A 72,089-nucleotide genomic window follows, 5' to 3' on the forward strand; every position below is an offset into this window, starting at 1 on the left:
TAGCTGGTGTGTGGTACACCAGCCAATCCGCTTCCTCAAAGTAGCCCCAGCAATCCTGAAATAACCTTTAAAAAAATCTCTTCTCAAAACAAGTCTGCCTCACTTAAACAATTTTCCGACTTTTTTCTGGTGGTTGAGTTTCTTTCCACGTAAAGGCCCTCCTTTTCATGAAATGGTACTGGGTCCCCTAAATGTTTAAATGGCCCCACTTCATGAAGGAAATGATCCATTGATTGTAACTGGACAATTGTAAAATCAGTTGAGAGTAGTCTTTTCGTAACCGATATACATTTTCATGGCCCACAAGATCTTTAGAAGTTTATATTCATTCATATATTATTTCCTCCAATGTGTTGACCCGTGATGCATTTTAATTTTGAACTTGGTTGGCTCCACAAAATTATAAACCCTTCCATGCAAACATGATGGATCCCCTAATGCTAAGCCGGTTGGCCCCAAACACGGTACCTTAGATTCTCATATAAAGGGCATGCATAGCTGGGCCCTAAACCTTGTTTTTTTATTTTTCTATTTGTTGTCTTTTGCAACGCAGGGGCTACCATTGTTGGAAGCTTGGACGGTTGGTAACAACCGTATGGAAAAACCGTAATCTCCAACAAAACTCTGACTACTCTCTAGCATCTTTCTGACCACACTATGGTGGCGAAAGGTGGGTTTATTTCTCTTGTTTTCTTAGTTTATGAGGATAATGGATTTTCTGAAGATAATGGAGTTTGCGGATATGGAGTTTGTTAAATAGAGTTTGTGGAACAGAGGTCATGTGATGGAGCTTGTGGAGATGTTCACATGGACCGCACTTTTGAGTCCCTTGTATGGCCTGCCTTATATACAAGGCCCGCACCTGGGACCTTCTCTGTCTTACCGATGTACACATGGCTCACACTTGGGATACATGGCTCATCAATGTGCACAGGGCTCACAATCATAGATTGCCGATATACACATGACTTGCACTTGGGACACATGGCTTGCATCAGGGCACATGTCTCATCGATGTATAGATGGCGAGCCTTATGTCCATGTCTGAGCTATGTTGACATCGATGAGCCAGCGAAAGACCCAAGTGTGAGTCATATGTACATCAACAAGCCATACAAGGTCCCATGTGCATGACATCTCCACATCAACAAGCCACAACAACCATATATACATCGGCAAGTCAAATAGATCTAAGTTGTGCGAGCCATGTATATATCAGCAAGACATGTGTACACCCAACTACAAGCCATGTATATAGCCAATTACGAGTCATTTGTTCACCAGCTAGTTACATGCCCATTATTAAATACTTAAAATATTTACTTATTCGTAGTATTTCCCGCAATGATTAGGAAAAAAGGAAAGAACCGGTAATCCATTTTGAACAGGAAAATGGGATGGTTACTGTTTCTCTTCGGCAATTTCAAGTTGAGCTGTTGATTTGGATGGTGAAGATGGCCTTACAACTCGGGCCACAATATGCAGGGCTTGGGCTGGGCTAGATTAGGCTTGCTACAATGGCCTTAGTACAAACGGGCACAATCCCAAGCTTGAAAACATTTGCTCGGTCCAAGCACGATCTGAAAATTGATCCAACCCCTGGATTCAAAGGTTAATGTTCCTCATCCATTCGTTTGGACGAATAAGTAGACATTCGGAAAAATGAAAATCGACGGTCCACATGAAAGATGCATGTGCTGCGTAATTGATAGTCATAACATATATTTGCCCTATCAAAAACGTAGACACGAAGTAGGGCCATGATCTGGTCGGGCTAAAATAACATGAGGGTAACTGTAGTTGGAAAAACCAGGCCCAGTATAAGCCCAGTACAAAGCTCAGCCCACAGTCCAAGCCCAGTACAAAGCTGGACCGAAAGCTCGCCTGGCCCATTCCCGCACCTACTTTCCGACCAGAGTTCGTTTCGCCTCAGTCACGACTCACACTCCACCGTACGTCGCTGCCCACCGGGACCCACGTGCTTATTGGTACGAGATCGGAACCGTCCATTCTGTGGGTTATATTCTCTAAGGACTACTCTAGGAAAATTATACTGAATGGATGACATTTACCATCACTATCTATACATGAATTTTGAACACTGAAACTAAAATTTTCAATAGCTCAAATTCAAATTAAAAGATCAAAGGCTTTGATTATTATAAGAGTATGATTCTAGGATAATACGTTATTTACAATAATAAAAAGAATATGGACCGTTAAAATCCTCGAACATGTCAGCATGTGGACCACAGTGGGCGGTGATAGCGGCTAGATCGTGAGTCGCGACGTAGACAAAACAACGAGCGTCTTACCGGGTACCCCTGGTGAGGAAGGAGTCTAGCCCTTGTATAAATTCTCGCGGCAGGTTGGCTAGCTTTTGCCAAAAACGAACTCAAACTCAGAGCAGAGAGCCAGGACCCACCGACTCGCGCGCTTGAGAGAGAGGGATGGCGATGCAAACCGGAATAGGGCTTTCCAAGATCCTGATCTTGGTCGGAGCAGGTAACCTCAATCCCTCCCTTTTTGTGTACGATTGCCCGCGATCTACGGAGTTTGAATGCTCTTCCTTTGATTTTTTCTTATGTAATTTCGTCTAATTTCTCCCCTTTTTGTTCATATATGTAGGATATACTGGCTCAATCGTGCTGAAAAACGGTCGATTATCGGAAATATTGGGGGACCTTCAGGTCTGCATCAGGCGATTCCTCGATCCCGTTTAGCTGAAATTGTGAAATGCTTGTGTTGTGTTTTGTTGATCTACTGCATCGTGAAATCTTATTTTAATTGCGGCGCGTTTGGATGCTCTACTGAATTGAATTGCAATTATTAGTTCGGTAAGAGTGGAAATAACCAAAAATAGCTAATTCTTGTCACTTCTTCTCGATTAAGCTGAGTTTTTGCAATTCAATTCATTTCCGAATGTGAAACTCCGTTTTCATGCTCTTTTCGTTTCCTTGTTTTGCTGTAAAATCTTACGGAGAAATCATTTACTTCCCAATGCATATTTGATAACTTCTGCTCGTGGGGCTTATCCTGCTCGCCTGCCACCACCAACAGAATCACTATTGATTTTTCTTTTTACCTTTTTCTTATGATCAATGATTTTTTTATTAGAAAATGAAGGGCAGATTCTTGGATGGATTGCCCTTCAAAAAGGAAAAGAAAAGAAAAGAAAAAAAAAGGGGCTCTTGGATAGGATAAATAAGAAACTCATGTGGCATAATAGACAAGTTGTTTGGTTGTCTGTTTAGGGCTCGGCCATCTTCAGTCTTTTTAAAAGAAATTCTAGATGATCTTTTTTACAATTTTAGGAATTCAGCTACAACCAAGGTTTAAAGTATCGTTTGGAACCGGTATGCATTGCCCGATACATAGCGGAATCATCCGTGACCAATACGGCTGTATCGGCCTGGAAAAGCCCGATAAAGAGCGATAATGGGCCGTATTGATGGTGAATAATACAATACCCGATGCAACAAATTTAAATCTTAGTTACAACATACATATATTTAAAAAAGTTATAACATACTCCAACACTATGGTGGTGACAGGCCATTTTATTTTCACGTGATATCAATGAATAGTAGATGCCACGATCAGTGCTGGGGCAATGGACTTCTGCTGGGCCTGGGATCGGCAGAATTTGATTTTTGAATAAGCTTGGGTTGATACACCTGGTACGATCAGTTCAAAAACGGGCTTAAAGTCGTTCATGCCCACCTATTGCCACCCCTAGCAGTAATAAGAACCTAAACTATTTCAGATGATTGGAGGCCTGACCTTGATATTCTGACACTCACGTACAAACTACTAGGCTTGTCCCCCAATCTATCGAGCTGCAGATTTTTCCACATTAGTAGAAAAGAATAACGAATAGCTTTTTGGCCCCAAAATTGCACTTAATGCTAAACATAGTAGGATGTGTAAGTGTGGAGTGTTAGAGCAAAGAAAAAAATTGCATTATGCTATACATATTTCCTCTTTATCCATCAATAAGCCTCTTTGCTTTTATCACTACATATAGGCAAGCTGTCACATTTTTCTGTCTGTCTTGTTGGCATAGGCATTACTGAAGAATAAATCCGGAGATGAAGCGAACTCTGATTCTGACTATTCTGATGCTCTTGCTGCTCAGGTAACTTGTTTGTTCTTACTCATGAGCAGACATTACTGGTGCAAATGGGAAAGCTTTTTGACAAGGATACAACACTATTTTTAAATTGTTCCATGTCCACAGATGTTTGTGTCTAGCACTCCTGGTTACTACTCCTATAAGAAGCACCTTTTCTATGTATTATTATTATTATTATCTTTTATGCTTCTTTACATATAAATAATTGATTTTAGGTTTATTTTTTGGGAATCTTTTGCATATAATGATATAAACATTTGCAATATAATTTCTTTGGTAGGTAAGCAATGTGGAAGTGAAGATCACCTTCCATTGAGCCATGGGCTTGAAGCCATTATAATATACTATCAAAATATAATATTTACTATTTTCAATATTTGTACCGACATGCTGTAAAACCTGACTTTTAAGGGCACCTGGTCCAGCACTCTGTGTCCATGCCTGACACTGATAGCCGTGTCCTTGTCCAAATTACATCTACTGGTAAAACCAATGGAATTATAATTTTATAATGGCCAAAACTATAGCGTTTTGTGGTCTGTCTTACAATTTTCTTCGTGGTGATCATTCCTATAATTCTACTACATTGTGCTGATATAGAAATTTAGGTAATTATACATGATAAGAAGTTTGTGTTTGGTTCCTTGCTGTTTTTGTTGCATGCTGTAATAGTTGTTTACAAGGGTGTGTTTGGTTGCACCACATATCATGAAATTTCATGATTAATCAGTCTAACCTGTCTTGAAATTCGGTGCAACCAAATGCACCCTTAGGGAAAAGTTTTATATTTTTAATGTTCTGGTGAATACATCGGGACATTATTTTTCAGTTTACTTAGACATGCTGCTGGGCATCATCTTATGTAGTTTTGATTTAATTTTTCTTTTGGGATTTCTCTTGATGGCCTTGTAGGTGCGCCGGTTAGCAATGGAAGTCCGACAACTAGCCACAGCACGGCCAGTAACTATTCTAAATGGAGATTCAAGCTCAATGGGTATCTTTTACCACCCTCTGTGAAATATCTAAAACAAATATTTAGGTGTCTTTATTATTTATTCCTTCAAAAGATAACAATGGGGCATGGATGGCATGGTTATTATTTCATTAACACACATTCAATGATTTAAATTGCGTGTAGCATATAGCACTCCACAATGTGTAGCCTAACCTATACGATACTAATATATATTTTTAATTAAAATAACAGGACAAAATATAGCAAAAAATAAAAATAAGTGCAAAAAATGGCAAAAGCCTTCATTTTGATGATGGGATGCTATAAAAATCAGGCCTATCCAATCATCAGGTGGGCTATACCACAAAAATCAATGCACAACCACCCAAAAAGCCTTTGCAATAGCTTGGTTGGCCCACATGATGGTTGGATTCCCCCTGTTGGATTGGGCAGCGTACTACACCGTAGAAAAAAAAATGGCAAACTGTGAACCCTCTAAGAAAATCACCATGCACAACCATCACGTGGGTCACTCCATAGAAAACAATGCACAACCACCTGAACACCTCCACTGAGGCATGGTGCCACATATGATTGTTGGATGGGTTGCATGCCATGCCATACGCTTACCACATCAGGCCCCACACAGAAAAATGTTGCAAAACAATCCTATCCTACAACATTGCATAGGAAATGGCCTCCTAAAAAGAAAAGGAGAAAGAAAAAATCCCGAAAGAAACCATAATCATCATCCAAAATGAGAAGGGACTCGTTAACATACATCTATCAAGCTTGAGAAGAGAATCAATAAAAAAAACTGAATTTTTGAGCTTCATAGACGTACGAACGTGAAAAGGGGGAAATTTGATATTTTCCTTTGTTTGAGTTCCAATGCTCTTGAAAATGCATTAAATGGACCTTCTTGTAGGGCTGATTGATCAGCCAAAATCTCCTCTTCAATGACTATGTGGATTTCTAGAATGAAAATGTGGTTTTGGGGCTGTATCTGAAGTGCAGTAGAGAGCTCAGGGCTTGAAGTTGAAGGGGTAGGGCTTTACAATTGGAAGACTTTTCTTTTATAAATGATAGGATTTTTTGTTTGTTCAGCACCATTTAAATATCCTTTTGACTCTTCAACTGTATACTTGTCACACTTATAGAGATAGCTACAGTTGCCTCATAGGTGTAATTCTAGAAACATACTCTATCCATAATAGGACTCACAATTTGAATGGTTTGGATTGCTGTACTTTAGTGCTATGTGTGAGGAGGAAGAGACACCACCATCTTCCAGTTGGTGTACAATCAATAAAAATGTATAGGGCCAAAATCTTAAAATTTTGGAGCATTAACTGTTGCATACGCTACAAGCCGCATAACGTGTGCTACACTACAAATAGTGCACACAACACGAGACTTGATCTTTGGTTGCGCTATGTGTTGGCGCAGCTACATAGCATACACGACCCGCTATGCTACAAGCGTTATTCAAAACACTGCACGTACCAATTATTAGATCTTTGCTTGCTTAACCCTCCAAAATTTTCAACTTTTGATGTTATTGTTGGTTTATCTTTTATCCAAAGAATTGGTCAAATGTTGTGCTCTCCTTTAGAGTAACATTTGGTTTTAATAAATTAACTGTAGATCTGTTTCTTTTACCAGGAAGCATAACATCCCTTGCGATGCCAGCTGCAGCCTTGGGGGCATTGGGCTATGGATACATGTGGTGGAGAGTACGTCTTCTCACCATGTTTTCATTAGCTTTTCTAACTCAAGATTGATATATGAACACCGTCCGCTTTCCATCGATGGAGTTCCATGTATATTCTTTTTATAACTGCTTTCGCGAAATTTCTCTGTGTGTATTCATCCTAGAGGATGGTGTATCAATGTATATCAAGGGACTTTTACACTCCCCCGCACGTGCAAGGTGGAGCTCCACACGGGAACATGACACATTAGGTAAGGGTGGAGGGGTACACATCATAAACAGATTGGGTTTGATTTCCCAGTCCCCGGGCCAAACTTGATTTTCCTGGCCGCCCATGGGAGAATATATTATGGAGGCATATTTGCTGCTTCCGAGTTTCGGACACTTAACCTTCTGCTCTGATATCATGTGAAACAATCAGTTGCTCTAAAAGCTGGAGCCGTTAGAGGATGGTGTATCAATGTATATCAAGGGACTTTACCAGTTCTCTTTAGTAAAAATGTTTTATGAGCATCAACATCATAACTTATATCACTTTAACCCAGTTTTTTGTGTTTTTAAGTAAACATGTTCTTGTGATTCCTCGATGCAAAGAAGGGACTTGTGTCACTAATTTGTTCGTTGATTTTGTTTGAAATTTCTCAGGGGCTGTCCTTTGCAGATCTTATGTATGTAACCAAGCAAAACATGGCAAATGCTGTTGCAAGCTTGAACAAGAATTTGGAGCAAGTATCTGCTGCTCTTGCTGTAAGTTTCAATGTCACACATAACACATCATCATCATCATCATGGTCTTGTCTCCGCTCTTTGCATTTGGGTTTATGAATCCTGTTTAACCAATCAATCCTATAACAAGTGGCATCTCCATTTTCTTTTTCTCACACCTTTCCTGCGAATACGCTTCAAGAATTGTTATCCCCTTTCAAGACATGACCTGTTAGCAAATTAGCTGGAAGACATTCTACTTTAGATTGTCCTCAATCCATATTCTCGTCCATTCATGGCCTCCAGTGTTTGGTGGGATGCTTCATCACTGCTTTGCCTTGCCAGATAACTTTGAGATTGCGTAAATCACCTGATTATAGAGGTGTAGATCTGGATTTATTCAGTCTGTCTCATGATATTAATTTTGACCCTTGGGCCTTGTGCCTCAAAAACAAGAAAGAAGACATTTTCTCCAGTTACAGTAATGAAACAAAATATACCCTTTATGGAAAGCTTGTGTGAATATAATCCATGTTTCCTCAATTTGTATGCATAAAATCTCCACTACAATTCTTCCTGACTATTTGGACGACATTATGATGTAATGAAATGTGGATTCTGCATGCATATTTCCTCTTCTTTACCACTGTATTAATCTGCTTGCCATACATTTTGTCCTTTTTACACGTGGTATGTAAAATGTTTACACACAGTCTATGATGTTCTAAACTCATTTCTAGATCGGAAATAACATATACGGCTTAGTTGCAAGAAGCTACTGCTCCCTCAACATTTATCACATTCAGTTGCACATGTTGAATTCTAAAAAAAAAAAAGGCTTTGCAATATCTAAATCTAATCACTGTAAGTTTCTATATAAGTGATCACTACGTTAGTTAAGAGAGGCTGATCCTGTGCCCTGTGATGGCTGGGGAGTAACTGTGCCTCCACCAATGTTTTAAATATCGACAATATCGGCCAATATATCCCAAGATATATCTTGTATCCCACCTGTGCGATACCAAATGCACAAGTATTGCCGATATATTCCACATGTTCGATCCGGTGAGCATTTTCAATTTCCAATCCTTCTTTTTGTTGAAGTTATGTTAAATTAGTGTCAAATGGTTATAAATCCATTGGTTCTTCATGTTTTGCATGAAAAATCACGGCGTTGGAGCTTTGATTTCAATATCCATTGGTTCTTCATGTTCTCCATGTTTTTTTTTTTTTTTTTTGAAAATTTCCTTCATTGGTTCTTCTCAAAGTATTTAGGAGTATTTGATGAAATGATCATAACATACACTCTAATTTCAAAATTTGAGTCTAGGTGGTCCGATTAGGGAAAATTCGAAAATTTCTCAATTTCTCCGAAATTTCTTGCAATGTTGCACTCCAAATATAAAATCAAGCATGTATGAGGGCTAACTACTGATTTGTCAAGTCCTTGTCAATTTTCGGAAAATAAAATCATTTACAATTAAAATTTAATAAATATATATATATATATATTTATTGAAATTTCCCTTTAATTAGCTATCAATTGAAACTAATTTCGAAATATTTAGGAGTGTTTGATGGAATGATCATCACATACACTCTAAATGTTATGCATTCAATTTGAATATTGTTGCATTAGTTCAGTCAAACAGCGCATAACTTAAGACCCTATGCAAACGAAACCTATTATGTGCATTTCTTTTTTGAGATGTTATGATTTAAAAGTGTGAATTAAGGTCTTTTTTTAACAATCCTTGAAGTTTCATTGAAAAATTCAACCATTTCCCCAATGCTTCCCCATGTTTCCCAAAAATTGCGATCAATTACCCGATACAAACAATATATTCCATGCGATAACTGACACGTATCTGTATCCCAAGGATGCGATACGTAATGCAATACCAATATTTTGAACATGGCCTCCACATCATTTAGCAAACATGTGGCAGAAGTAGATGAGATCTGGACCATTTATTGAGGAGGTCTCATGGTGATGCATCCTAGATGAGACTCACCATAATTGGATGATCCTAGCTGTATAATCGATGGTGTGCAAATGGACACTAAAGCAGTTGCCTATGGCTTACATTAAATGGGAAAGAAGTTCATTGATCAGGTTTATTTGATCAAGGCAATTTTTTGGTCAGTGGCCAATCAACAGTGGAGCCCACAATGTTGACCGTCGAGATGTTGTCTACATATGCCACAATTTTGAAGTAACATCTTCTATGGCCCAGGGGCATTGGACCATTGCCCATAAGTTAATCCTATATTTAGTAAATTGATGTGTATTTGAAGTTTGTTAGTACAATTTAATTGTGGTTCCATGCTCTCAAACCAATTACTGCAGAAGAAAAACTTTTCTTCTTCCGTCTTTACTTTCAGCTTCTGTTGATTTACTATCCAGTTGATATCTTAATTGCACATTTTGGAAACTTGACCAGATATTTACTTCTAAATGTACTTCATTTTGAACAATTTTCTCTTCGAGCATCATAATAATGTTGGAATGGTATGTGCCCCTTTTGCTGGTCAGGCTACTAAGAGGCATTTGACGCAGCGAATCGAGAACCTGGATGGGAAACTGGATGAGCAGAAGGAAATGTCAACACTGATTAAAAATGAGGTACCTTCCATTAATAACTCTCCATTTTCCTGCAGTTCCAAGCTCACGTGAGTGGATCAGGACCTCATGTTGATGCAGATGGACAAGAATAGGAGTACCTTTAGAACATGTTCACAACAGTGCAGAGAAGGAGCCTTTTTTTTTTTTTTTTTGAGTTTTCAGTTTTTGAGGTGACAATATAAAATATTGTCAAACAGGTTACTCTTGTACGTGGTGATATTTCTCAAATTGGGTATGACTTAGAAGCACTGCAGAAGATGGTCTGTGGGCTGGTGAGTTTTTTGTTTTGGAGAAGGTAAGTTCAATTTATATAGTCCTACTAAGTGACATTGATAATTCATGTTAATTTCACTTCTCTTGTTTCAGGATGGAAAAATCTGTACCTTGGAAGACAAGCAGGTGAGCTGTGGCCTGGACTCTGTACTTTGTATAAAATGATAGGATGAAACCAAAATCTTATTTGGTGCTTTATCTACAATGTGATATATTGCTTATTCTGTTTGCTTATACCAGTTGATGTTTATGAAGAAAATATGATTATTCACTGTTTGATACATGTATGGGTTCTAATAATGCATTCGCAAATGTGGATGCACATACTGTGATTTCTTTGCGGATTCAAAGAGTGAAAACTTGCTAAATGAAGATGTCTGCTAATTACAAATTACTATTTAGAAGTATACATAGAGAATGATTATGGTTTTGCCTCTGTTTCGATTGGACTGTACTGTGGTTCTAGGATCCTAGCCTCATTACGGAATGGTAGTTGGTTCTACACTACCTGAAAACTTTGCAAATAAGTGTCATACTTGCGTTTAATCCTCATGACTTTTCTTGTCCTCGGCAAGGAAAAAGAGGAGAAACATTATCATTTCCTCATCTTTCTTCATATCGCTAAAACTTGGTCACATACACACTCTTAACTATTTAAACATGTGAGTTGTTCAGAAGTCCTAATGTCTTTATCGGAAGCTTGGTCCATTTTGGTGTTCAATGTTCAAGTGACATAGGCTGGTATTGTAACTCATGTTTCTGTTCAAATGCTTCCATGTCCAAGTAAAATAGGCTGGCATTGTAACTCATGTTTTGATTCAAACTCTGGCAAATTTCTTGTTATTACTATGAAGTGCAGAATATCACTTGGTTCAAAGTTTCTTAGGATTAGAAACCATTATGTACCTGTTGAGGGTTTACTGATTTTGTCACTTTGGGTCTGGTTCATACCTTGGGCACCAATACTGTCTGATTCATATGGTGTATCATTTTTGGGGCTGGCCGATGTGGACTGATCCTGATATTTATAACCTTGAACGGGAGTCCTTATATTCCAAACTATAGCAAGAGCTGCAAGAAGAATTTTCTGAAACTGTAATCCCATTCCTTCCAGCTACCTCTGATGATGGAACTCTTACCAACGGCAATCTACTTCCTGGTACCACTTCAATGTGGCATAAATCAAACTGCAACAATGATACTGGAGGTTCTAATGAATTGCAAAAGAAAACTTGAAAAAGAGCAAGTTTGCGTCTTGGAAGTCTGTTTTTTTGCATGGACTACTTTAATAGGTGCTAGAGATACACGGTTGCTTTGACACAATTCTAGGATGCCGTTGTTCCTTTGGAATTGTCTCCCAAAGAGGTTTCAGAGTGTAGGGGATGTCATTGACCCACAAATTTAGGTTCTCTAAAACCTCGATGCTGTTCAACGAATGATTGAACCATTCTCGTGTAGTTTGAGCCCACGTCTTTGCGAGGTGGCTCTAATAATCACACGTTGTTTGGAAGTAGCAGTAAGCTACTTTGGCAATCACAAGAAGGTGGCAGTCAGCCACATTTCACATTTCATGAGTACTTTGTAGTAATGGACCAATATGGAAAAATATCCTCAGGTTGGATTTTTTTTTTTTTTCCTTATTAAAGGGTTTTACATAATGTAAAAGCTTTTGGGACTTCTATACATATCAGCAAAAGAACATTCAAAAATCAAGCCATCAATTGCCTAGTGCCCTCCTCTCTGCCCTCCGTCACTTGTCCTCTTGAGAGCTTTTGGGAGGAAAATAAAGCGCAGCTGGCTGGCTGGAAGGTGATCGGAAGGTCTTGAAGGTTTGTCTTTCTTGGAGTTGATTGGATAAGTTTGTGATGGTGATTGACAAACAATAGGATTTGGAGGCTTCGTTAGGCGTCATTCAAAGAATTATGGAGGGATTTTATTTGTAAACATGGTTTTCTCAGCAGGAGTTAGCTGAATATTCCTCCATTCTGGTTACTAGTTCAACGGCTGAAGTGGAAGACTTGTTCTGCAGTTGTAACCCTAGATCCACCTGCTATGATTTTCAATGCAGGACTATTGAAGTTAAGTGAAATAAACTTTAATGAAAAAAATGTTGGTTTATCACAGTTTTTAACTATAGGAAACATTGTATGGAATCTGTTCCACTTGCATTCATGTGGAATTTGGAAGGAGAGACATAAGACGATTTTTGATAATGAGGTAACCCCTATGGAGATCCTTAGAGGAAGAATTACAAACGTTGTTGTAATAACAAACCCTATGTTGACCGTAGGTTTGCTCCTTACAGGTGAGGGTTCGATTCCCCTCCTTGCCTTTACTCGATACACGTGGTTGTGGGTGATTGCGTGTATCCGCATGGATTAGTCTCACTTCAAAAAGAGGTGGGGACACCCTGTGTCTTAAAAAAAAAAAAAAGAAGAAAAAACCCCCTATGTTGACCTCTGATGCAAAGATTGGAAATACTGGAAACGTTCCCATGGGTGCAGCTTTCTTCCAAGTCATTTCTGCTGAAGTTATGCGGCAACATATCTACTAGCCGCCCCTGTTCTTGTGTTTGGAAAGCTCATCCCTCCTAGAGTGTAGGCTTTTGTGTGGGTAGCTGCAGCAAGCAATTCTTACAGTGGGCTTGTAATAACAAACCCTATGTTGACCTCTCATGCAAGGACTGGAAATATTGGAAATGGTCCCAAGGGGGCATCTTTCTTCCAAGTCATTTCTGCTGAAGTTATGTGGCAACATATCTACTAGCCGCCCCTGTCCTTATGTTCGGAAAAGTCATCCCTCCTAGAATGTAGGCTTTCGTGTGGGTAGCTGCAACAAACAATTCTTACAGTGGACAACCTAAAGAGGCAGAATTGGTGATTCTAAATATGTGCATCACTATATGAGCCTGGTAGAAAGTGTAGTGTGTGTGAGTGATCCAAGGTTCAATCCCTGGTAGTGTTACCTTTAAAAAAAAGAAAAAAAAAATGTAAACTAAGTAACTTAAAGTCTAAACTAAAACAAATCAAGCTCTTTACTTGCCCAATTACCGTTACAGGGGTAACAACCATTACGGCCCTTGTAACGGCCATTACAATGTAATTTTTTAAGGGTGCCTGTTACACCCCTGTATCGCATAATGCGCGCTACCAAAACCATTACATAACTGTTTTGGCACACCATGCACAAACCAATTTGTATGAGTCTATATGGAATTAGAACATTTCCAACTTAGCTAGTAGTAGAATGAGCAATAGCCAATGCAAGATTCACTGAAAGATCTCGACAAACCCTTTTCGTATGTGGGTACAACCACAATGAGTACAAAATCAAGCTCTTCACTTGCCCGATAACTGTTATGGGAGTTACGGTCATTATGGCCCTCGTAATGGCCGTTACAATGTAATTTTTTAAAGGGCGCCTGTTACACACTTGTATTGCATAATGGGCACTACTGAAACCGTTACATAACTGTTTCGGCACACCACGCCCAAACCAATGTGTATGAGTGCTATATGGAATTAGAACATTTCCAACTGAGCTAGTAGTAGAATGGGCAGTAGCCAATGCAAGATTCACTGAAAGATCTCAACGGGCCCTTCTCATATGCGGGTACAACCACAATGAGTAAATTGAAGCTTATCCTTTTGTTCCAAGATCAAGCCACCTTGTCTTTGTCTACAATTAATGCTATGACTAGAACCACGAGCAGGACCGTGACTTCCACCTCTACCAAGGTTGAATCAGATACTAAGGTATCAACCTATAACATCATGATTCTCACTGCACTATGGTTTTTATCTGCTACACACGCACACACACATACACATACATATATGTATATGCACACACACACACACACACACACACACACACACACACACACATAGGGAAATGGTACTATGAGGTCGACCTCATGGGAACTTTCCATGAGGTTGAGCTGTGTGGGCCCCACTGTGATGTGTGTCGAACATTTACCCCATCAATTAGATGCATCATTCCATGGTGGGGCACATGCTTAAAAATCAAGTCAATCCATGGCTTTGGTGGGCCACACCACATACAGCAGTTGAGAGGGGTTACCCTCCCATTAAAACATTCATAGTTATTTATTGGGCCCACCGAGATGTGGTTCACAAATCCAGCCCATCCATTATGTGTGTCCCACTTGCACGAGGGGTCACACCAAGTTTCAGCAGCATCCACAACTTAGGTGAGCCCTACCAAGTGCTTTTATATGTTTTAGGCATGGCTTCACATGTTTTCAGATGTTTTGGCCCACCTGAGTTCTGTATACAGCTGATTTTTGGGATATCCCATAACCTAAAGGGGACCCATCAAATGCACAGTGTTGATGTTCGACACACATCACGGTGGGCCCCACAGAGCTTGACCTCATGGTACCATATATATATAGATATAATGTCATCATGTTGCCATACTTGAGTGTTCTTGTTTGCTGTTTGCTATCCACACTGTTTATCATGACATAACATACCTGTTATTGTACTTCATTTTCTCGTTGATAATAAGTCAACACCACCATTAAAAGGACTGTAGTTTGTGTTTGTATTTCTCTTATTCTCTATATTGCAGAAATGCTGACCAAATAATTATAACAGGATTTTGCAAATGCTGGTGTGCTGTACCTATGCCAGTATGCTGGTGGAAAAGATGGGAAAATGGGCGAATTTCTACAGGTTTGAATTAGCAGTACTATATATTATTTATCTTTTTTACGATCCGCATACATGTTGAACACATGCTTGAAGTTTTTGGTGAATGTGGATTGTCCTGCTTTTGTGTTCTTGTTTGGAATTTCCGTTTGTGATGTTCTTGTTCTCCTGAATATGTCTGCATGTAGTTAATAGATTTTGCAGGGTAATTGGATCACATGGTATCTCCTAAAAACTTGCAGATCTCATTACCAAATACCATCTCACTTCAAAATCCAACAAACTAGAGCTTCGTTAAATCGGATGGCACGATTTATTATAAAATTGGCAATGCTTGTCTAGCTCAATCACTAATTTTATTTCTTAAAAGGCTGCAGACTGGGTGACTGACTCAACTCAAGTCACACTGTGTTGGCTGAGTTGTTGAGCTGACTCAATGAGTTGTGTCAAGCCTAGACCAAGTCAAGATCTTGACCAAGGTTCTTAAAGACGTCTCGTTGGGCCGAGTTGATTTGGCCGAGTTTCAAGTCGAGTCAGTGAGTCTTAGAACCATGCATGATGCGACTTGAACTGAGTTACTCACAGGCGGGTGTCTCGTAGCATTTTTTAGGTAGCTCCTAAACATGTGCAAATTTCATTACCAAATACAATCTCAGGCCAAAATCCATCAAACAGGATCTTGATTAAGTTGGATGGCAAGATTTATAATGAAGTGACATTACTCATCTAGCTCAATCACTAATTTGTTGATTAAGTTGGATGGCAAGATTTGTTATGAAGTGACAATAGTCATCTAGCTCAATTGCTAATTTGTCGATGTCATGGGCCATGGCTGGTTTTTCTTTTTTCCTCTTTTTTTCTTTTTCCCACTTTTCTTCATCTCCTGTCAGATTTGTGCATCTTCCTTGGACTTTCTTTTGGATTGAATGCCATTTTTATAGACTCTCCCTTACAATTCTTTTGTTTATTAAAGTCTTCATCTTGGTTGTAACTTGTAAGCAACTACTACTTCTTGTTTTCAGGTGCGTCTATAAATTAGCAAACTCTTATGGGAAGGTTGTTGTAGTTGCTTTTGGAGTACTATGAATTAAACAGTTAAAACTTTTAGAGTGCACATTACGCTATGTTCCATCAGAGCACCTTATCATTGGAAGATTATTGTGAAGCTTTTTTATTTCATTATATCATTTTGAGCTTATCTCTTAGAGGATAGATCATTAAGCTTGCTTCTTTCACTTCCTTTTTTTAAGTCTACATGGTATTAGAGCCCTTCTGATTTTATTTTTTGTTTTCTTTTTTATGTCCATCTACCTCCCTCCCCTCTTTCTTCTTCTTCATATTTCCTTCCCATCTTCTTTTCTTCATCACAGTTACTCCTTTTTCTTCAAAAACTGTGTGAAGATGAAAACTGGATAAACCTTCTCCCATCATCTTCTCACAGAGTTCCATCATCAAAATCCTTGGACACATGATCCTCCAGGGTCCTTATTTCTCCCCAGAATTGCATAGATCCACCAGATCTCTCATCTTAGGCATCAGATCTGCCTGAATATTTTAGACAGGCCAACCCTCATTGCCGGAAGCCTTGGTTGAAGCCTCCAGACAAACCAGTAGCCTCAGCCGAGGCCACCAGTTGGGCCAACAACCTCAGCCGAGCTGCTAGGCGTGTTCGTAGCCCCAACCTGAGACCACTAGGTGTGCCAACAGTCCTGGTTGGAGCCACCAACAGCCCCAAATGGAGCCACCAGGTGTGCTGGCAGCCCTAGCCAGAGCCACCAGCAGTGTCAGCAGCCCCAGCCGGAGCCACCAGCTGCGTTGAGCTCCTGTTGTAGCCTTGTAGTCTTTGTAGCATCGATGATTCACTTGCCATCCAAACAAGAACCCCAGAAATGGAATCCGTAGGAATTCATGTTTTAATAGTGCTCGTGGAATCCATGGGAACCCATCACTAGATAATCATTAAACGTTGCACGAAAAAAGAAGAAAGATTGATCTACTCGGAAAAAAGAAAGAAGCGGAGTTGATACATTTTGGTCTGATCAATCAATGACAAAAGGAAGGTATTTTCTAGGGTTTGGAAGGTTGATGCAGCTGTTTCTACCAGTGTTTTAAATAGCGGTAGCATGTTGTGTAGCGTTCAACCCTCCGTAGCGTGTAGCGTAAGCTACACAATACTTCTATTTTTTAATAAAAAAAGGAAAGAAAAATATGATAAATATTAAATAGTTAGAAAAAAGCAAAATATATAACAGTCACATTCTTAAAAAAAAACATGCATTACAGTGGACCCCACGCATGTGGGCCATGCCATACACACACCATAGTGGACCCACGCATGTGGGCCATGCCATACACACACAACAGTGGACCCCACGCATGTGGGCCATGCCATACACACACCACAGTGGACCCTACGCATGTGGGCCATGGCCGCGCATGTGGGTCATGGCATAAAACACCACAGAGGACCCCCACACATGTGGGCCGTGGCATAGAACACTACAGTGGACCCCACGCATGTGTCCCACGTGATGGTTGGATGAGTCAAATCCATGCCATAGACACCACAACCCCCATAAAAAGAAAAAAAATTGAAAAAAAATGAAAAAATAACACAACATTTTAGTATAAATAAAAATAAAACTCATTAACAATGATTAAAGGGCTCAAACATACCTTGAATAGAGATTTAATCAACTGAAAATTGATTTTTGAGAGTTACGTGTCTACGCGGCTGCGAAAATAGGGATACGCGATTTCTCACTTGTTTGGGCTTCAATGCTCTTGAAATTCCAGCAAGATGATGCTCTTGTAATTCCGATTGAACTCCAAAAATCGGATTTGAGAAAGGGCTCTTCGAAATCTTGGAATCAAAGCTTCAAAAATGGGGAACTTGCGGTTGCTATGGCACTGCAATAGGGTTGTTCGAAAGCCCTAATACGATTGTTTTAAGTTTTAAAAAAAAGACTTATAATATGAGTCTAACACCACCTACTCAAAAGGAAAGATGGCCAGTCATCACCATTTAAAAACAAGTTTTTAACTAAAATGACTTTTATTTTAAAATTCTTACGGTAGCCTTGAGGCGTACGCTATATACGCTACACACTACTTATGTGTAGCGTATGCTACAGCCCTGGTAGCGTACGCTACTGCGTATTTACGCTATTCCGCACGCTACGTAGCGTTTTTTGTATGCTACGCTATGTAGCGTACGCTACACGCTACGCTACCATGCTATTTAATACACTGGTTTCTACAAAATGGCTTTGTTGACCATCTTGGGGTGGTAGTTCTCATCATGAGTCACAAGCAGTTGCGTCGCTTTGGTTTTCTGGGATGAACATCTGTGTGAGAAAGATGTTCTCAGTTATCCCCTTGATGACGTGAACCTTGGAATTCATCCCATAGGGCAAGCTTTCCTGATCTGCACCCAGGGAGAATTCCAAACACAAGTACTCAGCGCAAGAAGATAATATCATCCGCATCTTGGAGAAAGAGAAAAAAACATTTGATTATAACTTGCATTTATTTCTTAGCCTGCCACACCTTGATACACATCCGATGATTGAGCCAAAATTCCCACCAGTTTCTCCATTGGAAGTTTTATGTGCCAACTCAGTGACTTCATTTTCCGGTTACAACCCATCAAAGACTTGTCATGCAAAGTGACCTTGATTAGGGGCAATTCATGTGCAAGGTGAAAACCTTGTGCAATAAATTTTTGCACACCCAGGAGGTTGATGGGGGCAAACTCTCCAATAGCAGAAGCATTTGACAGGGAAATGAGTAAAGCATTCAAGGCATCTCTTGCGGATGTCCTCTATGAGCATCATAAACTCTTTTTTATTATTTTTTTGAAAGATTATGTGCGACATAAACTCTTATTATTATTATTATTGAAAGATTATGAGTGACATAAACTCCCCTTCCAAAATACCCAAAATTGCTGCTCTTTGAAATTGAAGTTTTGATGTTCAGTAGCTGGTAGACTTGTGGTTGGTCAGGTCCTCTTTGTGTGCGTGCATGCTTGCGATTTGTTTTCTCTCTCTCTCTTTAGATTAGATGTTCCTGACAAGCAAACATGTTCACCTATCGATTGTGTCCATTTGTTGTCGTCTCTCTGTTAATATCCTGTATTGTGAGGTCCTTTGACCAATCTGCTTTCCAGCTCCTCGCTTATTTTGTCTTGTGAATCTCTCTCTCTTTCTCTCTCTCCCTCCCTCCCTCTCTCTCTCTCTCTCTCTCTCTCTTGTGTGTGTGTGTGTGTGTACTTGACCAATCTGCTTATTTAAGGCTTGTGAATCACGCCTGCGTCTCCTTTAATCTCTTGTACATGCAAGTGTGCTTATGTTGGCTGACATCAGCCTACTAACAGGATATCATACTGGCAGATGGGTGATGGGAAACTGTGACACGTCTATTGTCAACATGGATATTAGTTGACTTTCTGTTTGTAAGTTGTACCTTTGCTAACTTAAGGAAATGATGAGTCCATAACTTGTGACTACAAATTCACCATGAAGTGAAAAAAGAGGATAACTGGTTGCCGTTCAACACTTAACATACTTTTGGTAGGAGATGAAATGTTTGTTAGGAATGCAAAAACCCATGATCATATTGGCTGTGAACCTCTAAATCTCCTACTGCCGTTCAACACTTAACATACTTTTGGTAGGAGATGAAATGTTTGTTAGGAATGCAATACATACTTTTGGTAGGAGATGAAATGTTTGTTAGGAATGCAAAAACCCATGATCATATTGGCTGTGAACCTCTAAATCTCCTACAGAAATTCACTAACTAAGAGAAATGTAAATGAAAAAAAAAAAAAAAAAAAGCAAAAAAATCTGAAGAATCTCAACCAAGGGATTTATTGTTATTTAGCTCTTCCTTATATTAAGTACTCAATAAGAGCGTGGGTATTTCGATGTCAAGGTTATTTCAATACTCATGTTGAAATTGTTAGGGAAATTGCTGCATTAGTATAATCTATGGTTTGAGTAATTTAAATCAGCATATTGTGCACCCAACTGTGTTAAAATCTAATTCATTTGATCAACGTGATCTTGCAGAGTCTTCCAAAGCCTGCTAACAAGCGTGCTTTCCTTGGATTTGGAGAGACCAATAGTCCAAAGGTTTCTTATTAATCTCTGTTATTGTTGTTGGCATTGGAAAATCCATGTCTTTGCATTGTTTACAGCTACTGGAATTTTCATCAGCATACCGCTAATCAAGTCATCCAACCCATTGAACATGATGTATCATTCCCATAGATCTCAACTGCAAGGATTCAGTTGATTGTTTCTATGTTAGTGTGTATATATACACACTAACTGATATGTCAGTTGAGATTTTAGGGGGTGTTTGTTTTTTCATTTACATATGTAACTATGGGTAAACAGGTAATAATGACTTTTGAAGGGTGTTTGTTTAAGAGGAAAATACCGACATAATTACTCCTAGGAAATAGTGTCCTACCGCATGGAATCCAACATGGATTGGGTGCTATTAAAACCCGTGGGTCCCACAGTGATGTATGTGTGTAATCCATGCTGTCCATCCAATTTGCCATCTCATTTTAAGCGCTGTGCCCAAAAATGAGGCAGATCGGAAGCTCAAGTGGACCACACCACAGGAAACAGGGTGGTTAATGACGTTGACCGTTCCAAAATTAAAGCCTTCTTAGGGCCCACGGGGATGTGTATCTATCATCCAACCTGTTCGGAAGATCACGTTGATAGGTATGAAGGGTGTACACAAATATCAGCTTGATCCAAAACTTCTGTGGCCCCCAAGAAATTTTCAACATTAGGCGTTTCCTACCATTTCCTATGGTGTGGTCCACTTGAGCTTCAAAGATGCCTTGTTTTTTGGCTCATGCCCTTAAATGAGCTGGCGGAATGAATGGACAATGTGGATAAGATACATACATCATGGTGGGCCCCACAATTTTTAAATGTGAAAATCGTATGGATGAATTCCCTAAGCTTTCCAAACAAACTCTCTGTCAATGTCAACTGTGATATTACTGCTGCAATTTCATGTATTTACCCATGTCAGTAAATATAACCTATTTTCATGTGTAATTGAAAAATCAAACACTCCCTAAGTGAAATTAGAAGGGGGAAAAAAAAGGACTGAAGGCAATAAATTACAAGGTCCTTATCTTGATTTGATGTGTAATCACGTCTATTTTCTCTTCCAGGGTCTTCAGTTCATAAGTGACACCCTAGAGTCAGGGGCTGTTGACAAGTCCAAAACCGAAGCAATCATGCAAAATGATTTTGATGGCTTGACTACAAGCCTGAAAAGCTTGACCAGGTTTGAATCGAGGATTTGTTCATCTCTCTCTCTCTCTCTCTCTTCCCTACTTGTTGCTTTTCTATTCTGTACTGTTTTGGTCTTCACCACTTGTTTTCTGAAAAATGATCTTTTTGCAGGACTGCTTCCATCAAATGCTGATTTCCATATGGTCAATGAGGACTGAGTGTAGCTGCCGGTATTGGTGGAGAGGAATGACTTGGAAAGTGGAGTCCTTCGCATGAACTGGAGGCAGTTCATATTCTTTGGGCAAGAGAAAACATCTGATGTCTTTTGTATAGTTGTTTGCTACATATATATGACATTGGTGAGGGAACCGCTTCATGTGTAATAGGGTATTCTACATGCATTCCTTTTTTTTTTTTTTTTTTTCCTTTTTTCTTTCCTCCGAATAACGGATTGCAGATTTGCATAGTATGTTCCCTAAAACGTAAAAAAGAATAATGCAAGCCACAGGACTTGGATTTTTTTAGTCATAATCCTTGATTGAATAGATTTTTTTTTTTTTTTCATCATATTTCTGTGAGCATTGCACACGCTAGCCTATGAATGCACCTTGTATCATGGCAATATTTTCTAAAACAAGATTCCATTTTTTTATTGTGTTTGGACATTTTCCTTAGTGTTTGTAGACCATTGAAATGTATGACAGTCAATGTGATTATGACTGTAATGATGATTTATATATATAAATATAAATATAAATCAAAACCACAAAAAAAAGGAAGAAAATTATTTATATTTAGTAATAATGTATAGGAAGAAAATTATTTATATTTATTATAAATATATAGGAAGAAAATTATTTATAAATGTATAGGAATAAATATATTTATATTTATAAATATAAATATATTTATATTTATAAATATCCAAAAAAAAGGGATGAAAATTATTTATATTTATTAATAATGTACAGGAAGAAAATTATTTATAAATATATAGGAATAAATATATTTATATTTATATTTATATTTATATTTATAAATATAAGTATAAATCAAAACCAAAAAAAAAAGAAGAAAAAAGTCTTCCAATGATGATTTATATTTTTATTTATTGAACATTAAAAAATTTATTGGAAAAAAGGCCGAAACTGGCCCAAAGAAATACAACCGTCAAGTGAGCCTAACAATACAGAAGATTCTGAGCGACATCCCCTGTTAAAATCGGTCCCCATCCACCGTAGCCCTCCTAAAAACCTCTGGAGCTTCCCTAATGTTCTGGAAACGATGATTATTTCGCTCCTCCCATAACTCCCAAAAATCTACAAAAGAGCCATCCTCCAACATCCTTTGCCATTTTTGCCAGAGCTCCCTCCACTCGGCAAGCATATAAAACTTTTTATTGAGCAGGAAATTACCCATTTCACCTCGAAACTGGAAAAAATGCTTTCCCATACTTTCCTTGCATAAAGACAATGAATGAATGGATGATCTACATCTCGTTTTACATACAAAGAGAGCATATTTTAACAATAACCATCCCTTTCTTCCATAAGATACTGATGGTGAGCACCTTGTTCCATCCCACCAACCTTGCAAAGACTGTGATCTTAGGAGGTGCTCCACAATACCTCAAGAAGGAAGTGTGCGCAATATCTGTGATTAAAGAATATCCCTCAAACAATTTATGAAAGGACTCCAATTACATGGATCTTAAGACAATCCACTGACAACACCATCATTACCTTTAAATCCCATCCAATCCACCCTAATCCTTTCAAATTTGCGTGGAACGTGTTTTGTTTGAGGGATTGGAAGGGATGAGAAGGTTTAATCCCAGGATTGGCCGGGTGTGCCAAACAGACTGGATATAGCAATCCAGGGGCATATTTTAACAATAACCATCCCTTTCTTCCATAAGATACTGATGGTGAGCACCTTGTTCCATCCCACCAACCTTGCAAAGACTGTGATCTTAGGAGGTGCTCCACAATACCTCAAGAAGGAAGTGTGCGCAATATCTGTGATTAAAGAATATCCCTCAAACAATTTATGAAAGGACTGAACTTATAAATCCGTCTTGTCGATGAGCCAAGTCATTGTTTCAAAAAGGATACGAGTTACTCTTCGTCCGCCTCATTCCCTGAAGTACAGCATATGTCAACTGTAATTCCTCCATCTGTGGCTATGCTTTGCCAAATGTGGAAAATCCTCTCTAAGCTTTCGATCCTCCAACCAAACATTCTCTAAAAATCTAATCATTTTCTCATCTGCAAGAGCCAAACTGACCACTTCAAAAATTGCCTACTGAGTTTAGCAGTGTCTTTTCACAATCCTGTTGCTTTGTTAAAAACAATGATCTCCGGATTCCCATCCCCTTTTATTTGCTCCATTTTTCTTGACAATAACTTCTCCTCTTCCATTGGCTTCCCTCTTTCGTCCCAAACCTCCGTAGCCATGTCGTCAACCAAAGCTTTGTTAGCCAGATTTTTTTATGCTTGTTCCCCCTTTCATGTAAGGTTTGCAACCCTCCACCCAACCCACCCGATGAAACTTGTTCTTTTCGGCTGCTCACTGCCATAAGAAATCCCTTGTAAGTAGGGGTGTACACGAACCAAGCTAGCTCAGTTAGCTCGCTCGACTCGATTTGTGACTCAGTTCGAAGCCGAGTTGAGCTGATTTTTTGAGCTCGAAAATGAGTTAGAGCCGAGTTCGAGCAGGCCCCAGCTCAACTCGGATCGAATCCAGCTCGAATCGAACTCGATCCAACCAGTTGGTGACTCGGTTACTTTGCTATTGATGTTGCTCACCAACTGTTTGATAAAATAACTCAATGAAATGTGGCTTGTGGCAAGGAAGGTATGTACATGAAACAAATACCCTTTTTCTCTTTGTTTTTATTGGTTTTTATGTTGCTTAGAAGGTGCCATTGCTTCTGTTTGTAAAACAGTGGGATTTTGAAGTTGCAGTTCAGGTGTTCGTGGAAATGCCTCAATGGCGAACTCAGCTCGAGCTGCTGACCAAACCGAGTCGAGCTGGCCAATCAGGCTCGAGGATTGAGCCGAGCCGAGTTCGAGCTTGAGGTCAACCAGTGGTCGAGCCGAGTCGAGCTGAGGCCAGCTTGACTCGGTTCGACTTGATGTACACCCCTACTTGTAAGGTGATCCAATCTTTTCAAGACTGATTCTGGACACTTGAAAAAGAAATAGCTTAGACGCTTTAATGAGGGTCAATCTTCTCCCAAGTTTTAAGTGGGGATGCTACCAGGATGATTTCTTCCTCTCTAATCTTCCAATGATGAATTCCACTAATTATATCAAACAACAGTTGTGTTTGGATGTACAAGTGAATTGAATTGGAAAACCCTAGATTTAATCAGGAGGGTTGAGTTTCTTTCCAGTCCCAACTCGAAACTTTAACGAAATGGCTGCCCCCTTTTGATATCAGTGCTAAGGATATTGCAGTTTTGTTCTTTCAACTTCATTAGGCTAGTAATAGCAATTCGATTCGTCACTGCATCCAAACACACCTAGAAATTTTATTGCATTTGTTGCAGAGATGGTACCTACTGCCTAATATCACTTGTCATTTGTTGAACAGCAGGAGAAAATCAATCTCTTATTTCTGAAGTGATTATTGTTATGTGTTGACTGCAAAACGGTAACAAAATATAAGGGTGTGTTTGGATTCACGTTTTGGGTATATTACATTGCATTCTAGTATTGTTCATGTATATGTTGGGCGATATTCAGAATACATCCATCAGAAACGTGCCACTAATCAATGTTTGAATAGGACGTATTGTACTAGCAAGTATACAATTTCTAGTACAGATCAATGTTTGGAAACGACGTATAAGGGCCACACATTGTATATACATGTAGATATTGGTAGTTTGTGTACTATGAAGCATATTTGTACATGCTCAGACATTCTATCTCAGGTGGGCCCCTCTCTTGTTGTTGTGATTAATCCCTGCGGTCCATCACGTTCTGGTACATGAACGATGACCGTTCTACCAGTGTGCCCACTTGGATTCACCTATTTAATGGTATGAATGTCATAAAAAATGCCACAACGTCCTAAAAATCTAACACACGGTACACATCAACAACATCTAGACTCCAAACCGTGCCTGGATGCTGGGGAAACATTTTTCAGGACTACGAAGACCGTGGGCCCCACATGGGTTACCGGCCATTTGGAAGGATCTTGACTGTTCATCCATTATCACCCTGTTCTATTGACGTCTTTAACGGCATGAATGTTATATCCAATGACACAATTTCAAGAACAGTGAATTATCCTGATCGTTCGTTGCTGTTCCACGGTGAAGATCAAATATCAGTGAATATATTTCACTATTTGGAAATCTCAAAAAAAAAATAAAAAAATAAAAAATGATACTATAGTTCAGAAACATCAACATGTCAATGTGTGATCGGTTTATCCAACCCCTTTTGAATGTCTCTGAAAAAACAGTCCACGATAAAACCAGAGGACTCAACTATCATGTTTTACCAAAAAAAAAAACAAAACAAAACGTAGCTATTTCATTCTCATCAGCTATACATATTCTAGAACCGACAAAACAACCTGATACCGGCATAAAAAATCAACAATCTAAGCAGCATACGAAGAAGCGGAGCCATGCAAGACTCGTCTCCAACTTTAGCAACAGGCACCCTCTCAGTAGGTCCATCTTCCCGGACATTCCTGGTGCCGATTTGGGTTCGATCTGTGAGAGCGGCTACACAGTTACCACTGTCTATTGTTGAGGAACGATGAGATGCACGAATAGCCCCACTTCCAGTTGTATGTCGCGCCGTTCGATCGGGCAAAGAAGGCTAAATGATATAGAAAACAGTAAAAAAATTCACCCACCCAAGAGAAGGATATGATGTAATCTTCACTGCTTTGACTAACAAAATTTCAGAGAGTATGAAATAAATAGTATCCTACAAACCTGATACTCATTCCAGGCTTTCGTAGCATCTTCAAAAGTCATGAACGACTTGTGTCTGCATCCACTAAATCCGTTAACTTGAGCATTGCATGCATCCCATGTTGCATAGATCCCAGGATTCCTCCCCACAAACATCATATAATATTTTTGCTTCATTCCGCTGCAAGAATTAATAAATGCCTTAATTGGTAGGATATCTGAATTGGAAAAAAAAAACTGAAACAAAAACATTCATCTTCCTTTTACCTCTAGTTGTACTATGTAATCTCTATATTACCAGACTTTCGAAGATGTTGGCACCAAATTTCATTTCTTTGGGAAACAGGTTGCAAATTGATCCCCATAGCCACCTTTGCAAATAAAATGAAATGTTCAGGTCAATAACGTTCCATAGAAATCGCTCATGGATTAACAATATTATTAAATCTCCTTACCACCTAGATAAATTTGTAGACACAGGCGAGCTTCAGACCTTTCACTGATCTCAGATCCCTGAATTAGAAAATAATTTGTCAAGTTTAATGCAAGTGAAAAGTGTATCAGTTCATAATGAAATATTCATATTGACATTCAACATTAAAAGCTTCGCAACAACGGAATTATTACCAGTATTACTTTGATTTTCTTTACAATAAGACGAAGTAAACCAGGTGATTTACATGAAAACAAAAAACTGTATCAGTCCTACAGTGAATCTCTCTCAGCAGAGCGTTGTATATTTCAGAAAATATATGAGGGAGGGAAAGAGAATATGAAATAAAAATTGACAAAAATCCTTATGAGACAGTTAAAGTTCAGAAATTGCATTGAGCAATGCAACAACCCACCAAATTCAACTTGAGTAGATCAAGGTTTGGGTAGCTTAGGGGAGTGGGGGTAAAGAAAACTGGTTCCAAGCTCTTGCAAACTCAACAAATCAGACTAAACATTAGCTTTAAAAATTAAGAAGAAATAGAGTAACAAACAATGTTTGAATTCACTTTGGTTTAGGCCCTTATCATTATCATAATTAGCCAACCTTTATCCCAGTTGATTTGTGTCTACAACATGCTCTCTGTAGTGGTTAAGTTAGAACCTTAAATGAGAAAAAGACATGCAGTTATCAATTCGACATAAAAATATCTATGAAAGTTGAAAAGTGAAAATACAAAAATGAAACATCCATAATGTAGACCATTACTGATATTTGAATCAGAAAAAGAAAACACTGGAACAAACCTCTTAAATATCCATATTACCTACCTATTTATCCAAAGAGTCGATAGTATCAGCGTCTTAATCCACGTCAGTTACCAATGACAAAGGTATATCAATATAACTTTCAGAACAGTAACCAGCAAAACCAATGTACAACAGAGATGAGTAGATTACGAATGTCAGGGCGTATCAGAAAATAAGACATAAAAGAGTGTTAATACAGAAGACAATTTACAGACAGTAATAATCTCATTCAGCTAAAAAAGCATCATACTGACATATTAGGTTAGTGACATAAAATCAGTAAGATATAAAAACAATCATTGTCCTGGTCATTGTCTGAGTCCAATGACATAAGAACCAGACTGAAATGTATCTCCACTATCAAAAAAAGATGGGGAGATTGGTACAGAAATATTGTATAAGTTTATGGTTCGAACCTGCAAGTAGTATTGACAGTAAGACGGTAATAGCTTCTGAATTTGTAAATAGAACAGTCCATCTAGTACAACATTAGCAGTGCTGCTTCAACAGCAAATGTATCATCCACAACAGATTAAAGTTAACAAATCCAAACTGAGCCATGACAGACTCAAACAAAAAAATAGTTAATACAATAAACCATCCAAAAAAACACGTACTCCAAATATAAATAGTCAAGTGATATGAACCATGTGCCCCATTCTCAATCTGTGCCACAACAAGGAAGGATCACTTTTTCTATCATTCCTTCCTGCGTTCATGATCCATCTTTATAAAATACCCTGCACTGACTACATGAGTCTGCAAGAACCTTACAACACGGAGTTGGTCTTCATGTGAAAGACCATCCACCTCTTCCAGGATACCCAACAACCGCTGAACATGCGTCATGCTTTTTCCCTGACCCAATGTAATTATCAAGTTATTAACGGCTTCAGCCACTTCCCCCATCTTCTCGCTGATATGTTCACTCGACCTGTGCCTCCGCCCACGGCTTATCTCACTCCCCTCTATGAGGCTATGACGAGAACCTGAAGTGGCTTCCATTGGGCTTTTGTTAGCACGTTTTGCCCGATTTGATAAGGATCCATCACGACCTCGAACTCGAGGAGGGGGTCCTCGGTCATCATCGTCAGAGGATGACAAATGTACTGTCTGGGAAGCCCCCTCATTCGAGTCATCGTTTGATTTGAACTCGTCACGGCCGCGCCGTTTCCCTGATATCGGAGAAGAATATGTCATACTAGCAAATTCACCGTGGGCACAATCATTGCCAAACATGAACGCGAGGTCGTCCCATCTTTCAATATGTTTGCCTCGCACCCGTTCGGCGTAGGGGTGTGTCTGTACACACAAAGACAGAATGTTTTCATCAATTTTATAAAAGCAGACTATACAAACTTTAAAAGCATTTATATGTGAAGATCATACCACGATGTATCCATCCCATACATCCTCTATAGCAAGAACCATCTTGTTTTGTTCGTCCCATCCAAAACCCAAGGCGTTGAGCATGTCCTTTATTGCCTAGTACAGCCTCTTTAGGGTCCGCAAGCAATTAGAAATATGACAGTTTTCTAGCAAAATGCCACAAGTATCGTAGATTACTTTAATTATGGCCTTGTACGCTTCGAGTTTAAACCCGACGTCACTTTTAAGGCCTAGGTTCGCCTGTTCCACCAACCCATTAGCCAATGCGTTATCCATGTTGTCTGTCTATTAAAGTTTACTAACGTTACGTGTACCGCTTACACTACGCCTTAGCTAGAATACACATTTCGGGGATGACCCTTTGCGGGAGGGCGTATGCTTTTTCTTAGGAGTTCTAATTAATTCAGTCGGTGAACTTGGGCACTGGTTTGAAGCAACACCTTTCTTTGAAGGTGATGACTCCACATCTTTCTTTCTCGGGTCCTTGACAGCGCTCCTTAGAAAATTCATAGATCTTACAAACAGAAAATGTAAATAGAGATATAATAGGTACAGTCAAGTAATGCAGTATAGTAATGACTCATAGGCAGACATAATGACATTCAACACGAATATTAAACATAATATCCCAAACTTGGTGAAAATATGTGAAAATATTTCCGCTTTCGACTAAGCGGATCATTACATAAATTAGAAAATATAATTCAGTTGTCTTGTGCATGAAAGACTGTCATTCCACATTCTCTCGGCAATCTCGTCTCTCTTCCTTGTCCACTAATCATGTGCGCGATCCGTCACCCGAGCTAAGGCTTGTCCTTCATCTACTGAGGTTACATCTACAGGGGTGGCGCAACATCCTCTATATTGTCCCCACTGTCCTCAACTACCTTGGGCAGTCCATCATCACCACTAACACGAATGAAATTATGAAAGACACAATAAGCTATAACAATTTTCACTTGTTTTATAAACTGGAACTGAGGAGGAGTACGTAGAATAGGGAAGCAGTTTTTTAAAAGGCCAAATGAATGCTCAATGACATTTCGTAATTGTGCATGACGATAATTGAAAAGTTCATTTTTATTGGCAGGTTTCCTTCCAGTACGAAACTCGTTCAAGTGATATCGCACACCTCGATAGGTGCCATAAATCCAGACGAATGTGCATATCCAACTTCAACAACATAATATTTTTCTATACAATTGCAAGATATGTTTAAGATATTTATCACAGATAATTACCTATAGAAAAAACAATCATCCCTTACACGCAATTATCATGTGGAATAAGAAAACAGTCAGGGTGATGGGTGAGTGCATTTTGTAGCATACGAGCATCGGATGCGGATCCATCCCAACCAGCAAGCACATATACAAATTTCATATCAAAAGTACATGTGGCCAAAACTTCTGTGATAGAAATCCTTTCTGATTTCTGAAAGTTGAGCTCTTTTCTTTTGGCAAATAAGTCGGGATATGGGTACCATCTAGGGCCCCGATGCAGTCCTACAATCAGAAAGGTGGCATATGATTAGTTCATCCATTAACTATCAACTTATAATTTAAGAATTTCTCTAACATATTTTCAACTTTACCTAAAAATATGAACTCTACAACGGATTATCGAAAATTTCCTTGGGTATGTGTAAACCAGGAACCTCACGTACTCAAGATATAGACCGATTATAGCATCCAATACTCTACTAAAGTGTCTACTCACAGTCTCACCAGATCGTGTAAAACGATGACCAATCACACGATTACGTACGTTATGTCCGACAGTATGAAGAAACATTACAACCTGCTCCTCCATGCTGCATCTCCTGCTATCGAAAAGTAATTTTCGATCCCTCAACAGCAAACGTAATTCAAAAAATTTGTCCCTACCCATCCTTAGCTGCACAAGACACTCAGTATCGCTCTTACGTATAATTCGGCTTATGAACCTATCCCTCTCAATATGGCTTTCATTGGGTTTAGCCTTTATACAGTAATGACGATAATATTCAGCCGCTCCCATTATAGTTACTGCAGCTGCAATGGTGGTTATGGCAGCGGATATTTCACACTCATGCTAATCACTGCCAGATGATCTATCATCGGAATATTCTGTACTTTCAGAAGCCATGACAATTTAAAGGGAACTCGAAAAATTGATCTGATTTATAATTAGAAGAAAATATAAATTTGACTTGTATATAAACATGTATACATAATACATCAAACTTGTACAATTCAAAATAACTGATAATACACTTGTTTATTCAAGCAATTTATTTATTTATTCTTCTTGTAGGTTTTTTTTTATTATAAAAAGATTGCATAATAATTGATCAAAACATGCTGGTTCTCACTAGGATATGTATTATCGTCAGCGAAGAGATTGATACATCCCATCTGATAATAGCATAATTAGAAGATGTACAGGAAGTTACAAATAACAAATTAAACACTTGTTTCTTACATCAGTTATTTTTTTAGGTTTGCAACCCTCCACCCAACCCACCCGATGAAACTTGTTCTTTTCGGCTGCTCACTGCCATAAGAAATCCCTTGTAAGTAGGGGTGTACACGAACCAAGCTAGCTCAGTTAGCTCGCTCGACTCGATTTGTGACTCAGTTCGAAGCCGAGTTGAGCTGATTTTTTGAGCTCGAAAATGAGTTAGAGCCGAGTTCGAGCAGGCCCCAGCTCAACTCGGATCGAATCCAGCTCGAATCGAACTCGATCCAACCAGTTGGTGACTCGGTTACTTTGCTATTGATGTTGCTCACCAATTGTTTGATAAAATAACTCAATGAAATGTGGCTTGTGGCAAGGAAGGTATGTACATGAAACAAATACCCTTTTTCTCTTTGTTTTTATTGGTTTTTATGTTGCTTAGAAGGTGCCATTGCTTCTGTTTGTAAAACAGTGGGATTTTGAAGTTGCAGTTCAGGTGTTCGTGGAAATGCCTCAATGGCGAACTCAGCTCGAGCTGCTGACCAAACCGAGTCGAGCTGGCCAATCAGGCTCGAGGATTGAGCCGAGCCGAGTTCGAGCTTGAGGTCAACCAGTGGTCGAGCCGAGTCGAGCTGAGGCCAGCTTGACTCGGTTCGACTTGATGTACACCCCTACTTGTAAGGTGATCCAATCTTTTCAAGACTGATTCTGGACACTTGAAAAAGAAATAGCTTAGACGCTTTAATGAGGGTCAATCTTCTCCCAAGTTTTAAGTGGGGATGCTACCAGGATGATTTCTTCCTCTCTAATCTTCCAATGATGAATTCCACTAATTATATCAAACAACAGTTGTGTTTGGATGTACAAGTGAATTGAATTGGAAAACCCTAGATTTAATCAGGAGGGTTGAGTTTCTTTCCAGTCCCAACTCGAAACTTTAACGAAATGGCTGCCCCCTTTTGATATCAGTGCTAAGGATATTGCAGTTTTGTTCTTTCAACTTCATTAGGCTAGTAATAGCAATTCGATTCGTCACTGCATCCAAACACACCTAGAAATTTTATTGCATTTGTTGCAGAGATGGTACCTACTGCCTAATATCACTTGTCATTTGTTGAACAGCAGGAGAAAATCAATCTCTTATTTCTGAAGTGATTATTGTTATGTGTTGACTGCAAAACGGTAACAAAATATAAGGGCGTGTTTGGATTTACGTTTTGGGTGTATTACATTGTATTTCGGTACTCTTCATGTATACATTGGGCGATATTCAGAATGCATCCATCAAAAACGTGCCACTAACCAATGTTTGGATAGGATGTATTGTCCTAGCAAGTATACAATTTCTAGTACAGATCATTGTTTGGAAATGACATATAAGGGCCACACATTATGTGTGTGTATTGGTAGTCTGTGTACTATGAAGCGTATTTGTACATGCTCAGACATTCTATCTCAGGCGGGCCCCTCTCCTATTGTTGTGATTAATCCCTGTGGTCCATCACGTTCTGGTACATGGATGATGACCGTTCTACTAGTATCCCCGCTTGGATTCACCTGTTTAACGGTATGGATGTCATAAAAAATGCCACAGCGTCCTAAAAATCTAACACACGGTACACATCAACAACAGCTAGACTCTAAACCATGCCTGGATGCTGGGGAAACATTTTTCGACACTACGAAGACCGTGGGCCCCACATGGGTTACCAGCCATTTGGAAGGATCCTGACCGTTCATCCATTATCAGCCTGTTCGATTGACGTCTTTAACGGCATGGATGTCATATCCAATGACACAATTTCACGAACAGTGAATTATCCTGATCGTCAATTGATTTTCCACAGTGAAGATCAAATATCAGTGAATATATTTTACTATTTGGAAATCTCAAAAAAAAAATAAAAAAATAAAAAACGATTCTTAGTTCAAAAACATCAACATCTCAATGTGTGATCGGTTTATCCAACCCCTTTTGAATGTATCTGAAAAAATAGTCTACGATAAAACCAGAGGATCCAACCATCATGTTTTACCAAAAAACAAAAAAAGAAAAAACAAACAAAACGTTGCTATTTCATTCTCCTCAGCCATACATATTTTAGAACCGACAAAATAACCTGATACGGGCATAAAAAATCAACAATCCAAGTAGCATACGAAGAAGCGGAGCCATGCAAGATTCGTCTCCAACTTCATCAACAGACACCCTCTCAGCCAAACCATCTTCACGGACATTCCTGGTGCCGATTAGGATTCGATCTGTGTGAGCAGATACACAGTTGTCACATTCATTGTTGAGGGATGATCAGATGCACGAGCAGCCCCACTTCCGGTTGTATGTCGCGCGGTTCGATCGGTGAAAGAAGCCTAAATGATATAGAAAACAGTAAATAATTCACCCACCTAAGAGAAGGATATGATATAATCTTCACTGTTTTGACTAACAAAAATTCAGAGAATATGAAATAAATAGTATCCTACAAACCTGATACTCATTCCAAGCTTTCGTAGCATCTTCAAAAGTCTTGAACGACTTATGTCTGCATCCACTAAATCCGTTAACTTGAGTATTGCATGCATCCCATGTTGCATAGATCCCAGGATTCCTCCCCACAAACACCACATAATACTTTTGCTTCATTCCGCTGCAAGAATTAATAAATGCCTTAATCGGTAGGATATCTAAATTGGAAAAAAAAAAATCGAAACGAAAACATTCATCTTCCTTTTACCTCTAGTTGTATTATGTAATCTCCATATTACCAGACTTTCGAAGTTGTTGGCACCAAATTTCGTTTCTTTGGGAAACAGGTTGCAAATTCATCACCACAGTCACCTTTGCAAATAAAATGAAATGTTCAGGTCAACAACGTGCCACAGAAATCGTTCACAGCGAAGACAATATTATTAAATCTCCTTACCACCTAGATAAATTTGTAGACACAGGCGAGCTTCAGACCTTTCACTGATCTCAGATCCCTGAATTAGAAAATAATCTGTCAAGTTTAATGCAAGTGAAAAGTGTATCAGTACGTAATGAAATATTCATATTGACATTCAACATTAAAAGCTTCGCAATAGCAGAATTATTACCAGTATTAATTTGATTTTCTTTACAATAAGACGAAGTAAACAAGGTGATTTACACGAAAACAAAAAACTGTATCAGTCCTACAGTGAATCTCTCTCAGCAGAGTGTTGTATATTTCAGAAAATATATGAGGGAGGTAAAGAGAATATGAAATAAAAATTGCCAGAAATCCTTCTGAGACAGTTAAAGTTCAGAAATTACATTGAGCAATGCAACAACCCACCAAATTCAACTTGAGTAGATCAAGGTTTGGGTAGCTTGGGGGAGTGGGGGTAAAGAAAACTGGTTCCAAGCTCTTGCAAACTCAACAAATCAGACTAAACATTAGCTTTAAAAATTAAGAAGAAGTAGAGTAACAAACAATGTTTGAATTCACTTTGGTTTAGGCCCTTATCATTATCATAATTAGCCAACTTTTATCCCAGTTGATTTGTGTCTACAACATGCTCTCTGTAGTGGTTAAGTTAGGACCTTAAATGAGAAAAAGACATGCAGTTATCAATTCGACATAAAAATATCTATGAAAGTTGAAAAGTGAAAATACAAAAATGAAACATCCATAATGTAGACCATTACTGATATTTGAATCAGAAAAAGAAAACACTGGAACAAACCTCTTAAATATCCATATTACCTACCTATTTATCCAAAGAGTCGATAGTATCAGCGTCTTAATCCACGTCAGTTACCAATGACAAAGGTATATCAATATAACTTTCAGAACAGTAACCAGCAAAACCAATGTACAACAGAGATGAGTAGATTACGAATGTCAGGGCGTATCAGAAAATAAGACATAAAAGAGTGTTAATACAGAAGACAATTTACAGACAGTAATAATCTCATTCAGCTAAAAAAGCATCATACTGACATATTAGGTTAGTGACATAAAATCAGTAAGATATAAAAACAATCATTGTCCTGGTCATTGTTTGAGTCCAATGACATAAGAACCAGACTGAAATGTATCTCCACTATCAAAAAAAGATGGGGAGATTGGTACAGAAATATTGTATAAGTCTATGGTTCGAACCTGCAAGTAGTATCGACAGTATGATGGTAATAGCTTCTGAATTTGTAAATAGAACAGTCCATTCAGTACAATATTAGCATTGCTGCTCCAGCAGCAAATGTATCATCCACAGCAGATTAAAGTTAACAAATCCAAACCGAGCCATGACAGACTCGGAAAAAAAACAGTTAATACAACAAACCATCCAAAAAAACACATACTCCAAATGTAAACAGTCAAGTGATATGAACCACGTGCCCCTATTCTCAATCTGTGCCACAACGAGGAAGGATCACTTTTTCTATCCATTCCTTCCTGCGTTCATGATCCATCTTTATAAAATACCCTGCACTGACTACATCAGTTTGCAAGAACCTTGCAGCACAGAATTGGTCTTCATGTGAAAGACCATCCACCTCTTTCATGATACCCAGAAACCGCTGAATGCGCGTCATGCTTTTTCCCTGACCCAATGTAAATGGTCAGGTTGTTAACGGCTTCAGCCACTTCCCCCATCTTCTCGCTGATATGTTCACTTGGCCTGCACCTCTGCCCACGGTTTATCTCACTCCCCTCTATACGACTATGACGAGAACCTGAAGTGGCTTCCATTGAGCTTTTGTTAGCATGTTTTACCCGATTTGATAAGGATTCATCACCACCTCGAACTCTGGGAGGACGTCTCCGATCTTCCTCATTAGAGGATGAGAGACGTACTGTCCGGGAAGCCTCCTTATCCGAGTCATTATCAGAGTTCAACTCGTCATGGCTGCGCCGTTTCCCTGATATTAAAGAAGAATATGTCGTACTAACAAACTCACCGTGGGCACAATCATTGCCAAACATGAACGTAAGGTCGCCCCATCTTTTAATATGTTTGCCTCGCACCCGTTCGGCGTAGGGGTATGTCTGTACACACAATGACAGAATGTTTTCATCAATTTTGTAAAATCAGACTATACAAACTTTAAAAGCATTTATATGTGAAGATCATACCGTAATGTATCCATCATATACATCCTCTGTAGCAAGAACCATCTTGTTTTGTTCGTCCCATCCAAAACTCGATGTGTTGAGCATGTCCTTTATTGCCCAGTACAGCCTCTTTAGGGTCCGCAAGCAATTAGAAATATGACAGTTTTCTAGCAAAATGCCACAAGTATCGTAGATTACTTTAATTATGGCCTTGTACGCTTCGAGTTTAAACCCGACGTCACTTTTAAGGCCTAGGTTCGCCTGTTCCACCAACTCATTAGCCAATGCGTTATCCATGTTGTCTGTCTATTAAAGTTTACTAACGTTACGTGTACCGCTTACACTACGCCTTAGCTAGAATACACATTTCGGGGATGACCCTTTGCGGGAGGGCGTATGCTTTTTCTTAGGAGTTCTAATTAATTCAGTCGGTGAACTTGGGCACTGGTTTGAAGGAATACCCTTCTTTGAAGGTGATGACAACACATCTTTCTTTCTCAGGTCCTTGACAGTGTTCCTTAGAAAATTCATGAAACCTACAAGTAGAAAATGTAAATAGAGATGAAACAGCTACAGTCAAGTAATGCAGTATAGTAATGACTCATAGGCAAACATAATGACATTCAAAATGAATATTAAACATCATATCCCAAACTTGGTGAAAATATGTGAAAATATTCCCGCTTTCAACTAAGCGGATCATTACATAAGTCAAGAAACATAAGTCCGTTGTCTTGTGCGTGGAAGACTATCATTCCACATTCTCTCAGCAATCTCGTCTATCTTCCTTGACCACTCATCACGTGCGTGATCCGTCACTCGAGCTAACGCTACCCCTTCATCTACAGAGGTTACATCTATAGGGGATGACGCAACATCCTCTGTATTGTCCCCACTGTCCTCAAGTACTTCAGCCAGTCCATCATCACCACTAACACGAATGAAATTATGAAGGACACAGTAAGCTATAACAATTTTGACTTGTGTTATAAACTTGAACTGAGGAGGAGTACGTAGAATAGGAGAGCGGTTTTTTAACAGGCCAAATGAACGCTCTATGACATTTCGCAACTGCGCATGACGATAATTGAAAAGTTCCTTGTTATTGGCAGGCTTTCTTCCAGTACGAAACTCGTTTAAGTGATATCGCACACCTTGATAAGGTGCCATAAATCCAGGCGAATGTGCATACCCAGCGTCAACAACATAATATTTTCCTACACAATTGCAAGATATGTTTCAGATATCTATCACACATAAGTACATACAGAAAAAACAATCACCCCTTATACGCAATTACCATGTAGAATAAGAAAACAGTCAGGGCGACGGGTGAGTGCATTTTGTAGTACACAAGCATCAGATGCGGATCCATCCCAACCAGCAAGCAGATATACAAATTTCATATCAAAAGTACATGTGGCGAAAATATTCTGTGACAGAAATTCTTTCCGATTTATGAAAGTTGAGCTTTTTTCTTTTGACAAATAAGTCGGGATATGGGTATCATCTAGGGCCTCGATGTAGTCCTACAATCAGAAAGGTGGCAGATGATTAGTTCATCCATTAACTATCAACTTATAATTTAAGAATTTCTCTAACATATTTTCAACTTTACCTAAAAATATGAACTCTTCTTACATCAGTTATTTTTTTAGGGGACAATTTTTTAATTTGCTGTTGAACAGATTGATACATCAAAACAGTATAAATCAATTTAACAAGATGTACACAAAGTTACAAAGAATACATGATCCACTTGGTTCTTCAAACAGTTAATGATTATATTAGAATATAATATTTTAACATCAGATAAGTGGAAAATTATAAGATGTACACCAGAATTAAGAATACATCATACAACAATTTTTTTTTGTCATTCTAACTTAGATTGATACGTGAAGCATGTAAACATCAGAAAAAACAGATGTACACAGAAATCATAATAACTGTTAAACTACATGTTTCAGGCTTATCAGTTATTTTTTAATCCTTTGAGAATTTTATACTTTCTGTTGAACAGTATTGAGACATGAAAACTGTTAACATCAAGTGGTTCATGTATACAAAGTTAGAAAGAGTACATGAATCATTTGGTTCTTCAATCAGTTAATGAAGATATTAGAATAGATTCTTTTAATAGCAGATAATATCATAATTATAAAAAGTACAGCAGAGTTAACAACAAATTATGCCTTTGAGAATTTTTTGTCGTTCTAACTCAGATTGATACATGACGCATATAAACAGCATCAAAAGAAGATGTACACAGATTTTATAATAACATCTAAACCACATGCTTCTGGCTTATGAGTTATTTTTTTCTTTCATCTTACAATTTTTAACTTGGTGTTGAACATATTGATACATCAAAACTGTTAACATCACACTCACAAGATATAAAACAAGTTACAAACAGTATAGAAATACCTCTATTTGAGATCAACCCAGACTACGCAGTTCCTTATAAGATAATGCTTACTCCCAAAAACGAAAGGTTTGAAGACAAGAAATGTCATTCAGGAATGGTTTTGAAATCTCAGAGAAGGGTTTTATGTAATATAGGGCATATCCACTTGATGGAAAGATTCGTCGGTATAGACACCACCTGTCCATGGCCTTCCACAAACAGATGGGTGTCATGCACCCATCACATCTATATCAAGGTGGCCTCAACAATGGGCCTCGTACACATTAAGGTGGACCCCCTCAAATGGGCCTTATGTAAGGCCATATCCTAGTTCGTACTGTTCCGTTGACTGTCGCGATCCTTCCTGTCAAATTTTGGCAACCTGCGACGTATAATCGATGTTTGCGCACGATCCTAAGTCATATCCTATAGATTTGAGTCGGCTTAATCGAAGACTTGTACCATTGCAACCGCACCATCGCCATGGTTTCAACGCCACAACTCGCGCACCAATCCAATACCCTGGCAGAGAGATATGGGCCGGCGTTTATTTCGAAGAAAACATCGCGTGTTTGCAATCCCAAGAGAATCTCTACAAAATATCCCATCAATCAATCAATCAATGCTTTCTTTCTCCTCAAGTCAAGCAACCCCAAAGTCAACTCTTTCTCACTCTCTCTCTTACACACCCATTCTTGTCAAGTACACCATCACCTCACATCCATCACCTCTCTCTTACAACCATCCCTTCTCTCTCTCTTTCTCTTCACAATTTTCAAGTAACAAAGAGAGCAAAAGAGTGGACGTCCATGGCTTTCCCAAGTGAGAGAAAAGTGTGATGTATGTGGCCCACTCTCTATTCCAAAAATCCTTCATCCTAGCCATTCAATCCTTATCTTACCTTCCATCAAAGTGAGACACAAGGAGATCGACGTTCCAACGGACCAAGAAGATCGAACGGTGGGTGTTTTATAGGCTAAATTTTTATGTATTTATGATGGCCAAGTGGGGCCTACCGATTGATGGTATGGATCTCATTTTGGACCCTAGGTGTGGCCAATGGCCCACCTTGATTGTCATGATCATTTCATGATGGGGCCATTCTCCATGGACCCTATCATGGTGTTTACTTTCTAGTTTCAAAGAGGTCATCTAGACCTTCCATTTTGTTGGAGAAGTAATCTCCACCGTTGATCTTTGATTCGTTGGGCCCACATGTATTGGGACCCACTTGATGTATGCTTGAATGCAAGGGAGGGCTCATAGTGGCGGAGCCCTCCATTATACGTGTCCCCCTTTCTCTCTCTCTCTCTCCCTCTCTCTTTCATTTTTTTTCCTATTATATGTGATGATGTGGCCGTGTGGCCCACCCGGATGGACCCCACCATGAAACATGTATTTTATACGTTGGACGTCAACTGAGAACACAAATATAAGATTACCCAATTCACAAAAGCAACATCATCATCACATATCCACTAATGTAATCATTTGAGTACAATGCTGAAAGGGAAATACATAAATCGAAAATCAAGCTCTAAAAAACCGTTGCACGCTCCAAGTTCAACACTGTTGCAACCTAACATCACCTGCACGCATATATCGTGCATAAGCTTGTAGAAAGCTTAGAGGGTGGTGTAAGTGTGTACACAAGGTAAGTAACAAGTATTCAATGCAATGTCATAATCATACAATGTCGAAATACGCGCAAGGTCATGAATCATACGTTATCAAAGTAAGCGAAAATACTGATAAGTCTATGAGTCAAACAATATCAGAATACGTAATACAGATCAACTATACAAATGAGGAACGATATTAGAATACGCATTAACCATACAAATGAGGAACAATATCGAAATACTGATATATATCAACTATACAAATGAGGAGTCATAAAGAGTCAAATATCGGATGCTGATCTAAACCATATAAATAAAGAAACACAGTAACCCAAAATGCCATATGCCACGAATGTAATGCAATATGCAATGCGAATGGAATGACCATGGGGGTGTGAAGTCGGGATGGTAGTACGTAGTATGCAGGCTATGAGGTCCATCACGATGGACTTCTATCCAAACTAGTCCCATACCTAAATTGGATAGTCGACCTAATGTGGTAAACTCCCGATCTCGGGTTAGTCGCTCACCCCAACCGAAATCCTGGCCATTGCGAAGGTATACATAACAAATAGTTATGCACCACCACCGAGTGGATAGTGAATGAATGAATGAATGAGTATGCAACTCCCGATCAATAAGTCCACATATCAGTATAGTTTCTCTCAAGGGAATCACCGGGGTCTATTACACTCCAAACTAGATTGCCGCCCCATCACGCACAACAAGGTGAGTGGAAGAGACCTCACTATCCGCCTGCCAATATCGGGCCCAGCACGTCGATAGAAGACCCATTCCTCGAGCTGGTCAGACTCAGCCTAGCATTGCCCCCTCCTCTCGGGCAGGTAAGGCCGCACCCCCTTCCAACCAACCACGACATAGTGGGAGACGCGGCCTAACGGTATACGGCCCTTATGTGCTCATGCATTCACTCGGTCTAGACATTGGAGCAACCTTTGGAACCAAGAGGGTTTAGGGACTTTCACCTAGGGATATCTATAGCAGCCCGATGTTAAAACAAATTTCTGGTGCCCCGTCTGGCCATCCACAATATGCATGTGGAGGCTACGACCCTGATGTCGCTAGGGTGTACAGTAATCATAATGCAAGATGCATGAGTCATACAATCCAGTCATGCATCAATCCTGCGCATACCATGCACTCATATGACATAACCTCCGCTTATCAGGGAGTCTCATAACAATATGCTCAATGACATATGCAATGATCAACGACATCTCATAACAAACATGCAGATGATGCATATGGGCATGTATCATGATGCTATACCATCACATACTCATAATCGGTATCAATAACTGGTATCGACAATCGACCTCGACAATGTGGATTTAACCAACATTGCCCTCGAGGAATGGGGCTCATAGATCTTAACATATAGTGGACCCATGACCTCACACGAGGGCAAAATATACAACACCACGGGCCTCACTCAAGAGCTTAATACACATCATGATGGGCCTTTCACATGGGCCTAACATACATCACATGGGCTCCATCGCCTGACCCTCAAATGCATCACAATGGGCCTCATCACATAGACCTCATATTCATCACATTAGGCTTAAAACATGGGCCGAATATACATCGTAATGGGCCTCAACTACGACTCGTATATACACCATATAGGTTTCGACAATCGGCCTCGACAATTGGAGTCGGCGTCAATACTTGGCCTCGATCGATAATCAGAATCGACAAATCGATCGGCAATCGACCACAACAATCGGGATTGATCGATAATCAGAATGGGTAGATCAGTCACGACAATTGGGATCAATTAATAATCAGAGTCAGCAAATTGGTCACGTCAATCAATAAATCGGCCACGACAATCGGGATCGATCGATAATCAGTGTTGGCAATCGGTCACGTCAATCAGAATCGGTAATCGGCCATAACAATCGGAATCGATTGATAATCAAAATTGGCAAACCGGTCATGACAATCGGGATCGATCGATAATTAGAGTCAGCAAATCGGTCACGTCAATCAGAATCGGTAATCGGCCATAACAATAGGAATCAATCGATAATCAAAATCGGCAAACCGGTCACAACAATCGGGCTCGACAAGAATGGGCTTAACAAGGCCTAAGGGAAGGTCACAATGAGAACATGTAACTGTCATTGCCCATCAATGTGGCCACCTAACCAACATTGCTCCCAAGGAGTGGCCTACATAAGAAATTCATAAACAACGTAACGGCCACACATACATCACATTGGGCATCATTCATGGGCCACGACTCATGGGCTTTAAATACACAATAGGTGGGCCCTACACATGGGCCTCAAATATATACAACAGGTGGGCCTCAATGGACGGGCCACAAATACATCAAGATGGGCCTAATCACATGGGCCTTATATATATATCGAATAGGCCCACCAATTGGGCCTTACATACATTACAATGGGCCATAATCCATGGGCCTTGCATACATAACATGGGCCCCAACGGATGGACAGTGTACTTGTTGTTCACACATTAAGGTGGGCCGCATGAGTGGACGGCATAGATGAAACACATACAACATGGTGGGTCCTGCGATTACACAGCAGAAGGGCCCACCGTTCAACAAGCTAGATGGTGTAAAATTATACAACATATACATAGCGGTGGCCCCACGTCTCTCGTGGCCGGACGAAATAGATATTACACATACATCACGTCGGGCCCACGTCCCATGGACGGTGTAGATAAAACATGTACATCATATTGGGCCCATATGTACATCACATTGGGCCATATTTCATGAGCCCCAAACACATCAAGTGGGTCGCATCAATGGGCTGCATCACTTGGCCCTCAACTACACAACAGGTGGGCCCTACACCTGGGCCTCAAATACATCACATGGGCCACGCGTCATGAACCTAATACATGTCACAATAGGTCGCACGATAAGGGCCTAATACACACATAATGGGCCTCGTGTACTTCAAGTCGGGCCTCATCATATGGGCCTCATATACGCCAAGTGGGCCACATCAATGGGCCTAATACTTTCCAAAAAAGAATCATATCGAAAGATTATGTAAACCACACCCTAAATGGGGCAGAGATGATGATTGGAAAATCATCTAGACTATACCACAAATAGCAGTGGTGATAATGTTTTCCGCGGCTTAAAATTTTCAGGGCCCACCATGGAGATTATTTTCTATCCAATCTGTTCATAAGGTCACAAGGGTCTGAACTAAGAAGAAAAACGAATTTCATATAAATCCAACACTTCTGCATTCCTAAAAAGGGTTTCAATGGTAGGCGTTCAACCTTCTATTGTTTGCAATGTGGTCCACCTGATGGAAAGCATGGATATAGAATAAATACATCAATGGTGGTGGTGGGGTCCACGTACGTGGCCTACAAGCCTAAGACGAGCTCATTAAATGAATGGGCTGTTCAGATATAACACTGGCGTCACGGTGCAGCTAGCATCGTCCCAATGCATGTACGGTGTGAATGTACAAAACATCAAGGTGGGCGACACGTCCAACCTGATGGACGGTGTGAAAGCCACACGAGCAGGGCCCACTGTTCCAATGCACGGACGGTGTGGTTACAACACTAGATCATGGTGGGCCCCACCTGCCAAGTGGATGGACGTTTTGAATATAACAAATACCTCATGGTCAAACCACTATTGACGTCAATACAACAACTATTAGCTGGTTGTGAGGTACATTAGCCCATCTGCCTCCATCTCCCATTCAGATGGACAGCTGGATATACAAGGCATATCTCAAGGCGGGCCTCACCCCCACACGTGTAGCACATTTGGGGTGGATCCCACACCCAAAAAGGGATGGGCGGCGTGGAGAAAAACACATATATCATGGTGGCGTTCCACACAGCACCGTCCAAATGGACGGGGCAGAAATAAAATAGATATAATTAAGGTGGGCCTCATAGATGGACAGCAAGGGTGAAACAGGTGGGTTCAACGAAAGGCCCACCATCAGGTATATATCATATAATATAATATAATATATATATATACAATATATTAATATATATATATATATATATATAATATGATATATATATATATGTGTGTGTGTGTGTACACATACACACATAATGGTGCAGCCACACACGTAGGGTGGGTCCCACCATCCAATGCAATGGATGGTGCGGATAGAACACATAAATCATGGTGAGTTGCCACCGTCCACCATCAGTGGACGGTGCAAAAGAAACACATACATCACTGTGGGTCCCACGTGGGGCCCACCATAACGTTTATCTTCCATCCAACCCATTCATAAAGTCACCCGTACCTGGATGAAAGGGAAAAACAAATTTCATTTTGATCCAAAACTCCTGTGGACCCAACAAGGGTTTCAATGGCAGACGGTTCAATTCACACTGTTTCCTGTGATGTGGGCCATCTGAGCTTTGGATGGGCCTGAGTTTTAGAGGGGGCCCACTTCAAGCAGGGACCCACCTCATGAACGGTTTAGATGTCATACAAACATCATGGTGGGGCCCACGGCTGCAATTTTATTTTTTTATTTTTATTTTTTTTGCAGTACGTCACATGTGAGGCCCACATCTGATGAATCCACTCCATCCATTGGTTTCTACTGATTAAGATGGACCGAACGAGTCCAATATTGGAAATACTTCAGTGTATAGAACCATCAGGGTGGGTTTTCAACGGTGAAAACCACAGTTTTCCAAGGGATGGCCTACCAGAAGGTTGGATTGGCCCCATTTTTCGGCTCAACACCTAAAATGATCTAAGGAATGGAATGGACGGTGGAGTGCATCCCACAATGAATTCACGCATCACTGATGGACGACGTGAGATGATTTCAAGGTGGGTCCCACATGGATGTGGCCCACTTGATCTAGATCAACCGGATGTTTGTGTTTTTCCTTCCATCCAGGCCCATCAACAGGCTGGATGATGTAGATCCATCACATATATTAGATGGATACCAAATGAAGATATATGTCATGGATAAAATTTTTGTTTCTTTGTGGAACACACACACAAAATGGGCCACACAAAACTTAATCATAATAAAAATAAGAGAGAGAGAGAGAGAGAGAGAGAGAGAGAGATAAAAAATAGAAAAATAAGCACCCACCTTTGAGTTCTTCTTCCTTCTTCCGCCAACACGATCTAGAGCACTAAGGAGACAATTTCAACGATCAAATGTTCTTTAGATGGTGGAGATGGGAGGTAGGAAGTGGGCCACACATGGCTTCTCATGGGGAGGCTTAGACGATTCTTGCTTGGAGAATGAGAGAGAGAGAGAAAGAGAGAGGGAATGAAAGAGAAGTGATGGGAGAGGGATGGGTGAAAGGTGATGGGTGTACTTGTTGTAAGGGAAAGTTGACTTTGGAGAGGGGTAGTTGTATTTGGGGATGGTTGTTGTACTTGACTTGATTTGATTGATGGATTTGACGTTTCGTAGAGATTCTCTCATAATTGTAATGCGCGGCGTTTTCCTCGAGCTGAACGCGGGCCTACATCTCCTGGCCCGAGCATCGCCTCGGCGTGCGGGATGCGGTATCAGAACCGCGGCAACAGCGCGGTCGCACTGGTATAAGTATTGGGTCGAGCCGACTCAATGTACAAAATATGACTTAGGATCACGCGCAAATGTTGATTATACGTTGCGGGTTGCCGGAATTCTTCAGAAAGGATCGTGGGAGTCGACGGAACAGTAGAGACTAGGATACGGGTCTTACACATTTCTAGCAAGCCCATTATACGTGTCCCCCTTTCTCTCTCTCTCTCTCCCTCTCTCTTTCATTTTTTTTCCTATTATATGTGATGATGTGGCCGTGTGGCCCACCCGGATGGACCCCACCATGAAACATGTATTTTATCCAAGCCATCCGTAGGTGGGGCCCACTTTATATATGTGTTGTATCCACACCATCCACCATTTGGTGGCCCACCTGAGCAAGGCCCACCTTATGTACTTGGTTTGCCCAAACAGTCCAACGTCTATGGACGCTGGACGTCAAATGAAAATACAAATATTAGCTTTGGTTAAAGCTTTTGGGAAGGGCTGCCCATGCAGGCGCCACCTTGATGTATGGAACTAATCCACGCCGTCCATTCTATTCCCCAGCTCATTTTAGGCATTGAGTCGAAAAATGATGTTAATCCGATTTTTCTAGTGGGCCATAGCATAGAAAATATTGATTTTTAAAGTTAAAATTGACTAGGACCCACCTTGAGCCAAAACATGCTGAATATTGGGCTCATTTGGTCGGTCTTGAGTCATGAAATGCAATGGCTGGGGTGGATTTTGTTGATGCGGGCCTTACCTGTGAAAAACTTTAGAAAAACCCCAAAAAAAAATATAAGCAACACCTCTGCTGCTAATGTCAGGGATGCAGCAGCGTCCTGCGCTGGACATAGATGGGCAGGGACGTGGGTCCCTGTCGTGGCCCCACCGTGATGTATGTTGACATCAACACCGTGCATTTAGCAGGCCCCCTTTGAGGCAGTGGACCACCCCTAAAATCAGCCCTATCTGGAACTCAGGTGGCCCACGTCACAGGAAACAGTTGGATTGAACGTCTGAGATTGAAACCCTTTTGGGTATCACAGAAGTTTTGGATTGATATGAAGTTTATTTTTCCTTTTCATCTAGGTCTGTGTGACCTTACCAACAGATTGGATGACAAATAAACGTTATGGTGGGCCCCACGTGGAACCCACCAATGATGTATGTGTTTTACTCACATCGTCCATGGCAGTGGACAGTGGAACCCACCATGGTGTATGTGTTTTGTCCACATCGTCCATAGTACTGGACGGTGGGACCCCCAAATGATGTATGTGTTCTCTCCACACCGTCCATCCTTATGGGACCCACCATGATGCATGTGTTGCATCCAAGCTATCCAACCATTTTGAGAGCACATTTTAAGACTTGAGACTAAAAATAAGACAGATCTATAGTTCAAGTGGACCCCACCTTGGTATATGTATGAGGCCCATCTTGATTTATTTGTGGCCTTCCGTTGAGGCCCACCTTGATATATATATATATATATATATATATATATATATATATATATATATATATATATATATATATATATAAGGCCCATTTGGGGAGGCCCATCTTGATGTATTTATGACCTTCCATTGAGGCCCACCTTGAAGTATACAAGGCCCATTGGTGCGGCCCATTGATGCGGCCCACTTGATGAATATAAGACCCATGTTATGAGGCCCATTTGATGTATTGGAGGTCCATGGGTCGAGGCCCAATGGGATGTACATAAGGCCTATTGTAATGTGATTCTATCATGGTTTATGTGTTGGCCTTTATAGTGGGCTATGCCTTGGGAGCAATGATGGTTTGACGCCCACATTGTAAGTACAATATTGGTTAAATGTCCGCATTGTAACTCTCCTTAGGGCCCATTGATAGGCCCATACTTGTTGATAGTTCATCACTTTATAACATATTTAGGATAATTCATTACTTTATAACATGCTTAGTATAATCTCATGATTCATGCCCATACGCATCATATGTATGCTTGATATGAGGAATGTTTGATCATAGCATAAGCCGTTGGGCTGAGACATTTACGGGACTCCTTATGAGACGGAGTGCCCCACATGAGCGCGCGGTATGCACGGCATTACTGCATGATTTGACAGTGTGACTCATGCATCTCGCATGTGTGACTTGATTATTGTATGCCCTAGCGACATTAAGGTCGTGACTTTACAAGTACATCGTGGATGGCTATATCGGATACCGAAAATACTTGGTTCTAGCACTATGGGCACTTAGGATGTCCTTGGGTGAAAGTCTCAAAATCTTTTTGGTACCAGGAGATGCTTCAACGTCTAGACCGAGTGGATACACGAGCGCAGGAGTGCCAAATACCAGTAGGCCGCGTCTCTCATTGTGTCATGGTTGGTTGGAAGGGGGTGTGACCTTATCTGCTTGAATGAGGGGGTTGTAAGCTAGGTTGAGTTTGACCAGCTCACAAATGAGTCCGCTATCAATGAGTCGGGTAGGTATTGGTAGACTATTAGTCAGGCGGATAGTGTGGTCTCTTACACTTGCTGGGTTGTGCGGATTGGGAGGCGGCAGTCAGTGTGAAGTGTATTAGACCCCGGTGATATCCCATAGAGAAACTGTACTAGTATATATATTTAATGAGGACTGACATGCTTGTATTGCATCTTGTATATGACATTCGGCTACGTAGGCCTCGCATCGCATGGCCTTGGTATGGCCGATAACATTCATGTCTCGCATCGCATGGCCTTGGTATGACTGATATTATTCATGGACTTACCGCATATTTTCGCATTACTCTGATATTGTACACTTGGCGCTTGCCTTGTGCACACACTTACACCACCCTCTAAGCTTTTGTAAGCTTATACACGACCGTTGTGTGCAGGTGGCATTGGATCGCAGCAGCGCTGAGGTAGGAGTGCACATTAGATTATTTTAGAGTTTTGATCACCCTGTATTTCTCTTTCCTTAATATACTTAAAGTTTTTGATGTAGTGGATATGTGGTGACGTTATTTTGTGGCTTGGTTATGCTTGTGGTTATGCTTCATTACTAAAAAAAATAATACTGAAAATCCTCCTTGTAGGATCTTAGGACAAATGAGTGAGATAAGAGAGATGATAGATGTGATGTAAAGAGAGAGAGAGAGGGAGTGGAGAGTGAGTAATGGGAATGGGGCGAGTAGACTTAGGGGAGGGTCGTAGTACAAATGTAAGAGAGAGGATGGTTGCTTGTACTTGACTTGTGAAGTGATGGATGTGTACTTGATTGATTGGACATGTTGTAAAGATTCTCTCAGAATTTGCAATGTGCGGTGTTTTCCTCAAACTGAATGCGGGCCCACATCTCCTGGCTCGGGTATCGCCTCGCCGCGTGAGACGCGGCGCTAGAACCGCGGCGACGGCGCGGTCGCACTGGTACAAGTTATGGATTAAGCCAACTTAGATCTACAGGATACGACTTAGGGTCGCGCGCAAACATCGATTATAGGTCGCAGGTTGCCGGAATTCGCCGGGAAGGATCGTGGGAGTCGACGGAACAGTACGGACTAGGATATGAGCCTTACACATACAAAGATCGGCTCCCTCGAAGATTTTCGTGGTTTTCTAAAGGCTCACCACGAATTTCAGTCATACACAAGAACCTACACGTATATATCCGTGTTGGTGATCTACACAAGGACTTGATTTAGATCTTATACAAGAACTTAATCGAGTTTGGAAATCAAACTCTTACACCTAATCGTATACAAGAAAGGAATGTACATGCACTATACAAATGACAACCTTGTCGGATTGAGCTTCGTTGACGCACCATCTTGGGTTGCTTGAGTGGTGCTCTCCCGTACTTCAATTAGCTCTCTTATTGCTCCTTCGATCATTGATGCTAATGCTTTGCTCATGCTTCAACTCTAAGATCAAACACCTTGCATGAAATACTCCTTTGAGATGACCAAGGTGATGTGAGGTTAGGTAAATCTCGTACAACTAATTAAATATTGTAATCTTAAAATATTCACTTAAATGTATGTTCTAAAGGGTTTAAACAAATGATATGCTAATAGAGGTTGAGTCTAACCTTTAGGAAGTGGAGTTTAAGTTCATCTTCAAAGTAGAGATTGGAATTCTCTTTAGAGTGTTAATTTAAAGGAGGATGACTTAGAACTCATTAGTTTAAAAACTGAATGTAAATGTCCAAAAATCGAATGCCATTTTATAAGAAATTGATTTACAATGGCTCTTTCAATGGGATTGAATAGTATGTCGATCTCATTGAGAAGGTTTATAAATTTCTTTAATGGTTACTGGACTCATTCTTCGATCTGATTGAGTGGACCTTCGATTAGATCGAGTGTCATTGACAACTTATTAATGGGATTGAATACTACTAAAAAACTGCTATTTTAGGCATACAATTTCATAACAACTTAACACCTCTTCTAGCCTTACTTATTATGTTTAAATTAAGCTTTTAAGGCTAAAGAATGGTAACAAGGTTTATCTATAGGGTTAGGATCTTATAGAGGTTCAAGGGGTTATTTTGTGTCAATTGTTAGAGTTACCAAGGCACCTCATTTACTTGTTCTTTGCTCCTTGATACTCATGTCCTCATATGTCTTCGGTCCTCACCTTTTAAGGCTTAACCAACTACATGATACATGGACTCACGTGATTGATTGCAAATAAGGTACACAAATCAATGCACTAACATATTGTGCCATAATTTGCTCTGAACGTAAAACGATAACATTTTATCCACCTATTACTCATGCTTACAGAGAAGTATCGATAGCGGACTTGAACTTTAATGAATGGATTGTGAATTCAGGGGTTACAAGGCATGTGATAAATGATAGAGAAACTTTTATAGATTTTCGTACCATCCCACTTGGAAGTTATAAGCTCTACATGAGAAATAATGCATTAGAGGATATCACTAGAGTCGGTTCTTACTGCTTGGAGTTAAAGACATAACATTCTTTATTTCTTGGAGACACCCATTTTGTCATTGAGATGAAAATGAATTTGATATTTGTCATGTATTTAGTAAAAGAGGATTTTGATTTAAGATTTTGTAAAGACAAGATTTTGTTGAGGAAAAATAATATAATACTTGTATGAGAAGAATTATCAAGAGACCTATTTAAGTTAGAAATTGTAACTAATTTTTGTTAATGGAAAGTAGCTTATCTTTTGTTGGTATATCTAATGCCAGTATTATATCCGTATATATTAAGTAGTATAATAGATTGAGACATATAGGAATTGATCGAATGACAAAGCATGAGATGGATTATTATGAACGTTAACTAGAATAAAATTGCTATTTTGTGAATATTGTGTGCTAGGAAAAGCGACAAGGAAGCCATTTTCTAAAGTAATTAGATATAAATAACTTTTACATATGAGATACACACACACACACACACACACACACACACACACACACACACACACACACACCCCTCTAAATGTATGAGCTCAAAATGGATGCTAATATTTTATAACATTTATTGATGATTATTTACAATACGATACAATGTATTTAATTTATCAAACGTCGGAAGCCTTCAACAGTCAGAAGTTGAAATCAACTAGATAAAATGATCAAAGTGTTGATAACAGAAAGAGGTGGAGAATACACATCGAATATCTTTAAATTATATTGTGAAAAATACCGGCACTGCTTGACAGTACACCATGCCATACACTCTTCAACAAAATGATGTAACTGAAAGACGAAATATAAAATTAACGGATATTATTAAATTTATAATGACTCATATAAATCTGTCAAACACCTTTTGGATAGATGCTATGTTTACAGTTGTTTATGTGTTGAATAGGGTTCATTCCAAATTTGTTTTCAAAACACCTTTTAAGTTATAGACTAGTAGAAAACCATCATTGAGTAACTTGTGTCAATGAGATTTGATGAGTTATGTGTTAATCTCCAATCCGAACAAAAATAAATTGATAAGAGAACCATTGAGTGTATCTTCATCAGGTATCATGTCAATTTAAAATGATGTGTTATGTATGGAGACTATAATAAATGTATTAAAATTGAATCTCAAGATGTAACATTTATGGATGATAGATATCATAGTAAAAAGAGGCCCATAATGGAGATGGAGCTCTATGAAATATTGGATGAAATTCAAGATAGTGGGATGGCCGTCTTAGTAGTGATGATTAAGGTGTTCCTAAAGTTTGTGATGATAGTGGGAGCAAATCATTTAGTATATTTGACTTGTGATATAGTTTGTGAGACGTAATTCCCAAAAAGTATTTTGAGTAGAATGTGAGTCGTACTCTTACATCGCAATTGATGAAGATGAATCGATTCATATCAAGATGAGATGACACCCCTAATTCTGAAGATTAGATTCTTACAATGAATGAAGAAATTGATTTTATAAAGAAAAGTCATGTTTGGAAGTTAGTCAATCTTCCTACTGGCTGTAAAGCAATTGTGAATAAATGGGTATTTAAAATCAATAAGAAGAAAGACAGTTTAATTGATAAGTACAAAGCCTGTCTGGTAGTGAAATATTTTACATAAGTGGAAGATATTAATTGTGAAGAAACTTTCTCAACCATTGTTAAATTACACTAATTCGTATGATTTTGGTGATTGTTGCATATATGTCTTGATATGGAGTCATATTAAATAGACATGAAAATTACCTTTTTAAATGAAGAAATTTATATAAAATAACCCGTGAGATATGTTGAGAAAGATCATATTAGTAAAGTTTGTAAGCTCTTAAAATCTATTTATGGACTAAAATAATCATTAACGCAATGGTATATGAGATTCCATTATACAATCACTTTGAATTTTTTATGTGAAGAAGACCACTGTGTATATGTGAAGCAATCTGGAAGACACCTTTTAATATTATCCTTAAATGTTGATATCTTGCTAGCAAGTAATGATATGAGAATATGATTTTTGACTCAAAAGTGACTATCTTTAAATTTTAAAATGGAAGATCTTGGTGAAACAAATTTCATACTGGGAATTAAGATGATTAGAAATAGTTCGAAGAAGTTTTTAAGTTTATCGCAGGCATCCTACATTGAGAAGATTTTATAGTATTTCAGAATACAGTTATAAGCTAGTTGAAACTTCAATTGATAAAACACTAAACACTAAGTCGAATAAACGTATGTGTCCATAGTCTGATGCTAAAAGGTAATTTATGCCATTTGTCCTTATGCCAATGTGATAGGAAACCTTATGTACAACATGTTATGTATGAGGCCATATATATATATGTTATGACGTGGGACTTATGAGTGGATATCAAAGTAATCTAGGCCAGGTGCATTAGTAAGTAGCCAAAAGAATTTTTTGCTACTTGCGAGGAACAAATGAATACATGAGCAAGTCTACTTCGGGCTATATGTTATGCTGAATAGCGATATTGTCTCATGGTCTAGTAAGAAACGGTCTTCGACTGCTTTGTTGACTGTGGAAGCTGAATACATTACATATTATGCAACATTTTAAGGTTTATGGATTATGAGATTCTTAAGAGCTTTGGGTATTCTAGCTGCTAAAGATCATCTCCTAATAAAGATAGACAACACATTCGCTGTTGACCTCGCTAAGATCCAAAACACCATAAAAATCTAAACGTATTGAGATTAAATATCACTATGTCAGAGATTAGATGAGGGATGGGCATGTTATGCTCAAGTACATTCCCATCAGAGAAAAAATGATTGATCCCATGACGAAGCCCATTACTAGAGATTTATTCGAGATAAATGTTAGGTAGATGGAACTCAAGAGATTTTGATATATTTTTTGTTGGTGGGAGTGTGATATTTTCATCCCCACTAGTTATGATGGTAAAGATCCCACTATACAGTATTCTAAGACTTGCGTATGTGAAATGTGATAAAGTCCACGTATTTCAAAGAGTGGGTGATGAAATTTATTTTTTTAATGCATTATGACATATATTTTTTGAAGCCACACAATAAATATATATGCATAATCAATCTTATAGGCCTTAAATCGTTAGTGGTAGTTTTTTCGTTAGCAAACTAGTCTGCCCCGCTCATACAGGAATTGACCACTTATGTGAGTTGAGTTGAAGGCATGTTTAGGATGATGAAGCATGATGAGGTGTGACCACCTTTTATAACAATGCATAAGATGAGACAACACAAAGTAAGGTCACCATCAATCATAACTATGTATGTATTCCTGACATACTAGGAATGTTTAGATAAATCTTGCACGTGTTAGTGCTTCTTAGCCTAAAATTATTACACAATGAATAACCTTGGGTGACTTGGGATGAAACTCTTGGAGTCGAATGACATTCATAATGATAGACGATGTTAGGAGTTGTTGAACTAGCACTCATGCACTTTAGGCAGGACCTCTATCTCTTGATGATGTCATGGCCTATACAAAGCCAAATTATAAGTTATTGAACCAAAACTTACGCGCTTTAAGCAATACCTCTATATGATGAGACAAAGAGGTGCTAAGCTAATACTCACGTGCTTTATATAAGATCTACGCATATAGACTCGACATATGCCTAGTAATGTCCACTTTATTGCGTGGGTGAGTGACCACATCCTCAAAGTGTTGAATCGGACTCTGCTCCAGGACCGATTTACTTATTGGTGTCTGGTTAGATCTAATTAATGCATTATACAAGCAAGTTGATTGCATAGGTAACTCTTGTGCCCTTACCTACCCACCTTACTGTACAAGAGGATAAGATTGAGTGTCACTATTTTAGCGTATATTATGAAGGTCATGATTGATTCGACCGAATATGTACTGTTAGAAAAGCGGCTTACTCAATTCTGAATTGTGTAGTTGCGTGGGCAGCAACACTAGGTTCCTAGGACCACGATTATGCATTTTGAGACTATTCACCATAACAATATTGAGTTTTGAAAGGATGACTTGTAAACTGAATTTTGAAATTATGAGTATGTAAATAAATAATTTAGTTTTAAAAAAAATTCAGAGAATGTTTACAAAGCATTTGTGATTTGAACTTGTTAAGAGGATAACTGCATATGCTAGTAGAGCAATCCTAGATTAAGGATTGTCTCCATTCGGTGTAGTTATATAGATCAAGGGTAGGCCTTAAAGAGCTTGGGAGGCTATGTGCTAATGAAGTTGCCACTTAGAGTACAAATACCTGTGTATAGAGACACTAGTAACCTGACTGATCCCACGTCTTTGATTGTTACACCATGCGTACGATGTTGGTCAATACCGTTGGAATGGATGATGTTAGTTTTGTTCCTCACTATGGGGTTAAGTGGGAGATGTTAGAAATTGAGGAGAGTGAGGGGAAGCGCAACCAACACCTAGTGGGCCCCCCTCCTAGCGTGGCCCATGTATGGGGCCTATATATGTATACCCCATTCTCTCTCATAGCTTTCTCTCCCTCTCATTCTCTCTCTCTCTCTAAACTTTTTCCATTCTTGAAGAAAAGTTGCACTACATGAAGAGAAAAAGGTAGACATCAAATAATCTATCCTGAAGCCATCACATTTTCTCTTTCCATCAATTGACTTTGGGTTCCCCCCTTCTTGAGAAAAATCCCCACAACCCCCTTCTTGAGGAAAAGCTGCACAACTCTTGTTCATGAGGAAAAGCTGTGCAATCCTACTTTTGGAAAATCCGCACAACCCTGTTTTGAGAAAGGCTCCCTAATCCTATTTTGGGAAAAGTTGCGCCTGCTTTCTTTCATGATCGTAATGATATTTGAGGTAAGGAAATAAGGGGGTGATGTAAGATATATATGTTATGTGGGGTCCATCTATCGTAAATGGAATGAGACCATGGCATTGGCATACCACTTCAATCGTCGGATCGGGATGTGAATTGGCTTCTTCCTGCAGGTGGTTAATTTGAGAGGGCCACCGGGTATAGTATTTCAGCTCCCCAAATTGGTTGGTTATTTGTATCACTCTCGGTCTATAGTAATAAATGATAAATGTCACGCTGTCCGCATATGCATCCAACAACACCAAGTTAAAAGATCAATGGTGTTTCCTTGTATTCACAACATGGACATAGTTACCATCTTGGTTCAATACTGAACCAACTTGATTTAACTGTTCTAGTCCAACTCTTTGGACCCCTTGAGAAAATGGGTTGGATTCGGATCTACTACAGTCCATCACCTAGACTCACTTAAAATTGAGTGTCAAGTCAATTCCAATTATGATCCAGTTAATTTTAATATCGATATTATTTATATTAAGTATATAAATGCTTGTATGAGAGTCCATTTGCACATCAATGCATATGTCAAAGTGGCACATATGTGAGTAATATAATCCATTCGTCAGGATGCCCGACCATACAAAGACCCAATGGCTACCAAGCCCCCATCTGAACAAGGTCCGAATCTTTAAGAGTGATAGACCCAAATGCAAAAGGACCCAAATAGCAAGAAGTGAACCCAGTTAGATAGATACAATACCAATTTGGTAGGATGAATTGGTGTGCATTGAAAAAAGCAAAGTTTTTGGTTAGTGTGCATGGAAACAAGTAAGGTTGTTTAGTTGGTGTGAATAGATGGAAAATCAAAAGTGATTTTTTAGTATTTTGTGAAATCATTCCATTTAGCTGTAGTTATTTTTTGGTGTGTTTTGAAATTACTCCATATTGTTAAGAATTGGTGGTGAATGGAAAAAATGGTTTCCTTTTTAAAGGCAGCTAAGAGAGGTGCGAGTAATAAATGTGTCTCTAGGCTACTAATTCTCTGTACATGTAGCATGCTGATGATATCCCCAAACAATCTAATTATCCGCTACATCACTAAAATCACACTTATAGAATGATCCAAACGTTCGCCATGCAATGTACGGTTAAAAAATGTTGGCGAATCACATTGATCAAATTATTACGTTTGTGGCCCACCTAAGGCTCGAAATATCCTCATTTTTGGTCAAAGTATATATTTGAACAGGCCTGTTACAATATCTTGTTAAATATCATATATGTACACTAATTTGGGTCAGTAAAGCTTATTTACTAAATTAAGTTTAGGTTTGTGTGAATATACTACAGAATTTTAATGCATTTCAAATTACAGGCTGCAAAACATAATTTTTGGATTGCAATAGATTTCAATTATAGGCTGTCAAACACAACAGAGAACTCCATGGTAATTGTGATTTGGATTCCAATTCACACCAATTCCGTAGTGCCAGACGTCTCTTGCGAGCTGACCCAAACTTACCCCTATTGCTGGCCCATAACATAAGAAAGAAATTGATTTTATTTTTGTAGAAACAAAGAAACAACTATACATCTCCTCTGATGTTAGCTAATGGATGGAAGACTTGCTTAGAACACTGTTCCAAACATCTACTCTAATGTTAGCTAATTGATGGAAGACATACTTAGAACACTGGTCCAAAGCGACTGCTCTGGGCGGTCAAAGTAGGAAGCAGTGCGGCTTTCCTCACCCAATTCAATTCCAGGAATGGTATCGGCATTTGAAGAACACACATAAGGGACACCAGGTATTCCATTGTAGAAATTCCCAGTAAATTCACCACTGTTTCCCAACTGTTGTCGCTGCATTGTCTCACCCACCTCGATTTCATTATCAGCTGCATTTGGGTTTTTCTCCACCAACTCTCTAAATATTGATGACCGCAGAAGGAGGCCGAGAGCCGTCGGTGAAGTGGGGTGTTTGCTGTGGGGCCCACTTGGGAGTAGCTGAGTAGTGCTGTATTCTTGCATTCGGGGAGAGCCTACTTCATTGCTGGGGAAGACATTGCATTGCAGTGAAGGCTGCGGTTCCTCACTTGGGCGGATGTTGGAGGACGATGGCGTTAATCGGGTTTCTACATTGGACCACTGTTCATGGGGCTTGATCAGTGAATTGGCCCCTGGTCTCAGCCATCTGATGTATGTGCTCAAGTCGAAGTTGGTCACGGCATTGATCCCTCTATATTCGATGGCAGCAATGTCGTATGCTGCGGCTGCCTCCTCTTGGGTGCCTGAAACATTCCACGTCGATCAGATTCACAACCACAAGAGTGCGTCGATCCTGACCATATATATAATCCTAGTAGAAAAACTTACTGTAGGTCCCAAGGTAGAGGTACTTGTTCCCAAAAATCCTCCCAATCCTTGCTTCCCATCGGCCATTGTGATGGTGCCTGCATTTCATCCAAGACATGTTATTTTTCATCATCGTCGATCTTCGGTTCTTGGGATAGTACACCACCAAGAAATAATGGCACACTATTGCATGATCCTATTGGGAATGGACAGTGGACGATTCACTATATATTGAACAATGGTTTATGTTGGATCAATGGCCATGAGGCCCTCTTGATCCCAACCACTCTTGGTGGGGACCCTAGCAATCCCTGCAATGGTTTGTTAATCAAGATTTTTGAACTTGTTTTTAGCACCATTAATATAACAAAATAATGTTTATTTTCTAAACTTGATTTTAAATCATTCAAATCCAAAGGTTAATGTGGATTAGCTTTTCTTTTTGGGGTATTGAAGATCTAAATCGTTAGGATGGTGGATTGGAGTCTATAAAAAGGGATTAGCAACCCCATTGCAAAAAAATGGAGAAAACACACAAATCTCCAAGCGATTCCTAGTATCACGACACTCGGCTCATGATTTTGGCATTGATGGATGGTTATGAACACTTTTAAATTCAGTCAATGCACCCATTGATTTGTAATTTGAGTGTGGAATTTCAATGAGAATGGATTGAAATGAATAATACCTTGCGACGCCACGGTACTTGGATACGCCTCTAGAGAAACCACTGCTCTTCCTGTAGACAAGAAGAGAAACTAGCTAAGGACATAAAATCAATGGTGGAAAGCTAGATTCAAATCTACTAAGATAATCAAAATGAGGAATATCACCTTCTTAAAGAGGCTAAGTACTCTTCTTTCGTTACATTCTGCATTATTTGGATTTCTTTCTCATAATCAGACACCTGAAAAATCAACAGTGATACAGATATAATGAGTCGTCTGATGCTGTCACTCACACCAAATTAACAAGCATTCTAGCTGTCCACACTCGTAGACTGCCTGAACAAGCTTGGGTAGTTTTTAGCCGTTGCACACATGTCAACCTCACACATGTGGGATATCCAAGCTGTGCATGAGGTGGGCCCCAGTAAGTAGATGATGTGGCTGAATATCAGCCCAGTCAACCCACGAAGTGAGCTTCGTAAGATATACTATTGATTGACCGCATTTCCTACACAAGTGCTGCCGGCCCGCTTGATGAGTGAACCAGGTTGATTTATGGGACTCATGGAATGTAGCCAATTGATCCAGGCAAGGAACACATGTTGTATGGACACAAGAAATGAGTGTATAATCATCGGTACCAGGAAATTTGTGAATGTCGTGGGCCCCCAGTATTTTAGTGCAGCCAAATCATAGGCCCTTGCAGCGGATTCTTCGGCATCGTAAGCTCCTGTTAAAAAAAAAAAACATATGATATGAACTTCTTAGCTAGAAATGGGACATTACAAAGCACTTGATAAAGAACACACAACAACGAATCTAATCTTGTTTAAGGAACATATGATACATACCAAGATAAACTGTTCCATTATTCAATGATTGGATTCAAGCCCAGCCCACGAACCAACAAAGAGATGACACAAGAGGAAGAAGAATTTTGTAAGTATAAAAAACAAGTGAAAGAAATAGGAAGTAAAACAAAGTAGCTATCGAAAATACGCCATATTTATTTATTTATTTTAATACCTTGTTTTCCTTTCTTCTTCTGTGTTACATTCCAAGAACCCTTATCCCACAAGTGAGCTTCGAAGCGACCCGTCCATCTATGCCTGCATGTCGATTGCCTATAGTATTTAGAAGAAGAAAAAGAAGAAGAAAGGAGAAGAAAGGAGAAGAAAAGGTCATCTTCTGACCTGCTAACGCCTCTGAATCTAGAGCTCCTCTTAACCGTGGTTGTAGCGACGGTGGAAGATGGTTCGGTAGCACCGTCGGTGGTCGCAATTACTGCACCGGGATCTCTTCTCCTTCTCTTAATGCACTTGGGCTCCTCCCCTTCCGACGCCCCAAGATTGCGCTTCCCGCTATTTTCTTCGGTTTTCACCATAACCATCTCCATCTCTCTCTCTCTCTCTCTCTCTCTCTCTCTCTCTCTCTCTATTGTTTTCTTTGTTGCTTGAGTGGTGGTAGTGCGGGTGAAGAGAGTAGAGAATGAAGCAGCATGAGCTTATGAAAAAAGTATATATATAGGATTATGGTGTATGTGCTCTTTGTAGTCCTTCCACGATGATGGAGTGGAAAGGACAAAAGGAGACGGTGATCTCGGTATTCTTTGTGACAAAACTCAAATACTTCCAATACCTGTTTGGGACGAGATTTTCTTGTCTTGATTGGATTTTAAAGAGGGAGAGAAACGCAATCAAAAAAGCAAATGTTTTTGGAGATCGAAGATGACAAGTCTTGCCAGAGACAAGACAATGCCGAATTTTGGCAGTTTCAGAGAAGGGTTTTGTCTTGGACTTTCAGTGGGCCTGATCTGCCGATTCTTAAGGCCCATCTATCTTGGGCCCACTGGATCTGGCCCTAGGCCCTTTTTGTGGTCATTTGATAATGTTGCAATTGCATGCGTTCGGAAATTGTACATGTGACTTTAATCGAGCCAATGGTCAGGCTAGGATATTGGTCCACCACGATGCGTGTAAAGTGGGGCCAGGTTTGAATAATTCTAATTACTCATATTTCTCCATTAGCATTGTGCATGAAAAAATTCTAACTAATGATTTGAGGAAATCAATCAGGATAATCAAGAATTTAGAAGAACATAGATAACCAATTCTAATAAAAATAATTAAAATTTGTATTCATGTTTCAGCATTCATTGAAGGATGACATTCCATACCTACTTGTAGCACGAGTGCTATCATCCAACTTCAGACACCTCACATGTATCAAATGTGAAAATTTTCCACTCATAAAAGTGGTGTAGTCCTTCTTCGAGCTAGCTCCCCACGTGTTGGAGCTACATATTGGGTTTGTGTCAACTCAAACACGATTGACCCAACTTGAGTTCAGGTCAGGTTGTCGTGCCCTCGGGTAGGGTTACAATTGCAAAGGTCCGATCCCATTTGAAATTAGGTTGGCTTTAGGTTGAGCAAATTCAAGTCAGGTTAACTTGAGTTGGGAATAATCACATATATTAGGGTAAGGTTGGGTCAGCTTAGGGTTGGGTAGAGAGGAATTTGGATTACGTTCAAGTTAGGTGGGATTGCCGGTTGGGTCCTTTGAAGGTCCAGTCATGTTTGGGTTGACCTTCAACCTGACCCAACCAGCCCAAGTTGTTCACCCTTATGCAATCCAAATTCAATAAAAGGGCCTCATGGAAGTCCTTATATGGACTTGGGCTTGAATTTCAGGCCCTTAACAGGTCCAATAAATAATTGGGCCGGGCTTGGGTTCTCAAGCCGCTTCTCAGGCGAGAACATGCTTTTTTGGCGCATAACCATCCAACAAAAGAATAAAAAGATTCGCCTTGATTTTGCCGCCAGTCAGAAGAGGATATGATACGGTGTAGGCGGAAGAATCAGAATCTTGTGTTCCATCTCTTCCAAAGCATAGGTGGTGGGGTATGAATTAATCAAATCCATTCATCTAATTAGAACTATTATATATGGATGGCCCATGTTTCAAAAGTCACACATACTAGACAATCCTGTCTGTAAAATTCTTTTCATTGAATGCTGGCCGTTAAAATTTTGTCTTCTACTGTATTTTTTAAAGCCAATGGGAAGTTAACCAGATGATCAAGTGATATGTATTTCAAAATATTTTCAATCCATGAGGAGGAGAAATAGATGGACGGTCCCGATTGATGTTTAATACTGTCACGTGTGCTGTGCGGGGAGATGGATCTACGGTATCTTCTCTCCCAAGAAAATGGAGTTTTACTGCGTGTGGTTTTTTTTTTTTTTCGGCCGCGCATCCGGACGCTGGACGACATAATACACATCATTGTGGTGGGTCCCACATGATCATGTCCCACACATCAAGGTGGGTCCCAAGTGGATGTGACCCACCTGATTTGCATCAAGCTGATATTTGTGTTTTTCCTTCATCTCGGCCATCGGATGGACCCGTTGAAAGGTGGGCCTCACGATCGGACGGTCAAGATTGTCCCATAAGATATCACATCAAATACAGTGCGCTCATGTGAGATAACTTCCGCCTATCAAGGAGTCTCATAACCTGCCCAATGACATATGTAATGGTCAACCACATCTCATAACAAACATGTAGATGATGCGTATGGGCATGTATTATGATGCTATGCTGTCACATACTCATAATCGGTATCAATAACCATCATCGATAATCGGCCTCGACAATGTGGACATTTAACCAACATTGTCCCCAAGGAATGACTCACATAGAGCCTAACATATAGTGGACCCATGACCTCACATAAGGGCCAAATATACAAAACCATGGGCCTTACTCAAGTGCTTAATACACATCACAATGGGCCTTTCACATGGGCCTAACATGCATCACAATGAGCTCCATTACCTGGCTCTCAAATGCATAACAATGAGCCTCATCACATAGGCCTCATATACATCACATTGGGCCTTAATCATGGGCTAAATATACATTAGAATAGGCCTCAAATACGGGCCGCATATACATCACATTGGGCCTCGACAATCAGCCTCAACAATCGAAATCGGCCTCAACAATCGGAATCGACACTTGGAATTGGCCTTGATACTCAGCCTCGACAATCGGAATCGGCATATACAATCGGCCTCGACAAATCGGAATCGGCCTCAACAATTGGAATTAGCCTCAATACTCGGCCTCGACAATCGGAATCGGCATATACAATCGGCCTCGACAAATTGAAATATGCCTTGACAATCGGAATCGGCTTATACAATCGGCCTCAACAATCATAATCGGCCTCAATACTCGGCCTCGACAATCAAAATCAGCCTCGATACTCGGCCTCGATAATCAGAATCAGCTTATACAATCTGAATTGGCCTATACAATTGACCTCGACATTCGGAATCGGCCTCAATACTCAGCCTCGACAATCGAAATCAGCCTCGACAATCGGAATCGGCCTTGACAACCAGAGTCGGAATCGATAATCGGAATCGGCCTCAACAATCAGAATCGGCCAAACAAGGCCAAAGGGAAGGTCATAATGTGGACATCTAACCATCATTGCCGATTAATGTGGACATTTAACCAACATTGCCCCCAAGGAGTGGCCCACATAGAGTCAAACGTATCGTGGGCCCATGGCTTCACACAGAGGTCTAATATACATTGCAATGGGCCTCATCATATGGGCCGGAATAATGGGCCTAATCGTATGGGATGGAAATGCATCTCAATGGGCCTTACCAAATGAGCCGGAAACACGTTACAATGGGCCTCATCACATGGGCCGAAGATACATCACAATGGGCCTAATACACATTAAGTGGGCCTCATACCTGGGCCTCATGTACATCAAAGCGGGCTGCATCCCATGGGCCTAATATTCGTCAAGTGGGTCGCATCAATGGGCCACACCAATGGGCCTCAACAAGGGTCTCATATATCACATCAGGCTTTATCAAATGGGCCCCAAGTACATTAAATAGGCCACATCAAATGGGCCACTCTAGCTACACCATTCATCCATCTATGGAGATCATTTTAGAACATTATCTAGACAAATAAATCATATTAAAAGATCATCTGGACCATACCACGATTAACAGTGGAGATAATGATTTTCACAGTTAAAATACAAAGGGCCCGCTACAAGAAATCGTGGGAGCAACCACACCCACCGTTAAAACATTTATAGGACCCGCTGTGATGTACTTTGAGGTCCAGCCTATTCATCAGTTAAAATTTATAAAGTGAAAACAAAAAAATATCAGCTTGCTTGGAACTGCTATGGCCCTTAAGATTTTTTTGAATGGTGGATGTCACTGTCCCCATTATTTCAAATGGTGGGGTCCGTTAGAATTCCAGATCCGACTCATTCTTTTACTCGTGCTGTAAAACAATCTCTTAAATGGTTGGACGGTATGGATACGGCACATGCATCATGGTGGGTCCCACGGAACTTGCTGACGTCTGTCAGCCAAACAGATGGACGGTGTTGATAAAAACTCGTACATCATGTGGTCCACGAGTTAACCACGTATATATAACAAGTATATTATATTATTACATATATTATATAATATTCCTTTTTTTTTCTTTTAAAGCAACGTCCAACATCCAGGCGATCAGTGATCTGGATTGGCTGCTACTACGGTGCAGCCCACACGTGCTGGATTTGGACCGTTGGTGAGGTAGCAACACATATATCATAGTGGGTCTCACATGGTCCGGACGGTCTGGATGAGACACATTTGTGGGTCCCACGTGCAAGGACTGTGGCTCACAATACTTACATCACGTGGCCCACTCAGATGGACGATTGGTATACAACACATACCTCATGATCACAGAACTTGCTGTTGCCAAAGCAGTAGCCAATGGCTGATTGGTCACCACCGTCCCATGGACGGTGGGATACAATACATACCAAGGTGGGTCCACGTCAGCGTGGCCCACAGCATCAGATCAAGTTGATGTTCGTGTTATGCCACCGTCCAGGTCTACTGGATGGTGAGGATGGAACACATACCACACGTACACTTCCATAGAGCCTGGTGACGTCTATAACAACAACTGTCTAGCTGTACGAGGTACACCAGCCATCCCTTTCTCTACATCAGGTGGGTCCCACATCGGGCCCTCCACATATATTATAATATAATATTATTTAATATTATGGTTATTATTATTATTTTTATTTATTTATTTTGAAATGGGGCAGCATCCAGGCCTTGTGGATGGTCTGGACAGCAGGCCGCCCAGCCGTCCTTGGCCCATCTGGCTGTTGGATCTGGCCACTAATGGATGGTCTGGATATGCAGCGTATACATGCAGGTGGGGTCCACATCAACGTGGTCCACTCGATATGGATCAAACTGATACTTGTGTTCTCCTCCATGCCAAGACCTGCTGTTGGACAGCAACCTGTCCAGTGAAATATGGGCGCCTGCCCCACTTTCTGAATGATCAGGGGATGGGCGGTGAGGATGGAAAGCATACCTCAAGGTGACGTCCACATAGGTGGGCCACACGGCCCCGGGATCAAGCGTGTTTCCATACAGTCAGGCCTGTGTGGTCGCCGGATGTCCAACACTTGGACAACAAGGGCGTCCTTGCTGCTGGACGGTCCAGATCTCCCTCACATTCATCAGGTGGGCCACGAAATATGGGAAGGAAAGAGAGGGAGAGAAAGAGAGAGGGAGAGAAGCACCCACCGTTAGATCTCGGACTCTTTCCTTCCGCCGATGCGATCTAGAGCTCTAATGGATAGACTTCAACGGTTGAGCTATCGGTTGAGATTGGACTTGGACGGTGGAGACGAAAGGTAGGAAGGTGGGCCACACCAAGCTCTCTCTCATGGAGGTTGGGACGTGAGTTGCTTAGGAGAAATGAGAGAGATAAGAGAGATGAGAGATGTGATGTAAAGAGAGAGAGAGAGGGATGGGTGAGTGAGTAATGGGTGATGGGGAGAGTTGACTTTGGGGAGGGTGGTTGTACTTATGTAAGAGAGAGGATGGTTGCTTGTACTTGACTTGTGAAGTGATGGATGTGTACTTGATTGATTGGACATGTTGTAAACATTCTCTCAGAATTTGCAATGTGCGGCATTTTCCTCAAACTGAATGTGGGCCCACATCTCCTGGCTCGGGTATCGCCTCGCCGCGTGAGACGTGGCGCTAGAACCGCGGCGACGGTGCGGTCGCACTGGTACAAGTTATGGATTAAGCCAACTTAGATCTACAGGATACGACTTAGGGTCGCGCGCAAACATCGATTATAGGTCACAGGTTGCCGGAATTCGCCGGGAAGGATCGTGGGAGTCGACGGAACAGTACGGACTAGGATATGAGCCTTACACATACAAAGATCGGCTCCCTCGAAGATTTTCGTGGTTTTTTAAAGGCTCACCACGAATTTCAGTCATACACAAGAACCTACACGTATATATCCGTGTTGGTGATCTACACAAGGACTTGATTTAGATCTTATACAAGAACTTAATCGAGTTTGGAAATCAAACTCTTACACCTAATCGTATACAAGAAAGGAATGTACATGCACTATACAAATGACAACCTTGTCGGATTGAGCTTCGTTGACGCACCATCTTGGGTTGCTTGAGTGGTGCTCTCCCGTACTTCAATTAGCTCTCTTATTGCTCCTCCGATCATTGATGCTAATGCTTTGCTCATGCTTCAACTCTAAGATCAAACACCTTGCATGAAATACTCCTTTGAGATGACCAAGGTGATGTGAGGTTAGGTAAATCTCGTACAACTAATTAAATATTGTAATCTTAAAATATTCACTTAAATGTATGTTCTAAAGGGTTTAAACAAATGATATGCTAATAGAGGTTGAGTCTAACCTTTAGGAAGTGGAGTTTAAGTTCATCTTCAAAGTAGAGATTGGAATTCTCTTTAGAGTGTTAATTTAAAGGAGGATGACTTAGAACTCATTAGTTTAAAAACTGAATGTAAATGTCCAAAAATCGAATGCCATTTTATAAGAAATTGATTTACAATGGCTCTTTCAATGGGATTGAATAGTATGTCGATCTCATTGAGAAGGTTTATAAATTTCTTTAATGGTTACTGGACTCATTCTTCGATCTGATTGAGTGGACCTTCGATTAAATCGAGTGTCATTGACAACTTATTAATGGGATTGAATACTACTAAAAAACTGCTATTTTAGGCATACAATTTCATAACAACTTAACACCTCTTCTAGCCTTACTTATTATGTTTAAATTAAGCTTTTAAGGCTAAAGAATGGTAACAAGGTTTATCTATAGGGTTAGGATCTTATAGAGGTTCAAGGGGTTATTTTGTGTCAATTGTTAGAGTTACCAAGGCACCTCATTTACTTGTTCTTTGCTCCTTGATACTCATGTCCTCATATGTCTTCGGTCCTCACCTTTTAAGGCTTAACCAACTACATGACACATGGACTCACGTGATTGATTGCAAATAAGGTACACAAATCAATGCACTAACATATTGTGCCATAATTTGCTCTGAACGTAAAACGATAACATTTTATCCACCTATTACTCATGCTTACAGAGAAGTATCGATAGCGGACTTGAACTTTAATGAATGGATTGTGAATTCAGGGGTTACAAGGCATGTGATAAATGATAGAGAAACTTTTATAGATTTTCGTACCATCCCACTTGGAAGTTATAAGCTCTACATGAGAAATAATGCATTAGAGGATATCACTAGAGTCGGTTCTTACTGCTTGGAGTTAAAGACATAACATTCTTTATTTCTTGGAGACACCCATTTTGTCATTGAGATGAAAATGAATTTGATATTTGTCATGTATTTAGTAAAAGAGGATTTTGATTTAAGATTTTGTAAAGACAAGATTTTGTTGAGGAAAAATAATATAATACTTGTATGAGAAGAATTATCAAGAGACCTATTTAAGTTAGAAATTGTAACTAATTTTTGTTAATGGAAAGTAGCTTATCTTTTGTTGGTATATCTAATGCCAGTATTATATCCGTATATATTAAGTAGTATAATAGATTGAGACATATAGGAATTGATCGAATGACAAAGCATGAGATGGATTATTATGAACGTTAACTAGAATAAAATTGCTATTTTGTGAATATTGTGTGCTAGGAAAAGCGACAAGGAAGCCATTTTCTAAAGTAATTAGATATAAATAACTTTTACATATGAGATACACACACACACACACACACACACACACACACACACACACACACACACACCCCTCTAAATGTATGAGCTCAAAATGGATGCTAATATTTTATAACATTTATTGATGATTATTTACAATACGATACAATGTATTTAATTTATCAAACGTCGGAAGCCTTCAACAGTCAGAAGTTGAAATCAACTAGATAAAATGATCAAAGTGTTGATAACAGAAAGAGGTGGAGAATACACATCGAATATCTTTAAATTATATTGTGAAAAATACCGGCACTGCTTGACAGTACACCATGCCATACACTCTTCAACAAAATGATGTAACTGAAAGACGAAATATAAAATTAACGGATATTATTAAATTTATAATGACTCATATAAATCTGTCAAACACCTTTTGGATAGATGCTATGTTTACAGTTGTTTATGTGTTGAATAGGGTTCATTCCAAATTTGTTTTCAAAACACCTTTTAAGTTATAGACTAGTAGAAAACCATCATTGAGTAACTTGTGTCAATGAGATTTGATGAGTTATGTGTTAATCTCCAATCCGAACAAAAATAAATTGGATAAGAGAACCATTGAGTGTATCTTCATCAGGTATCATGTCAATTTAAAATGATGTGTTATGTATGGAGACTATAATAAATGTATTAAAATTGAATCTCAAGATGTAACATTTATGGATGATAGATATCATAGTAAAAAGAGGCCCATAATGGAGATGGAGCTCTATGAAATATTGGATGAAATTCAAGATAGTGGGATGGCCGTCTTAGTAGTGATGATTAAGGTGTTCCTAAAGTTTGTGATGATAGTGGGAGCAAATCATTTAGTATATTTGACTTGTGATATAGTTTGTGAGACGTAATTCCCAAAAAGTATTTTGAGTAGAATGTGAGTCGTACTCTTACATCGCAATTGATGAAGATGAATCGATTCATATCAAGATGAGATGACACCCCTAATTCTGAAGATTAGATTCTTACAATGAATGAAGAAATTGATTTTATAAAGAAAAGTCATGTTTGGAAGTTAGTCAATCTTCCTACTGGCTGTAAAGCAATTGTGAATAAATGGGTATTTAAAATCAATAAGAAGAAAGACAGTTTAATTGATAAGTACAAAGCCTGTCTGGTAGTGAAATATTTTACATAAGTGGAAGGTATTAATTGTAAAGAAACTTTCTCAACCATTGTTAAATTACACTAATTCGTATGATTTTGGTGATTGTTGCATATATGTCTTGATATGGAGTCATATTAAATAGACATGAAAATTACCTTTTTAAATGAAGAAATTTATATAAAATAACCCGTGAGATATGTTGAGAAAGATCATATTAGTAAAGTTTGTAAGCTCTTAAAATCTATTTATGGACTAAAATAATCATTAACGCAATGGTATATGAGATTCCATTATACAATCACTTTGAATTTTTTATGTGAAGAAGACCACTGTGTATATGTGAAGTAATCTGGAAGACACCTTTTAATATTATCCTTAAATGTTGATATCTTGCTAGCAAGTAATGATATGAGAATATGATTTTTGACTCAAAAGTGACTATCTTTAAATTTTAAAATGGAAGATCTTGGTGAAACAAATTTCATACTGGGAATTAATTAAGATGATTAGAAATAGTTCGAAGAAGTTTTTAAGTTTATCGCAGGCATCCTACATTGAGAAGATTTTATAGTATTTCAGAATACAGTTATAAGCTAGTTGAAACTTCAATTGATAAAACACTAAACACTAAGTCGAATAAACGTATGTGTCCATAGTCTGATGCTAAAAGGTAATTTATGCCATTTGTCCTTATGCCAATGTGATAGGAAACCTTATGTACAACATGTTATGTATGAGGCCATATATATATATATATATATATATATATATATATGTTATGACGTGGGACTTATGAGTGGATATCAAAGTAATCTAGGCCAGGTGCATTAGTAAGTAGCCAAAAGAATTTTTTGCTACTTGCGAGGAACAAATGAATACATGAGCAAGTCTACTTCGGGCTATATGTTATGCTGAATAGCGATATTGTCTCATGGTCTAGTAAGAAACGGTCTTCGACTGCTTTGTTGACTGTGGAAGCTGAATACATTACATATTATGCAACATTTTAAGGTTTATGGATTATGAGATTCTTAAGAGCTTTGGGTATTCTAGCTGCTAAAGATCATCTCCTAATAAAGATAGACAACACATTCGCTGTTGACCTCGCTAAGATCCAAAACACCATAAAAATCTAAACGTATTGAGATTAAATATCACTATGTCAGAGATTAGATGAGGGATGGGCATGTTATGCTCAAGTACATTCCCATCAGAGAAAAAATGATTGATCCCATGACGAAGCCCATTACTAGAGATTTATTCGAGATAAATGTTAGGTAGATGGAACTCAAGAGATTTTGATATATTTTTTGTTGGTGGGAGTGTGATATTTTCATCCCCACTAGTTATGATGGTAAAGATCCCACTATACAGTATTCTAAGACTTGCGTATGTGAAATGTGATAAAGTCCACGTATTTCAAAGAGTGGGTGATGAAATTTATTTTTTTAATGCATTATGACATATATTTTTTGAAGCCACACAATAAATATATATGCATAATCAATCTTATAGGCCTTAAATCGTTAGTGGTAGTTTTTTCGTTAGCAAACTAGTCTGCCCCGCTCATACAGGAATTGACCACTTATGTGAGTTGAGTTGAAGGCATGTTTAGGATGATGAAGCATGATGAGGTGTGACCACCTTTTATAACAATGCATAAGATGAGACAACACAAAGTAAGGTCACCATCAGTCATAACTATGTATGTATTCCTGACATACTAGGAATGTTTAGATAAATCTTGCACGTGTTAGTGCTTCTTAGCCTAAAATTATTACACAATGAATAACCTTGGGTGACTTGGGATGAAACTCTTGGAGTCGAATGACATTCATAGTGATAGACGATGTTAGGAGTTGTTGAACTAGCACTCATGCACTTTAGGCAGGACCTCTATCTCTTGATGATGTCATGGCCTATACAAAGCCAAATTATAAGTTATTGAACCAAAACTTACGCGCTTTAAGCAATACCTCTATATGATGAGACAAAGAGGTGCTAAGCTAATACTCACGTGCTTTATATAAGATCTACGCATATAGACTCGACATATGCCTAGTAATGTCCACTTTATTGCGTGGGTGAGTGACCACATGCTCAAAGTGTTGAATCGGACTCTGCTCCAGGACCGATTTACTTATTGGTGTCTGGTTAGATCTAATTAATGCATTATACAAGCAAGTTGATTGCATAGGTAACTCTTGTGCCCTTACCTACCCACCTTACTGTACAAGAGGATAAGATTGAGTGTCACTATTTTAGCGTATATTATGAAGGTCATGATTGATTCGACCGAATATGTACTGTTAGAAAAGCGGCTTACTCAATTCTGAATTGTGTAGTTGCGTGGGCAGCAACACTAGGTTCCTAGGACCACGATTACGCATTTTGAGACTATTCACCATAACAATATTGAGTTTTGAAAGGATGACTTGTAAACTGAATTTTGAAATTATGAGTATGTAAATAAATAATTTAGTTTTAAAAAAAATTGAGAGAATGTTTACAAAGCATTTGTGATTTGAACTTGTTAAGAGGATAACTGCATATGCTAGTAGAGCAATCCTAGATTAAGGATTGTCTCCATTCGGTGTAGTTATATAGATCAAGGGTAGGCCTTAAAGAGCTTGGGAGGCTATGTGCTAATGAAGTTGCCACTTAGAGTACAAATACCTGTGTATAGAGACACTAGTAACCTGACTGATCCCACGTCTTTGATTGTTACACCATGCGTACGATGTTGGTCAATACCGTTGGAATGGATGATGTTAGTTTTGTTCCTCACTATGGGGTTAAGTGGGAGATGTTAGAAATTGAGGAGAGTGAGGGGAAGCGCAACCAACACCTAGTGGGCCCCCCTCCTAGCGTGGCCCATGTATGGGGCCTATATATGTATACCCCATTCTCTCTCATAGCTTTCTCTCCCTCTCATTCTCTCTCTCTCTCTAAACTTTTTCCATTCTTGAAGAAAAGTTGCACTACATGAAGAGAAAAAGGTAGACATCAAATAATCTATCCTGAAGCCATCACATTTTCTCTTTCCATCAATT

General features: G+C 39.5%; 4 protein-coding genes across 4 annotated transcripts; 1 reads left to right on the top strand and 3 right to left on the bottom strand.

The window, feature by feature from the left end:
- Positions 1-2,345: 2,345 nt before the first annotated feature.
- On the top strand, positions 2,346-21,887 carry LOC131232662 (uncharacterized). Its single transcript, XM_058229056.1, has 13 exons — positions 2,346-2,505; positions 2,629-2,690; positions 4,067-4,138; positions 5,048-5,129; positions 6,756-6,826; positions 7,450-7,551; positions 10,046-10,135; positions 10,333-10,407; positions 10,502-10,534; positions 15,031-15,108; positions 20,160-20,222; positions 21,293-21,408; positions 21,528-21,887. The coding sequence occupies exons 1-13, from the start codon at positions 2,451-2,453 to the stop codon at positions 21,547-21,549; spliced, it is 921 nt and encodes a 306-aa protein (XP_058085039.1). The 5' UTR covers positions 2,346-2,450; the 3' UTR covers positions 21,550-21,887.
- Positions 21,888-28,239: 6,352 nt separating this feature from the next.
- Positions 28,240-29,137, bottom strand: LOC131232366 (uncharacterized protein At2g29880-like). The gene is made up of 2 exons (XM_058228596.1): positions 28,930-29,137; positions 28,240-28,842 (listed from the first exon to the last, which is right to left on the bottom strand). The coding sequence occupies exons 1-2, from the start codon at positions 29,011-29,013 to the stop codon at positions 28,240-28,242; spliced, it is 687 nt and encodes a 228-aa protein (XP_058084579.1). The 5' UTR covers positions 29,014-29,137.
- Positions 29,138-36,873: 7,736 nt separating this feature from the next.
- On the bottom strand, positions 36,874-37,855 carry LOC131232367 (uncharacterized). Its single transcript, XM_058228597.1, has 3 exons — positions 37,750-37,855; positions 37,210-37,666; positions 36,874-36,985 (listed from the first exon to the last, which is right to left on the bottom strand). Exons 1-3 carry the CDS (start codon positions 37,853-37,855, stop codon positions 36,874-36,876), a joined length of 675 nt encoding a protein of 224 aa, XP_058084580.1.
- A 19,339-nt stretch (positions 37,856-57,194) lies between these two features.
- LOC131233146 (AP2-like ethylene-responsive transcription factor At1g16060) lies at positions 57,195-60,178 on the bottom strand. Its single transcript, XM_058229759.1, has 8 exons — positions 59,964-60,178; positions 59,797-59,879; positions 59,622-59,630; positions 59,412-59,500; positions 58,936-59,009; positions 58,791-58,841; positions 58,124-58,200; positions 57,195-58,038 (listed from the first exon to the last, which is right to left on the bottom strand). Exons 1-8 carry the CDS (start codon positions 60,164-60,166, stop codon positions 57,413-57,415), a joined length of 1,212 nt encoding a protein of 403 aa, XP_058085742.1. The 5' UTR covers positions 60,167-60,178; the 3' UTR covers positions 57,195-57,412.
- Between the last annotated feature and the right edge of the window lie 11,911 nt (positions 60,179-72,089).

The sequence above is a fragment of the Magnolia sinica genome, chromosome 18 (genome assembly GCF_029962835.1).
Source record: "Magnolia sinica isolate HGM2019 chromosome 18, MsV1, whole genome shotgun sequence".
NCBI classification, from domain to species: domain Eukaryota; kingdom Viridiplantae; phylum Streptophyta; class Magnoliopsida; order Magnoliales; family Magnoliaceae; genus Magnolia; species Magnolia sinica.

Excerpts from the sequence above, each read along its gene's own strand:
- LOC131232662 (XM_058229056.1), top strand. The coding sequence starts at position 2,451 with ATGGCGATGCAAACCGGAATAGGGCTTTCCAAGATCCTGATCTTGGTC. Across the intron at positions 6,827-7,449 it reads ATGGATACATGTGGTGGAGA|GGGCTGTCCTTTGCAGATCT; the intron begins GTACGTCTTCTC and ends GAAATTTCTCAG. Across the intron at positions 15,109-20,159 it reads AAATGGGCGAATTTCTACAG|AGTCTTCCAAAGCCTGCTAA; the intron begins GTTTGAATTAGC and ends GTGATCTTGCAG.
- LOC131233146 (XM_058229759.1), bottom strand. The coding sequence starts at position 60,166 with ATGGAGATGGTTATGGTGAAAACCGAAGAAAATAGCGGGAAGCGCAAT. Across the intron at positions 58,842-58,935 it reads TACTTAGCCTCTTTAAGAAG|GAAGAGCAGTGGTTTCTCTA; the intron begins GTGATATTCCTC and ends TCTTGTCTACAG. Across the intron at positions 58,201-58,790 it reads AAGTACCGTGGCGTCGCAAG|GCACCATCACAATGGCCGAT; the intron begins GTATTATTCATT and ends GATGAAATGCAG.
- LOC131232367 (XM_058228597.1), bottom strand. The coding sequence starts at position 37,855 with ATGAAATTTGTATATCTGCTTGCTGGTTGGGATGGATCCGCATCTGAT. Across the intron at positions 37,667-37,749 it reads CTGTTTTCTTATTCTACATG|GAAAATATTATGTTGTTGAC; the intron begins GTAATTGCGTAT and ends GCAATTGTGTAG. Across the intron at positions 36,986-37,209 it reads GACGAGATTGCTGAGAGAAT|GTTTCATGAATTTTCTAAGG; the intron begins GTGGAATGATAG and ends TTCTACTTGTAG.
- LOC131232366 (XM_058228596.1), bottom strand. The coding sequence starts at position 29,013 with ATGCTCAACGCCTTGGGTTTTGGATGGGACGAACAAAACAAGATGGTT. Across the intron at positions 28,843-28,929 it reads TATGGGATGGATACATCGTG|ACACACCCCTACGCCGAACG; the intron begins GTATGATCTTCA and ends TTGTGTGTACAG.